This window comes from Magallana gigas, chromosome 10 (assembly GCF_963853765.1).
Source record: "Magallana gigas chromosome 10, xbMagGiga1.1, whole genome shotgun sequence".
In the NCBI taxonomy this organism is placed as follows: Eukaryota; Metazoa; Mollusca; class Bivalvia; order Ostreida; family Ostreidae; genus Magallana; species Magallana gigas.
Window position 1 is genome coordinate 15039334 of NC_088862.1, and position 60948 is coordinate 15100281.

The following is a 60948-nucleotide window of genomic DNA, read 5'->3' on the forward strand; positions in this document are numbered from 1 at the left end:
TAATTTTGCATGAATCGCAAATGAAGAAAATCGTGTCAGATAAGTTGGTTTTAAAAATCAAAATGGCGACCGTGACAAATCTTGGAATCTTATTGTAAAAAAATATTTCTAACGTCAGGTGCCTGTGTTTGTTATCGGTATACAAATGTTCACTTTGTTTGTTAATTCAGCAGTTTTAGAGTTTTCATAAAACTTTTTTTACGGATACCGTCCGACCTGTAGATTTTCCCTTGGATCACAAAACTGAAAAAAATCTAATGATTAAAATTATCTACTTTGATATAGTTGTTTGATTTTCCCGGTTAGTAGTAATTTTTAAAATTTTTCCTTTTGGGTCTTATTTTACATAATATACCGTTGTGTCAATTTTCTACAATTATGAAGGCCGGGATAAAGTAAGATTTAGACAAAGTATCAGACAATCGCAAAAAAGCCGACTTAACATAGATTGTAACAGCTAAATTAATTTCAAACTCAAAAATTTTGGAAGCATATTCGAGGAAATCCAGGACAATTACAAATTCAAACTTTCAAGACCCCGTCTTTCAGTACTCTCAGTACTTTGATTATTCGTAGTAGCTCAATTTTGTAGAATCCATGGGTACTAAACAATCACGAGTTTCATTCTCTAATAACATAAAAAGGCACATATTGACCCATCCAGCAAATATTTATAATCTGAAAGAAAACTTTAGCCCTCGCAAAACTATGCAACTGTTTTCTTCACAAAAGAGGCGTAAAGCATTGATAATCTTTGGTAGGCGAACAAGGAGTACTAAATATCAAGTTTTTCTTTTTGCCTGTTTCAAAGTAACAAATGTTAGTATCATTTTTATGTTTTGCAGTCACAAATGCTATGTCAACTATATTTTAAGTTCTTTTACCCAAATTTTTTCACGAAAAATTTCTAACATGTCTTTTGTTTTTCAAAGTTTTGCAGAAACAAATAACTGACATGTGCTGAAAACGAACCGTGTTCAAAATCAAAAATCCATACAAAACAGGTACACAGCAAACACGGATCTCTAAAGAAATCAGAGGTAGGATCAGCCTCAGAATACTAGAAGTTATTAAAAAATTATAAATTCATTTTATCAAATCAAAATTGTAACCTGCCGTTTCCTCTTCTCCGAGTAATTGCGTTTGTCCTTCTTTCATCACTGCTATTCCTTAATCTAAAAAAAGACATAGTGATTTAGTCCGTGATGTACAAGGGCCAGTTGGGTTCTTTTCGTGGGTAAAAACAAATAAAATTATTGTGATACATTATGACACATTTGGAAAAAAACGCATACTTTCGGGAACAAACGCGAAACATTCGCGACTAAACGCGAGATTGTAATATAAACATTGTTTTTTCATACAAGACCCATTATTTAAAAAGTTGATTAACTTGTTGTAATATTTTCAGTTACTTTTCTTTAAAATTCTGATTAGTGAAAAAAAAGATATTATCTTTTATTTTTAGAAAATGAAATCTGATAAAACTTCATACATGTATACTTTTATATATCATGTAAAAGTGTCGAAGTAGAACAAAAGTAGAGCGCTTTTTTTCGAGTGTGTTCGAAAAAAATAAAAATGCAGGTATGGAAAATTAAAAGTACTTTGGTACTGATATTATTACTACGACGACATTCACTACTTATATGCTATAAATTTAAAGGACAAAATTATGTTTTCTAACTTAAAACAATAGCTAGAGAAAAAAATTGTAGATTGAAACTTTTTTTCTAATTCACAAAGTTAACGTATTCGTAACCTGAAGGGCTTAAAGGAAGATATGATCACGTACAATCCCGTATTTATATCCCCATATAAATCCAAAAATAATTTATTATTTCTTTTAATTATATTTGTTACAAATTATGACGATAACATCGCTCGATACTTCCATTTTTGTTATGACCTAGAAAGTCGCTTCGTTTACAAAGACGTAAAAAAAAGTTAAACAATGTACCAAGAATTTGAATATCATAATGAATAAGTATGACACTTATTTTGACAAAACAACGCTGTTTTAATATAATAAAGTGAAACACTAACGAAAATTACTTTTGCAATTGAAAGAAAAAACGTTTGAAGCTTGGTGGAATAGTATCTCTTTCGTTGGAGTCAAATAGCGGTTAGAGATTAAAAAAATTGGGCTAATGTCGACTTAGGCATTTTCAGAGGATATTCTTTCGCACAATCATATTCAAGAGCATAACGATTTTACTCGAACATTAACTAGTTAGATAATTAAGTTTTTTTTTTAAATTCTTTAAGGAACGAATTGAAAAAGCAGAAGGAGTTAAATTTGACCGTGAATGGACTAAAAACGAAAAGTCTGTAATGTTACGTTTGCGATTTTAAGGTAGTCCATCCATAACTAAGGTGAAATTAAAAATTTTGATTGATCTATACTACATCAAATACGTATTTTAAAGCTAATATGAAGCTGACATAAACCAAACTTGGGTGTATGTATGTAGTCAATTAAGTGAACTTTTTGCCCTTAAAACTTTTTTAAAGAGTTGTCTGCCCTTTAGAAATTTTTTTTAAAAAAATCATTTTCTGGAAATATGTATCATGGTAAACTATGAATTATTGTAGCATATTTGAAGATCTTTTTACCAAGAGAAATGTGAGAAAAATACTAAAGTACTAAAGAAATATATTTAAAAATGCATTTTCCCCGTAGACTTCAATGTTAACTTCAACATATGATAAATTCATTAAAATTAATTTTTTTTAAGATTTCAAAGGTGAAACTTTATTATTTAATAAACTCCTTAAAATCACATTAAGATTTGAGTGATCAAACTCGCAATCTATTAGATATGAAATATGATAGTTATGGATGGACAACTTTAATTGAGACTTCTTATAAAAGTCAGAAATGATCTTTAACTGATTATAACTACTTTGACAGGTTGCGATCATTGTAATTTTAAAGAACGTTTTGTTACGATGGGTCGATCAATAAACATTATTTTACGTGAATCGGACGCCATGATCATTTATCCCTACAATTTATGTTATATATTTTTGATAAATCTATACTTATGAATGAAGGAATTTAGCAAATAAACTACAAGATGCCTGCCCCAGATTAACTGCTTACACCTTTGGTATTTCAACACATGTGAGATTATGTTCGTCCGTAAGGTTTAATTGAATTCTAAATAATAAGCTATTTTTGTAAAATTAATCAAAAACCTACTTTCATTTTCGATAAACAAGCCCGAAATAGCAAAAATAAGAATAAAGCGAATAAACTTTGGCGATCTAAGTCAGGGCTAGATTCGATGATGAAATATCATTGAATGATTACGTAAGGAGTGAATATATTAACTGTGAGCCTATTTAGAAAAAAACATAGAAATTAAGATTTGACAAATTTTTATTTAAGAAAATGAGTCGATTCATTTATTCATTATGTTATTTTAATTTTGATACTCATTCGCTTTTGCAGAACGACCTAGTCATGGTGAGAGAATGGGATTGAACTTTCCAGAACGCAGTAACCAAGAACGCGGATTGACTGATTAACGAAAAGTGTAGGACGAGTTCATCATGCATCGCGGGAAGATACCTTGGATCGGACTATAAACAAAAAGTTTATAAATTAAATTTAACAATACATGCTTTTTTAGTATTGGTGGAAAGAACTTTTCAAAACGGGGTGCCAAGATACGGATGGATTAATTGATGTCATGGCGGAAAGTGTAGGGCGAGTTAACCATCGAGCAGATACGTTGAATTTTGCAACTTTAGTTTAAAATATGCAAATAAATATGCATAACCTAGCGTGTTTTAATTTCATACAATTTCATACTATGACAGATGGGTAGTAAACTTTAGAAATTAATTCATAAACATTATTCAATGAATAGATTATTGTTTTCTACGTCTATATGGATGAATGATGTATGCATAAAACGGGGAAGTTTAATGGGAATGCCCTAGTCTTTTATCTGAAAATCTTATTTGGGACAGTAATAGAAATTTTATTGAAATACACTAAATACCAATTCACTGATTTGAAATAAAGACAATAATTTTTTTTTTTTGCAGTCAGCTGCAACAAGCCACGTACATGTATATATTATCCATTTCAGTTTAGATTTTTCATCCCTGCCCAATGTACCTGCTTCTCTAAATATCCAACTATGCAGTTTTTTTTATTTCAGTTACAAAGAATAAGTTAAGGAAAAATAAGATAAAATGAACAAAAAATAAATGGTTCAACATCTTAAGCATTATATCATATTAATGTGTAAAGTGTTATCATCTAGTAAATTAATAAAACTTCGTATAACAATAAACAGATGATTTTTTTTCTTTAAACATTGATTATGTTTTCATTCCGATATTTAGTATATTCTAGAGTAAGTGGGTTAATTTGAGTATATAGAAAAAGTTGTGACTTAGATTATTCATGCGCCACTTTGAACTCTTTACCCAGGCTCATGTTATGCAGGAATACCAGTGAATTGTGTAAACAGTTTTATATAAGGGAAAACATGTGCAAGTAAACATATAGGATTATTAATGTCGTCTTCTTTGATTTGATGGGAGTGTGCTGCAGTTATTCAGCAACTTGTTTTGTTTCAACCGGCGGCAATAGAAAAATCGCCCTTAGCAGACATTCAAGAAAAATTGCTGGTTCATTAAATCCTTATTTAGTTGACTTTGAAAAACGATACTTAAACGTCAGCACCAAGGAAATAATTCACCACCTTATACATGTACTTTAAAATCATCATTGTGCATGGGGGGACCAGTCTTCGTTGCTTAATTTCGTTGGTAACCACTGCCTATGAACGAACGTGTGTATGAGCATTAATATTCATTGAAATTATCCCAAACTTGGGACCAACGAAAATACAACTTAAAGAACCACAAAAATGTTCGCTACCCATTACCCCACGTATCAAAATAATTCCACTGTAGTAGTAAAACAATTTTTTTCACAAAGACGCTTTTATAAAAACGTCAGAGTTAATCACAGAAAGCTGGTGTAGCAGTGTTATGACATAATGACATTAAAGTGGTGATTGAAATTCTTTAAAAAAAATTGTACCACGTGTGGAAAAATCAATACATGAAAATATAAGGAAACTAGAGCCGAGCTCGTTGCAAAGCAACGAGTAGGTCTTCCGTCGCAACTTCGTGTCGCGAAAGGATTGTCCATCAGTCTGATTAAAACACCTCCTTCTCCTGACACTTGTCAGAGCCGAACAGACCCTGTATTGATAAAAGGTCATCTTTACACGACATTTCTTCTTACCAATTAGAGCTTTAGAAAATTGATTGGAACTCTTCAAATGGAGACAAAAAAATTAATTCATGCCTGTTTCTATGTAACCTCTAGATTGAGTATTGCACCACTCATTAAACAGATAAAGGCATATCTTTGCTAAGTAGGTGTTTATTTAGATTGTATGCAAATGTGGAGGTCAAGTGGAGATAGTCTGTTATTGATACAGGTCTATCAGAACCTGGCGAGTGTAAGGAGAAGGGAAATGGTTTTTAATGATACTGGATTATCAATATGATAATAGTAAGTTCAAGAAATCGAAAACGAGACTCAATTTCAAAGTATTATTTTCAAACCAGTCAAGTTCTTCGTTTAACTTACTTCAAGTTTAGGATAACTTTAAAAAGTACATCATTTATGTACATGTAATAATTAATTTAATGATAAAAAAAGTGTGGAAATGACCAAAAAATCAATTTTCTAAGCGTTAACTTAAGGGAAATTTTGGTTGAGAGAAAGGGGGGCATTGCTCCCACTGGACCATCTAAAAGGTATTGTTAGCAAGCTCACAAATGATATCCCCGCTAAGAAAGAAGTCATTACTCGCGTATTTCTCTATTAGAGAATAATGGATGGTTCTTTTTCTTTAGTGGGTCAAACAAGGCAAGGTATATTTACAAGTCAAACTCTAGCTTTTACTCATTTCCATTAATACAAGATATGACACATGTTTAATATGACTTTGAACTTGTGCAACTGACCCTGGGTCAAGTTCACGACACATCGTCGGTCATCAGGAATCTTTACATGAAATAGAAACTCCCAATGTTTCTCCTTAAATGACTTAGGGACAAATCATTACACACCCTCAGGTCATAAGCAATTTTTGTGACATAAGCAATTCATGACGCTTCGTCAGGTAATGAGTAATATTTTTATGAAGTAGGAACACTTCCAATGTTTCTCCATCAGAAAGATATCGACCGGACACGACGTACGGGCGGACAATGTGATTTTTATTTACCCCCCCCCCCTTAATTTATTTTCGAGGGGTATAAAAATCCTTTTCGCCCGTTTTGTGCGGCACAAAAAAGACCGATATTTTTCAATTATTTCTATCATATCACATATAAATATACATGTAAATATATGATTTGTATGCACATTTGAGTTCTTCTCATCATCGTCGGAAAGGATAAGAAACCCTTGGGGTCCAATAATGTCTTTTCATGGGCATTTGTCAATTTGCATCACTAAATGATTTCCAAGCGGTAAGCTATCAAAGCTTTTGAGATGTTACATGTAGATATTGAATTTCTATAGATTTAAATTTAAGGTTAGGAAAAACAACACTTTTTATAGAGTAAAAAAAATCTAAATTAGCTTTATGTACGCGTACACATAAATAAGAAGATGTAGCGAAAGCTATAAAGACTTTCTTTCTTCTGTTCTAGACTTTTTCAGAGTTAACAAGCTACAAGTTAACAATCTCCCATTTTGACAAGCTAGATTGAAAATAAAATATTCAGCTGAGTTTTAGGTCACTTAATCTGCATTACAACCTCATACTATACAACTTCAATGATTTTTTTTATCAATGTGCATATAACAATAAGTAAAATCCTCAAGAACAAATATCTATCGCAATTAAATGCATACATTTTTGGGAGGCATAAAAGTCGCTATATTATAGTCTGCAAGTCAATTGAACTACTACAATTATATTAACTTATTTATGTCTCTGATAATATATATTTTATTCTGTTCATAACTATAGAAGTTTAGCGTGTTCAACAGGTTAATTTTTTAGCCACATTCTCAGATTACGATATCGCACCTTTAATGTGAGGTTGATTGACATCGAATATTCAGACACTTATTGTTTAACAATTAACCGCTGCAGTGAAAGCATCCTTCCAAATGTTACTCAATTATTTATCAATTGCTGATCTGCAGCCCGGGGGCAATATTCTGAGCTATGTGCGCTGACGCGACACGAGATTTTCGGTCGCACGTGGAGCGGATTGACATAGCATAGACTGACCGAATAAACACACGGGTGGGAAAGTGACATACATTGAGGAGAAAAATGTACACATGTTAAGTAGTCGCCAAAAATAGGTCTTCGCCACATTTTGAAAAAAAATAAAGCCTCTGCACTGTGATCATGAAACCGATAAAATCTAAACAAATCTTGTTTAAAAACTCATGTGAACATTCTAAAAATAATCACTAAATCCCTCAATTCTGGACAATTCTTTTATCGTGTCAGCCTCTGCCGCCAATCGCAACTTCCCGGGCCTTTCTGGCAAGCTCGGAAAAACGAATGTATTACCTAAGCGTCCAAGACAACAACCAAGTTTATAAAACTTGATATAATAACAACACATTTTATGATCTGTTGAGATGTGAGCTATACTTCATTAAAGGTATCAATATACACTAAAATAAAACACAGAAACGACATACAAGAATTCTTGCCGATACTTATTTTAATGGGAAGCGACTCCATTTTGTATAAAATTCTAACATCCGGTGATGTTAATACTTTCGAGGTGTTTTTCCAAACTTGCCGGAAAGGCCAGAGAAGTTGCAATTGCCTCTACCGCATGTGTTAATTTGATATTTAATTTTTTTTTATCCTGCCTTGAACGCTTGTAGACTGTTTCATTTTCTAAATTCGGCTAAATAATGCTTCCAGTTTTGAGCTCTCTCTCTCTCTCTCTCTCTCTCTCTCTCTCTCTCTCTCTCTCTCTCTCTCATTTTATGTGCAACCTTATGAAGACGTCAACTACTTTCTACGATATCTATAAAACCCCTCAGCAGTATTTAGCGGAAATATTCGTGGGTAAATAAAAAAATCTTAAATTGAAACACAAGTCAATCTTACATGTACCGGTGTTATATAGTGCATTTTCCCCCTAGCCATCTTTCCCCCCGGAAAAATGGCTATATAGCAGTTCTTCCCCCCGGAAAAATGGCTATATAGCAGTTTTTCCCCCACGGAAAGCTGACTATATAGTGGGCTTTCCCCTTTTTTATAGCCAGATTACCCCCTCGGAAAACCAACTATATAGTGAATCTTCCCCCATTTTTACTTTCCGGCCATGTTTATTGCGGACCATTCGTGACAATAATTTGCAATAACTGATATGATAGTAATTTCTCACAAAAAAGGATAATTATGGCATTTATTAATACCTAGAATAAAATACATGGTTTTTCAACCCCAAATATGAACTAAGGCATGCGCCTTCATAACATGCATGTGTCATCATCGTTTATTTCACCTCTTCTCACCCCTTTTTGGAACACCTTTTACACGGATTTCGGAATACCTCGAATTTTTTTCATCTAATCGATGCTTATCTACAGTTTTGACTTCGACGTTATGAACACGTAAGAACACATTTGAGTGAAAATACGCCGGTTTGGAAATTTAATTTTCCAATGTATTACCATCAATATATAAGCTTCTCCCAGGGAACTAACTGACCAATCTTGACTTAATTTTATCGAGGAAGGGAATAAAAAGTGGAAATGTATTACTCCCTTCGTCCAAAAGGCCATCAATTTTAAATTGATACCGCTAGAATTGACTATCTTAAAAACAATTACTAGTATATATTTCTTCTTCTAAATATCAAACGGGAGACAGGATGCCATGATATGATGAGAAACTGAAATGTTTTAGTTTTACTTTGATTGATGGGGTTCTAAATCATGGTTAAAGGGTATTTTAATTATGTATTAAAAACATGTGTAAAGTTAGTGTTTACCATTTTGTTTTAAAGTTACGCATATTCATATTTTAAGCACATTTCTTCGAAACGCGAGATATTATGATGTACATGTAAACTATTTAAAAAACAATGAAATGTCTTCACAACCAGAACAATGTCAGTATCTTTGCTGGTTACTTTGGAAAATGTGAAATGGAGCCTGAACTAACTTTATGTTTATATTGTCACTCACTACTTGCTAATGTTTCCCTTTTTAAGTTTGCAACGTGATTTATAAATATACAATTTTGAAAACGATGCTATATAAATCAGGATATACGATTCCATTACCTAAACAATTTATACTATTTGTTTCATATTTTTGCAATAAAGATTTACTTGTGTACCATATTATTTCTTCGAACAATAAAACAAGGGTAATTAAAAAAAAACAAAAAAAAAGAAAACAAAAAACAACCAACACATATATTGTGATGAGCTAACTTTTTTAAAAATATAAGCGTGTTCTTCTAATCAACTAACAAGTAAAAAAAGTCGTATATGCGCTTAGGTTGGTTATTTATTTTTGATTTTCGGTTTCTCCTTTTATGAATAAAAGTTCATTGATTTATTTATCAAATTATTTATTATGTCATTAGTCATCTTATGAATTGATTAAATGTTTTGAAAAATAATGAATTTTACGCGCGTACCTTTTTAAAAAGTTTTGTTCGTAAATTAAAAAAAAAGCAGCAGAATTAAACGTAATTTTCAATTATTCTGATAAAGATATATATGAGTGATTGTGTATTTTTAAATGATGTTTTTACTTTTAAATGACCGTAAAAATATGTTCATGTGGTCATCTATAGTTTTTGAGATATGGGGCCCTAAAAAATACATTTTCTTTATCATTGGATTTCAAACATCGGGCTCAAAAACAACAAAGGCTCCTACCCTGCATGGGGGCTTAAATTTTCGGTGTCATCTACTGGTGGTATACCACTATCACTGTGAAAATATGGTTAATTGGTCATCACTAGAATTTGAGATTCGGGTCCCCACTTACAGAACTATTCAGTCATTATAATGGGGTTTTAATCATCGCGCCCTGAAACATCAAGGGCCCCTACCCTGAGGGCTGAAATTTTCAGAATCATCTTCATGTGGTAAACCACTGGCACTATAAAAATATGGTGATATGGTCATCTCTAGTTTATGAGACATTGGACCCGAACCAATATGCACTATAATTATTATAATAGGATTTTAAAAATCGGTCTCTGAAACATCGGAAACAAAGTTTCACTAAAACAGAGGTTTAGCCTGGATGAAATTTTCACAAACAGACAAACCGTCTGATAAATTTATCAAGAAATTCTTAAAACATTCTCGTTTAATACAATTTCAGAACACAGAATAATGCATATAAGTGTATAACTTGTAAAACTTTTTTCAATAAATTACCTAAATTAAGTTCTATGTGTAGTTCCATTACTCACATGTTAAACTTGCAGCATTGTCTATAAAAATAGTAAATCGGCAAAACGAAACTTAACCTGTACACATGAATGCAGATATACATGTATGCAACTTGGGAGTGTAGATACATTGATTTCAATCCTTACTGGATTTCCATAAAAATTTGTTATAAAATCTGAACCAACAACGTGAGGGAGAAACCCTACTATGGGGGAAAAGCTACTATATAGTAGATTTCCCCCCGGGGGGAAAGGCTACTATATAGTAAGTTTTCCGGGGGGAAACGCTACTATGGGGGAAAAACTGCTATACAACACCGGTCAAAATCTCGAATAAACAAATAGTTGGAATCGTACAAAATATCAATAAACATGCACGTGTGATAAAGTACATGTAGAAGAACACGAAGCTACCGCGGATCACTTGTCCACTTGCGCGGGATCTCCTTGGCTATGTTCTAGGGGTGGTCATCATTTTAAGGTTTAATCTTCGTGGTTTTTCGTTGTTTATCTATAACATTATTAGTACATGTATAGTTTTTAGAACATTTTAGAATTACAAATTCATTATTGATTTATGTCTGATGATGTTTCTGATTTGGAATAATATCGCTTTTATAAATTTTTAGAGGGGCTTCTCAATTCACAATCTAATGTTTAATTAAATAAATTGAAGGTGAAAAAACTTTAAGAACACAAAATTGAAACAGTTCTTGTATATATATCTTGTTATTAGATAACCGCTGACCTCTAGATAGTGCAGCCGCGACCGATTTCCTCGGCCGCGGATGAGGGATCGGATAACTTACGTAAAGGTAAAACACACATAGAGAGCCCAGAACCCAGGAAGATTTACAATGTTTGCAGTATGATGACTATACTCTATTAATATAAGTTGTTTCCCCCTTTAATCCCACAGTTGATCTATCTGTCTGATACTGCTTCAGTTCGAGAATGGCATTGCTTTTATGATTAAACAGAACGATTTCTTATTGACACTCTATTGTTTAATTCAAATTAAGAAGAGTAAACTTTAATGTCATTGTGTACGATTCTTGTGTTTGCGGCTAAATGAAATCATATATGACAGACGCGATTCTTGTGTATTAGATAACCGCTGACCGCTAGGTAGTCCAGCCGCGACCTTGGCGATCGATTTTCTCGGCTGCAGGCGAGATGGGTTATGTAATGACGCACACAACTAAGAATTTAGGTCGATTTGAAATGCTTGCAGTAAAATTACTCAAATCTATTTCAAGTTATTTTTTTTTTAAATCTAGTTTATGTATCTCACTAGATGAGAAAAAGAACGTTTATATTTTCTCGTTTTTGTTTTCCTAACGGTTGTCCACTATAGGACCTAAACAGAGGTGACTACAAAGAAAAGGCTGTAACATGTACAAGTATACTTTTTAGACACTTTTTCAAATGAATCAAAGCATCCCGTATATGCTGGTACACTTTCAGCTGTTAATATATGTACGTTATGCGCACGAAGATGATTCGCTTACTTGCCAAATGAATACAGGTACATTACACTCATATTACGCATTACCGGTACAAAATAATTTTGTAACGACATTGATAACACAATAATGAATAACTTCTCTATCAACAGATATAGCGAAATGTTAACCATTTTTGAGTTATAAAGCGAAGATTTTTAAGGGCTCTAGACCCCTAATTTAAGGGGCCAGCCCCTTTTCAATGGTGTCAAGTGAAAGCCCTTAATATTTTGCACATATTTTGGTCTATTTGTGTTGATAGAAAATTTCAAACTAAAGAGCTACATAACAAAAACACAACCAAAAATCAGCATTTTTTGAAACACAAATTCAAATTAATTTTTTGAAACTTTAAAGGAGGAAAATTGTAAAAACAAAACTCAGAGGACAACGTTCAAACTCTCTATTTTTAAGATTTGTGACTTTGTAACACATGCTGTGAGCGGTTTCAGAGCCTTTGCGTACACAATAATGCCTATATTTTTGGGAAAAAGGGGAATAACTCGGTACCGGAAGTGTCGATCTCAACGATTTTCATTAGATATTGAGAAACAGTAACTACCAATAAGCTCTGAAAATTTGAACTTTATAGGACAACAAACAAGCAAGATATTTGAGTTTTAAAAAACGTCTAGAAGAAAAAAAAAGAATAAAAAGAATTACCAACAGAATCAGTACAAGGTCTTCCGTTGAAAACTGAAGACCTTAAATATCAGCGGCTGCAGGCAGCAAAGGTCAGCTGCAAAGACTCCTAAGAGAAACATAACACCCTTACTTTAACATACAGGAGAGGAAATGACAACCGTCACCCGTCCAGTATATGCATGAAAACACAATATGGGTACAGTTAGGAGTCCTTGCTTTACGTGGAGACAAGTTGTCAAAAATTACTCCAAGCAATAGTCGAAGATAAGGACATGAATTCAATTTAATGCCCCCTGCTCACTATTTGGAGGGAATAGACACCTGTAAAAATAAATGATAAGTTTGACTAAATAAAATGTTATGTATAGAGGAGACCATATCGGCATTCGGCATGTACAAAAACAATATGTTGAAACACTTCCCTCGTAGACATGGACCTATACGAAAAAGAGGCGTAGTGAACATGCCTTCACTATATGAAGGAAGCACATTTTATGAATATGACAAACAATTTAATGCCCGATCGGAGGCACATCTTCAATAAAAATTCAACATCTCAGTGGACTGGTCAATTTGAAACTTGTTTTTAACAAAATAACAGTTTTACGAATCAGTCTAAATCAAGTATTTGCAAAAGATGCTTCATTATCATACACACGACTGAATTTTGCTTTTAACCAATTGTATACAATTATTGCTGTTTTTGGCGTCAATACGATGATTTAGCTACCCGAGAAGTACAATATTCACCGAGTCGGAGGTGAGGTGAATTTTGTACTTCTCGGTTAGCTAAATCATCGTATTGATCGAAAAAAACAGCAATAATTATTTTATTTTATGATTCAGCGACGAACTGATACAGACATATAATTAAATTGAGTGTTATCAAACAACGTTTTAGTTTGAAGCCATAGCCGCACAAAATGAGAAACGCGACGTTTCACTGGACGATCCATTTTTAGTCCAATGTAGAAAACATCAAATGTTATATTGACCTCATTCTAAGGCTTGTTCAGAAATTCAAGGCAACCAGAAGTGTTAAAACCTAACACGAAGGTCATACGTCATGTTAAGTTAGGTCAACATGGCCGCTATAATAGGGTCACTTACCTCTCTGATAGACACTGCACAGTACGCGCAACTGCCCGACACACTTTTGAACACATTAATGGGATGTATTTATGGGACAAGATAAACCCGAGAGTGAGACTGTTCCTCAGCACCGTTTATTCTTTATACATGTATGCATGGTCAAAATAATTGAAACTAGGAACAGATCAATACAAAAACTAACCTGGGGTATTAATTTTTTTTTATTTGTAAATTGTATATCTGTGCGATGGTACCTATTTATAAGCGGTGTTCAACTTTTTAACTGAACACAACTCATAAATAGGTATACGCATTAAAACAGGTTTATACAATTTTTCTTTTCAATAAAGCAGATTGCACACCTAAAAACTCGTGGCCGACGTGTAGCATTCCTTTCGCTATCCCTTGCGATTTCTTGTTTTATGAGCATTTTCTGTTTGTAAATATTGCATTTACTCGTATATTTGATTTCAGTGTTATCCTGTCTTAAAAATTTAATAACTTCATCGTGAACAGCAATATGGTGATGTAAAATAAACGTTTACACACGAGAGTCTTTTGGGACAAATAACTTTGAACTGTTAAGCGATTAAAGGTGTTAGGGTAGTGCTTATTATATCTTATCACAGAAACATGTGCCTGTTTCATAAACATGTATCAATATCTGTGCAGTACAGAAAGTAAATACAAAGTATAGAAATGCACGAATCATGTAACATATATATATATAAGTTTATATATTAGTTAAGTCTAAAATGCATGTATACACATATATGTAAATTATTATATTGGACTCAAACTCCAAGTGGATTTACTTGTTCATTCATTCAAATGAATTAAAGGATTTAAGAAGGAGTCTTACAAAATAGGTATATTAATTTAATGAGTGTACTGAGTAAAATACTTTATCATACACTGTTTGCGATATACAACTAGCTATATTTTTTTTACTAATTAATTATAATTTACTTATTAGTTTTACTAATTCAGGTACACACAAATTGAAATTCCTGCCGGGCTACAGTTATAAACTCACGCTTAGTACTCTTTTGTTCACTCCTGAAAGAAAAAAAATCTGCAATCCACACAGAATATACAGGAAAATCACAAAGATGAGGTCACCTGGACAAAGAATGTATACACATGTATACACGTGCCCGAGTACCTGAGATTAATGATTTCATCATTAAACAAGATCAGACATCAGTTTTTCTTTTCATATTCAATTAATTACTTAGTAAATTTGTGAATCGCCTTTTTTTCCACTATGAAGATGGTTACATGTATACATATATTGAGTTTATAGTGAGTTTATACATATATAGTTTCAGTCACGCTGAAACCTACTGTACATATAAGTATGTACGGATTCATAGTTATTAGGCTAGAATTAAACTTAAACCTGTTGAAAATAAATGATATCACTATTAAACCCAAATCAATTTTAGTAATAGTTTCAGCAATGCGTAAACCATTTGGAATCTTAACTAAAAGTTTGAGCATACTGAAACCTGGCGGAAATGTGTTGAAACTGATTGATATTTCCATAATAATTTACACAACTTTTCATACGTTTCAATTTTAGTTTCCGCATTGCGGAAACCATCAGGAATCTTAGACTAAAGTTTTTGCTGACTGAAACCTAACGGATACTTGCTGAATCGATATAATGGTTTCTGCAATGCGGAAACTATACATGAAACTTCAACTTCAAGTTTCAGCAAGGTTATCATATAGTTTCAGTTTTTCTGAAACTGGATTTTTCATCCAATGACACATATTTACAATTACTTATATACAGAACACAATCATTGTTCTGAAGCATCTGAAATGAATAGGATGCTGGAAAGTAACAGAATTAAAGTAGTCAGAGAAATTAATACTGTCGGGTAAATTGGTTTATGGTTTTTATTTTGTAAGTATACATAAACAAAACCCCACTACTTTGATCAATGTCAGAAATACCCAAAAATAGGAAATATACCTCTATGTGAAGCTAAGTATTGCGTATTGTGTTAACAAATTATGTAATACACATTATGACCTGAATATTATAAAAAGACACCTTTTCATTGTGAGTTTAAGTGTCAATCTGCGCATTATATTACGATCTAATCAAAGGTGCATGCATAACGTTTTAGGCTTTTAAATATCGTTAAAGCATATGTATTGTCGTCCACATTCCAGATCAAGTTATTTGAAATATTATTGACTATAAGGGTTACTAATATGTCAACATTAGCTTAGTTTTTTTCTCTTTGTCATTGAAATTTTTCTAGAGATTATGTTAAGTTTATTACTGAATTAAGCAAGATTCTTTTCAAAATGCAAGTCGTAGAACATTCTTTTCCAAAAAAAAGTTTTCTATCATGTGATATAGAATAAGAAGATATACGATATTTCTGATACTAGTATTAGCTTACACATTTAACGTTGCACATTTTATTTCAAGAGTTTTGAATAACTGCCCCATTACAAAATTATTTGAAATCGATATACATGTAGAATCTATTCGTTTTTAGAAACAGTTGACAAAAAAGTACTTTCTGCCTGTATGTTACATGCATACAATGGGTATAATTATTAATATATTATATGATTAATCATCCATTTTTTTTTACCCATCAAAAAATCTAAACGGGGTTTTAAAAAGAGATAAATAAAGAATAAAACCTATCCCAAATGAGGAGAAAATCATTTTAGCTCACTCCTCACGTTATGATTTCATTGTACAGATGATCATTATATTTGAAATGAATATAATTTTATTTTCTAAATCATCATAAAAAGATTATTATTTTATAGCTACACAACATTAAAAAAGAAAATCAATTTTAGAATCAAGAAACAAGCAAGTTTTTTGGGGAACTATTTTTCTAGCGGAAGATTTTTTAGACGAAAGTGACCGACACAAGCAATTTTATGAATTTTCAATAAACTTTTCTTTTCATAATAGATGAACTTTATTCATTATTTACATTGTTAACATTTGATAAGTTTGTGACATGTTTTATAGGTTCTGTGTGACATGTACAAAATTAAATTTGGAGAGAATGATACACGTTTAGCATGAAATCATGCAAATATATAGAAAATGTCTGAATTTTTTAAAGCTAAATTTTGCGATATAATTTTACCTTTGAAGCCATATATCTAAAATTTGACATCCTTGACCTTCATGTTTTATTAAGTGAAAATGATACTGAATTCATTTCTAGGCAAATTGGATTATTCATATAAAATTCTTGATATTCAAAATGTCTTTATTTCAAATCAAATTGTAACTATTATAAAGAGTGTCTATTAGTGCAAAAAGGTCACTCAAAAATTAATGCAGCTTCGTACAAATTTTTTTCCTAACCCCTCTATTCAGTGTGACCATTATACATAATTAAAAACACTATTTGAAAAAATAAGTTTGCTCATTAAAAAAAAAACCCCAAAACAACCTGTTAACAAATCCTAATCAGGCTGAAATAGCATTTTAGGTTCAAAAAGGTCAAATTAAACTGGCCATAACTCAGAGGGGTGAACACTGACTTCCCATTATCTTTGGTTTTTTATGTATGTTTTGTCTACCGATTTCAATGATATACTTCTCAAGAAATCCTTGATATAAGAACATTGAGGAGTGGGATACCTTTTGCTTTTTGCAAACTTTAATTTTGATTTTATTGATTAAAACATGTAGTGTGTTAAAAAATTGTCTTTTATGATTATTGTGTATGCAAAAAAAATGCGAAAAAAATGTCCGATGCAAACATGAAAATTTGCTTTTTCCTAATATAAATCATGGATTTGTAATAAGGTGATTTTAAGGAAATGTCGACATAAAATATAAGCACAATCGTATATTCAGGGTATCATCATCATAAGGAATACTGATAGTTCAATAGACAAACATTTGTATCGTTGGTAACATGACATAATTACCACTTTTTTGTTTGTATGCGGGATTGTGGTTAAGGAAATCAAATGAGATTATTGAGAAAATATATATGTTATTATACAAAAAAATACCTGATATATACTATTAAACATTTATTTCTTAGTATATTGTGTACAACTTAGCTATGTGAAGTGCAAGTTACAACGAACATTTTTTTTTCGTTTTTACATATATCTATCTTTTGCAGAAAAATAAAATAAAAGATTTTTATCTCAATATTACACACAGAGATGGGTATATCCCTCTAACTATTTTTAGAATCAGTGGGACAACAAAGTAGTGCCTTAAAGCAAAATAGTTCCTCTAACTATTTTTAGAATCGGTAGGACAACAAAGTAGTACATGTACCTTTAAGCAAAATAGCTCCTATACTTGCAGAGTGTATATGCATTTATTCGGACATTATAAATCTGAATGCTTGACACATGTCAGAAAAGAGGATTTGTAATTCTAAAATTGAATTATCATTTCAAGAAAAGAACTGAAAGTGTTTGATGTACACCCTTTCCAAAATTGTGAAATTCCCGACTTTTACTTTCATTTCCAGAGTTTTTCAATACAGACTCATTTTGCTGGAAAACGAATCTGACTTCATACCACGAAATTTGAACAGGAAAGAGAAAATTTGATGAGCTTTCATTCAAGAGGTCCCTCGTTGCTAACGAAAATTAGGGCCGGAGCTATGAACCCTAACATTAACATTACCGCCTATGGAAAATGCATTAGTGGACTATACCCAGATAGAACATTGGTTTAGTTCTGGAAGATAAAATAATTTCAAATTTCATATTTCATATTTCAAATTTCAAATAGAATACGAGGGTTGTTAGAAGAGTTCGCGGACAAGTTCGATAGTGAGCGGACTATTCATATGATACCAGCGAAACTTTTTACATTTAACCTTGGCGTATTTTCTAAGAAATATGTAAAGATTTATTTGTTTAAAATGCACTATAAAAATATGCAGCTTATTTTTTTGATACGATGCTTCATGGAGCATGTCAGTTTTTTTTTATTTCTTATATTTTGTACGCATTTGTTGTACGCATTTTTCCTAATTAAGAAAATGGACGGTTTAAGTGCATAAAAATAAACGATGTTTCATATGACATCAAAATAACTTTTGAAGGTCATTTAGTGAAAGTTTCAATTAAATTGAAGAATTTCCGATCATTTTATCGTGAACCGACAATCTTGGAGCGCCGGGTCTTCATTTTTTGTGTGCACGCAGGAAAATATCTGATGGAGAACAAAAGGTTCTTAGATGCTGCTTATTTTATAGGACAGAATTTTACAATTAGAATTGTCATGTTGTAAATTTTGTATTTACTGCCACCCGGAAAATTCAAAATTTACAACATTACAGAATCACAGATGTTTAAAGATGGACGAATTTGGTTTTTAGCTCTCGAAGCACTCAAAACCTCCATACAGCCAGGATCTTGCACCTATGGATATCGTTTTTTTCCCTAAAGTCTGAAAAAAAGTCTAAAGTCGAGACTGCGTAGACGGAGATTTTTGGACTCAAATGATCTACGATATGCCACATAAGAAATTATACGAAAACTTGACAAATAATGGTATGAACGTGCATTTTACAAATCGGTTAAATGACTTGAAAAGTGTGTGGAACTGAAAGGTGTTTACTTTGAAAAAGAGTTACATGTTTGACTTTTAGTCACATGACGTAGTGGAAATATAAAATGGACCTCCGTAAATCTAATTCATGCAAAGTAAAATTCGCGGTATCTTTTGTAAAAAAAAAAACCATATGATTTTTTGCATATTTATTTTCAATTAGTAGTCATTTAATAAAACACACGCCATATTACAAAGTACACAGTAATTTTGCCGTAAATCACTTTGTCCGCGAACTTTTCTAACAACCCTCGTATATATTAAAACATTTTAAAAATTGCATGGTTCTAAGTCATGGTTGTTCTTACACTATATCAGATTTTTTCTCATTCTAGCGTTTAGCTAATATGTACAAAACAACACACATATATCAACAAATACCTCTCTGTGAGATTCTCGACCATCCACGTACGTTAGAAATAGGATTTTTAGTGTGCCTAAGAATACGATGCACAAGCATTTATAATTGCTGGTCAAGTGTGGCCAAGCAACTTAGATGCTATCTCTTTCCAAGCGTCATAGTAATTAGTTTATTACTTGATTAACCGGTACCGACACAGTTGTTCAAAGAACATAATTGAACAGAATTTCAATGAGGTATTTAAATAGGAAACATCTCAAAGATACACAGGTAGTCTTTTATTTTGGTTGCAATTTACCACCTGCGTTGTGTGAACTATTACTCAACTGATGGTATCATAAATAGCAAAAAAAAAAATTCAGCAAAACTTTGTTCAAATGTAAAAACAAGATTATTCTTTTTTAACAACTAAATAGAACAGTCCTGAACAATATACCTAGATAAACTATCATGAACGTCAGTAATGTTTATTGGATAATTTAATCTATATCTATCCTACGAGTTTAATGCAGTACATGTTCTCAAATTATTCAATATTCATAAATAACTCAGCGGGGCAAACGATGTTCATTCGATGGAAGGAAATATCCAGAGATTTCTATTTTGAAACTTCCCATTTTGTGTGTCAGGTTTCAATACACAGCTTAAAATATAATGTCTACAGGGACTTTCAATTGCAATAGAATCATGCATACCAGTACCCGGATAATAATGTTGAAAAATTTGTGCGAGTTGTTCCGAGTGACTTCCGAATTACAAAAGATGCCATTTTCTTCCGTTATAAATCCTCAAAAAAATATTTATATTTCTGTTTCGGTGAATTTCTATTAGTAATACGAAATAAGGTGTAAATGAGGAAATCTTCCACTCCCTTTTTATTGATTTGATTGTACTTTCTTGAAAGGTTTATGAATTTTTGTTAAAGATCGTCAAAAAGGGAGGAAAACAATAACTTAATACAACTTATTATGATTAAATTGCCTCTGCCTCTATATCAATCTTTATTTTGTGATCATTTTTTTCACAAATTTGAAGCTTTACTGTAACCTAATATTTGCATAGTTATATCAGGATCTATCGGTGTAGTTATTAAGAAAATTTTAAAGATCTGTATGTATAATTATGCTGAAATATGCTAACGATCTATATCTGATATTTGGTCCAAGGGTCACAGTGTGAACGAACCTATATCTGTAATATGAATATGCAGACGTTACCAAAGCTGTAGAATATGTTTCTTAAAAGATTTGTAAAAACTCAGTACTTTAATGTTCTTTTTGAAATTAGAATTGCGGTCTACGTCTCGCTTTGAACAATTCCAGTTTACAATATAAGGAAACTTTTATGTAAATATCAGCATTTTTGTTGCAAAGGTTATATATATTGAGAAGAAATTGAAGGCATACTAGTATGTATCTTTTTTGTTTTATTGATTGTTTCCCTTTTCATGAGAGCGGTTCCCTTCATAGACCGTCACCTTAAGATGATATGTGTTCTTTACAGTTTAAATTGGTTGTTGCAACAAAATAAATATACAAGTAGTCGTCGCAGATTAAGCAACAACAACGACGATGCCCACAAATGACGGGCAAATTTTGATCAAACTTCTCATTTGAACAAAGTTAACAAGTGAACAATGAAATCTATATCCTGAATTTTCATATACTCCAGACTACCTGTGTATGAATAGATTTCAATCAGCAATATTGGTCAAAATTAAATTATTGAGTATGTTCACATGAGCAAAACAATGTACTTTAATTTAAATCGGCTTAAGTTTGGCAAAAAACCCTTTCAAAGTTTGGTATTAATAAAACTGCTGCCTGATTACGTAATCTTTTTTATACATGATCATTAAATAGCAAGATATATTTTAAAAGCTGTCATAATCTTTCCTGACCTGAGATCCGATCGGGCATGATTTTAAAAAAAATGACTTAAATAAATGTTGCCTCAACTCTTTGTACAATAGTTTTTAGCATCCGTTTTCTAAATAATAATATTGCAAAAATCTACAAACAAAGATGCCTTCACTATTTTAATAAAACCGAATTTGATTAGAGCTTCGACTGATTAATATGAATTGATTGTTTTTTGTTAAAATATTTTTGAACCTTTAGGACCGATGCCATTTACTTTTCATTGATCGATCGGATTGAAGTCTTGAAAAAAATTGCATCATTTTTATATGCTAATTTTCATAATACTGTTTACCACATTATTGCCAAAATTCAACGCCATAAGAGCGGATGTCGGGGCCAATACCAATCCTCATATATGGATATCTATTTAACAACACTGAATCCAAATGCTGATAACCATATATCACTGAAATGAGATAAGGTGGTCCATCTCAACGACGGGAAAGGGGTATCCCTCAAGTTGGCAGTCCTACATAATATATCAGGCCCTGGGTTTTTACTTATGCGGGTAATATTTATTTATTTTTTATTTCCAAACAGCTTATTATATACATACATGTATAACTTATCGACTTAACACATACATTCTTTTTATTCCCACAATAAGGTATCACATGTTTTCATAGAATACATATACATTAATTGCCTGACATCAAACTAATCCTACACCAATTCATTCACATCAGAACACAGTCTTTGTTGGCTAGTATAGCTTTTAATTTTCCTAGGATGGAAGAAGGTAGACACCAACTATGGTACTACTACTGGTATATAATTCAGCTTTATTTTATAGTCCCTGATCATCACAATTTGCTGTCGTTTTCTTATATCTGTTTTTTCAACAGTTTGTCATTGGTTGATATGATTCAACATATATCTGAACTTGGTAATTTGTGTACCTGCTACTTGAAGTAAAACTCAATTTCATTTTGTTTGATACATGAACTGCTGGGTACATCATATTTGCATCATACGTTAGTCCATGGTCTTTTTACATCTACCTAGGTACTTAAAGGATTACACTAAACATCTAATTTCCCTATACGAAAATCCACTTTCAAGTGGTTATAACTTATAAAGTAAAAAAAATGGAACACATTGAGTACGTACAAACCTGACTAGCAAAATCTTTTGTAAAAAGCGGCACTAAACTCCATTTATTTTACAACGATTGTAAAACACAATTTACAATTGATATTTAATTTTTCGTCGGTAAGGGTGTTAGTGCAATGAGTCATAGATTTGTGAGGGCCGATTGGTTTCAATTTTTAAACATATTCAGATTCGTAAAAAACTAACATGCAAAAATACAATACTGTAAATTTGTCTATAAAGTCGTAAAAAGAAATAACAGCAGTAATAATAACCCCTTAATTGGTATATTTACGGAGATATTATGATATATTAACATTTTTCCACCTTTAAGAGTTAGTAACATGTAGCTAACAGCGCATAAAGTAACGTTAAGAGCAGTCTTTACCTGTATCTTAGATTTTCTTGCAGCAACGATGTTAGCGAGGATTAAAACTCCTAACAAAATTAGAGTGCACTCAGATTTATAACTTTTGTAGTAAAACGGACAAAGGAACCCTGTTCTTATTCTTCTCAAATTGCTGATTTAAAAAGATCAGTGCCTTACAAGTTTTTGCCAGATAAACATAGCCGATGAGTCATATGGTGATAATAAAAGACTGGATGAAAAGTTTTGAGCAGCAAAAAAGATCGTTTAAAACTGATTAAACAACAGAAAACCTTGAATACCTTATCTTTAGTGCAGTCTCAAGCTTCCCACGGTCTCGTTTTTTTTTTTTTCGTCATTTTCTGAACATTGACATAGTTGATTTTTTGTGTTATGTAATAAGTGTAACACTTGTGCGGAAATCTTAGTTTAAATAACAGACGTTCATTCAACTAATTCATAAGCATATAGATATAAAAAAAATATCGTATTTCTAGATTTAACTTCAAAAAAGTTTCATCCTTAACGCCAACTATAGATAACTCTTAAATCACATAATCGCAAAAAGGACGGCTCCCTAACACCCAGACATGTTTTAAACTTATTAGAACTCGACACTCTTTTTTAAGCATTTGGTCATTTCCTTATGCTATATTATGCTATAACTAAGAGTGTTTTGGCAGTTTTAATAGCACATTTCTTTTCAAATTAATAAAGCCCGCCTAGTCAAGAGTTCACCTTATGCATAAGTTAATTAATCACTTTGAGCTTTAATTGATTTTAATTTGTATCTAATGGTTAGATCACCTTTAATTTAGTGTGAATATTTTTGGGCATACTTCGTCATGTTGTATGTTATTCAAGTATTTCAGTCTTTTTCTTTACCTTTTTTTTCCACATGGGTTAAATTTGGTCACCAAAACATTAGAACTTCTATATCAGGTTTTTCTCTCTAAATATGATAGGCAGAATCAAGTTGTCTTGTACCTTCTGAACATATTGATCTCTGTCCAACATAACAACATCGCAGTTATTTAAAACTGTAGTACCTATATCAAGTATATAAAAATACTGTGTCAGATAATTATGACAGTGCCAAGTAAGAAATATTTTTTTCCAATAGGATATATAATTCAAATAGGATTTATAGAAATTCCTAAAGGATTTTTAGAATTTTCTGTAGAAAATTATTTCTCCGATGGAAAATGATTTCCTATGGGATTTAGATTTTAAAAGGCAAATAGATCACCTGCCAGGCGAAACACACGAAAAACAATAGTGGTTGTATTCTCTCTAGGCAAAGATTTATCATTTGGTATATGTGGGTTTTTACGAAACTGCATCTTAAGCGGGTACAAAAATGTCACCGTGGCACCGTACTTGCAAAATTAAACAGAAATTTAAATAGTTTGTTTAACGAATGAACGCCGTATATATTATCATTGTTAAAAAATCAATATTTTTTTTTAAAGGGGCATGGTCACGATTTTGGTCAAAAATGGCCTTTTCGATTTTGATATTTACAATGCTTCAGAAAGGAATTTTTAATAGGAAACCGATGTTTTAGTGTCATTTGTTGAGCTATAAGCAAGTTACATGGCTTGAAATTCTTCGCCATGTAAACAAAGCGTTTGTTTACATTTTGAACATTAAAGTAACAAAAACTAAAACGAATGTGTTAAACGTTGGTAACTGTTATCTCTGCTTAAAATAAATAAAACAAATAAACAAATAAGCTGGAATTTTTTTTTTACTAGACATATTGAACCTATGTAAACAAAAACAGGGCACGAGCCTTGTTTACAAGATAAAAGATTGTGAGCCCTGTATCTTACTTATAACTGTACGGATGACTCTCAATTTTTTTTTATCTTTAGAAATCGTTTCTAAAGCATTGTAAATAATAAAAACATAAACCTAGAATTTGACCAAAATCGTGACCATTTCCCTTTAACCTTATATTGAACAGTTGAATAGGAAACCAATATGATAACTGTATACCCCAGAGGAATCAGAAGAGATGTTGACACCATTTTTCTCTATTCCAATATGCATTGAAGAGCTCGGACAGACTGCTCTTACAATCAGAAGTGAATCAATGAAGTTTTTCCTTTCTTTTATACCACCAATTGGTGTATATTTATAGGTTAATATTTACATTTTCCAGTGCCTCTGCCTGAGATAACCCTACGTATCGACTTTGTACTCTAAAACCCATAACTTCAAATGACGTATAATTAAGGCGCCAGCGGGGTTTGTTTATTTATATCAAAATATTTTTAAATCACACAACGTCATAATTTTTTTAAATGTAAGTAATGAGAATTTTCATTCCTTGAATATTATGAGGTGATAATTTTGGCAGGGGCGTGACCAAACCTTCGGGCTTTGTTGGATTCGATCACGCCACGACAAAATTATCACTCAAAGAATGATTCCTTATTTCTTAAAGATTTTACGTTTTATGTGTGTTTAAGTGTGAAATAAGGAAATATTTATTCTATAAATCTGCAATATCCAGACTACGTTTTCCTAACATTTACCGACTTCGATATTCTACTTGTAAGTAAAGTTATCAAATTTATTAAAAAGGCAAGGAAAACGCCAGATATTTTGTGCTTTGATTCATTATGACCACTTTTGTTACTCACTGCTTGTTTTTTCGTTCTTTTTACTTACTTTTATATACTGCCACAAAAGTCCTACTAGATTTTAAAGTACTAACTGAAATCTTGTTATCGAATAAGACTATTGATTAAATACGTGTGTCAAGTACCTGCTGTCTAGTACCTTATAATCAGAATTAGCTTTAATTAAACAATTACATATATTTACATAAACATATAATTAGAATTCACCTTTTCTCTCTTTATAACAATAATAATCATTAATTTGTGATAGTCAACACGTAAAATATCCCGATCGTGCAATGTTCTACAGCGTTTAAATGCATTCCAGTCCGATATGATTTATTTTTATTCAAAAACATTGAATAGCTACTACGGTTCATTATATTGTTTGTACGTCTCGCAGTATTTCTTTTAAATCATATTTTCATTAATATGTCAAACATCAATTTTACGTGTAATATGGTTACAAGTGAGCAAATATTGTTCTTGAAATATTTTGCATGATTCATTAATCCAAAAATGACTTTATTTATTATGTGAAGATAAGATGGAATTTTTATACTAATTTTGTTTCCAGATGAAATGAATATGATGTCTCGTTGATATCTGATATTAATCTGTCAACGATTGGATTATTTTGTTTTAGCAAATAAAATGTTCGTTAAATTGAATGTGTCCTCTAGTTGTAAAAAGATATCATAATCGTTTAATTCAATAATATGTTATGGAAAAAAGCTGTATGTATTCTATCAAATATATAATATTATGCGTTGCCATACATTTAAGTTTCCAAGGAGTTTATCCCCTTTCAACTGCCAGCACTTTCTGTGGTCAATGACAAGAACAACATTCGTTTCTTTGTGTATCAGGGCTCCACAAAAAGATGCGCGCTTGCTATATACACATGTATACGTTTTAGTACTAGAATAAAGATAGGTGTAACTTTATCTGTTAACGTAAAAATGTTGCATTTAAAAGTTATACGCAATGTCCAAAAATTTAGATCATGTGACAAACTACTTATTTAATTTGAAACAGATCAACTGATTGTAATGAAACCCATTGACAACCTGCACAGTTTCCTAGTTCACTATTCCATTCGTAACCAGGACAACAACCGCCTTCAAATCTGAAAAAAGAAAAGAACACTAAAGAAAGTTTTATTCTTTTTTTATTTAATCGATGCATTAAGTTTTGCATTGTTTAACTATGTTTTTTCTTCTCATTTCTGTTATTATCATAAAACATGTACAAAACAATTGCTTCACGAGCAAATTTAAACCAATCAAAATAAACACCGTTTCTTTTTGTGATCGGCTTCGGCCGATCACTGTTGTGTCCATATGAGGCATCCGGCAAATGCTTCCACTGCGCACACATTCCGCTTGCATAAGTAGTTCTTATAAAAACTTGAAGTTGGTTTAGTATTTATATAACATTTTACTCGGTTTTTTTTCAATTCATTTACCTTAAGAGATGCAAACATACATAAAATACAGTTCGACCTGTTAATTCAAGAATGCACATTTTGTCTCACGCGTAAGAATTTCGATCGAAATATTCATTCAGTAATGCAGTTGACCTTGATGAACTGACCTCAATCATAAGAAGATGCTCCATGAACTGACCTCGATCTATTGATGTTGCATAATAGTAGCTAGGAAGACGGCTTGATTTATAAACAAGGTTACATACGTTATAATGCGACCTCAATACATGTAGCAAGTTATGATGGCATTCAATGTTTTTCAGTCGCATTAAAGGGGCATGGTCACGATTTTGGTCAAATTTTATTTTTCTGTTTTTATTATTTGAAATGCTTTAGAAATGCATTTCTAATGATTAAAAAAAATTGAAGGCCAGTTGTAGAGTTCTAAGCAAGATACAGCGCTCACAATTCTTTGTCATGTAAACAAGGCTCGTGCGGCAGTCGTGCCCTGTTTTTGTTTACATACCTCAATATACCAGTAATACATCTTTTTTAAGCTGATTAGTCTATCTCCTTATTCATTTTAAGCATCAATAAATTGTTTTTACGTTTAACATCATTCATTTTAAGTCTAAAACTGGAATTTTTACTCCATCATTCAAAATGTAAACAAACGTTTTGTTTACATTGCAAAGAATTGTAAGCTCTGTAACTCACATATAACTCAGCGAATGACACTTAAATTTTGGTTGCTTATTAAAAATGCCTAAATAAAGCATTGTAAACATAAAAATTAGAAAAATAATTTTTTTACCAAAATCGTGACCATGCCCCCTTTAAATTATTTTAATACAACTCATTCTTTGTATACGTGTTAATGCTCTTTGAAGAGCCCTACTCAGTATTCTGAAGAAGAAGAAGATACATTAACATTTAATGATTACGTTAATTTATTTCAAAATTTGTTAACGGTTTACAATGATCTATATTTTGTAAAAATACAGTACTTTTTAAATTATTTTACATCAAACTGGTCATATTGAATGCTTCTATCTATCAATATATCATTACTGCCGATCATTCCTTTAAAAAGAATACATGTTTCAACCTTACCTTGAACAGTTTTCATCTGAATTTGAAACAGATGTGATTAATGTATAGGCCAGTAGAATTAAAGCAGATGTTGACACCATTTTCCTCTATTTCAATATAATTTCAACTCAAGACCTAGACTGCTCTTGCTATTTAAAAAAGATTGAGAAAGTTTTAGTTCGGTCTTTATTTAATCACTAATTGGTTCCTGGTGCAAGTTCCAAGTGTTATTTGTTATGAAGGAAACTGTCATTCATTAAGTTGTTGTCACTCCTATGTTGTTATACATGTAGTAAAGTGATTGACTTATATGTTGTAATGCATTGACTTCAAATTTGTTTGGAATGTTATTCTCTTTATAAATAATTGTAAAAAATAAAGTATTTTTTTCAGAATGTTGAAAATGAAAAACTCACCTAATACATATGTTAAAATATAAAGAGGTTTTTCCGTCAGTGGGAGGAATTAGTTCGAATGAGGAATGAGTCCGGGCAGAGGGGTAGAAAACGGAATAGACAACCGGTCATTGACCGCCTGCCCAGTAAGTGGACCCGCCATCGTGGCCCGCGACTTGATGTGACCACCCCCCCCCCACCAGTCGTTGGTTCTCCGATTTTAGCTGATGCAGACAATGGAGCAAGGAGGCAACTGAAGAAATTTTTAAAAATACAGGAATTACTTTTAAAAAATGTTCATGAACCGGCCTTTAATCTACCGGTATTAGAGCGATACTATCATCAGAAGAAAGATATTCCAATGTGAAATTGTTTTTTTTTTTTTACTATTCTTAAAGTTATATTTGTAATTAATAAACTTCTGAATATCTTATTGAAAATATTGTTTGCTATAACGATTCATGCAGTTAATAACTTTTACATCATTTCCAGTGAAGTATAAACGTTATATGCAGTACTTTTATAAGGAAAATTCCAATATTTTGTCATATTCTAAGTTGATGCTTTGAATGTTAGCTAATCTGAAAGACAGAATCTGATATCAAAATAACTGAATTATAATATTTAAAATTGCAAATAAGTATTTTAATGCATCTTTCTTTACCACCTCATGTTAATGTATTTCATCTTCGTGCATTCATAACAAGAGAGATAAACATGAAACATGGATTATTTGCTAGTCATTTATGCTTAAGTGTTGAAAATTGGATCATAATTGATTATTCATGTTTATTGAACAATTTTGACCTCCATAATCAATGCATCAGACTAAACAATTCATATATATTTCTCTCATAAAAATTGGATTTGAAAAAGATTTGAACCTTGTTTTCAAACACAGCAACATATTTTTTCAGTATACCTGTACATACACTATATTTTTATAGGCAGTTACTGGTTCATTGGAACAATAATTTTTGGGTAGGTACATGTTACTATTTGTGATAGAGAAATATAACCCATTAGGATGTAAATAGTAATCACAAATTAAATGACTATAACAAAACCTAACCTGTGCATTTTCCTGTTCATTCTTCCATTGGTAAACAGGACAGCAAACTTTTGATTAAATTAAACACAGATTGATACTTTTTTGTATTTTAGCGGAACATAGTTAATTAAACTGTTAAAGAACTATTTTTTCTTTTATTCATTTCTTATTACCACAATCATATTAATTATTATATGCACTCAAAACTATGGTGGCAAAACAGTTATCGAAATCATTATATTTACTTCACAATGTTTCATATGACTAGGATAAACATGTATAGCTCAACAGAAGTGGGGCAAGTGTTTAAACTACTAAGTATTTCACTCTATCATTTAGGCTATATACCTTAAATCAATTCAGGCTGTTCCTGCAATCAAAATAGAATTTATTAACATAAATATCACTGTTAAGTGTGTTTGTTTGTGTGTTAATCATTATTTGATTAAAACACTTTTTATCTTGTTTTTAAAACAGTTCAATTCAAAGACTACTCAGTTTAAAAGAATTACAATCCTTACCAAATGCGTCATCTTGTATATGTTAATTATTTTCTTTGTTTTATAAGTACAACGGCAACATTTATTGCTATTTTTTACTGAACACTTATCAATTTCTAGGAGTAAAAACCACGGTAACGGATTCTCATGTTGTTTGTACGTCTCGCGTTTTTGGGTTTTTTTCTTCATATATTCTCATTTTAACATTAATTTTACGAGTGATATGGTTAAGAGCGAGCGAAAAGTGTACAAATATTATGCATGGTTTATGATTCCAAAAATGAATTTATTAAGATGGATTTTTATACCAGTCTTGTTTCGAATTGAAACGAATGCAATGTCTCGTTGATATCTCATATTAATCTGTAGACGATTTGATTATTTTGTTTTAGCAAATTGTGATTTTGTTTAAAGGAATTTATGTCTTCTCATTGTAAAGAAATAGCATAGTCATTTTGAGCAAAGGGTTTAAGTTGAAAATATATTATGGATTGAATCTGTGCATATTCTATCAAATATTATATGTGTTGCCATAAGTTTCCAAGGCGTTTTTCCCTTTCATCTGTTCGCATTTTCTGTGGTCAATGGCGAGAAAAACATTTGTTTCTTTATGTCTCAGGGCTTAACAATAAAAAGCGCACTTGCTATAAATACGCTTTAGTACTAAATGGCAATGACAAATTGATTAGCCAATAATATAATTATATTGAATATTTTTACAAATTTTATCCCATCTCCATCCAGGTGACGAAGTGCGTTTAACGAAAATGAACTTGATTTATGTTTGAATGCATTGACTTCAATTGACCAAATAACGTCGTTTTGAACTGTCTTCGTAATGTGTATACTATGAATGAATTGCCGTATCCTTTAATTGTATTGTTTATGTCCTATGCATTAAATTGTTTTGTTTATTTTTTTAATTTCATGACTAATAATTATGTTCATGTATATGTTGAAAAAAAAAACACATCCACGTGTACAATACATGTAACATTGCACTGTTGATAAACAGTTACTCTAACAATGTATTGCGAATATAATTAAAACAATGTTGGACTTACAGAACGACTTTACCAGACATCCAGTAGAAAAATTGCAATATTCTTTTGAACAGTTACACGTCAATTCGCATTTCCATCCATAGCTTGGATAGACACATTGTCTGCTGCAATTAGGGCCTGAGTATCCAATTTTACACTCTGAAACAATGGGATTGCTCCTTATTATAACAGCATAAAATCTGCTGATGATTTGGAATCTGTATGAATTAGGAAATATGAAAACTTATGGATTATACAAAAAATCATGGAATTTCAAAGTAATTTGCACGAAGATAGGTGTAACTTTATCTGTTAAAGTAAAAATGTTGCATTTACAAGTTATACGCAATGTCTAAAAATTTAGATTATGTGACAAACTAGTTTTATTTAATTTTAAACAGATCGACTGATTGTAATAAAACCCATTGATAACCTGTACAGTTTCCTAGTTCACTATTCCATTCGTAACCAGAACAACAACCGCCTTCATTTCTGAAAAAAGAAAAGAACATTTAAGAAAGTTTTATTCCTTTTTTTATTGAATCGATGCATTTGCATTGTTTAGCTATGGGTTTTTTTTCTTATTTTCAGTTATTATAAAACAATACAATTTCTTCACGAGCGAATTTAAACTAATCAAAATAAATACCGTTTCTTTTTTCAACCTTACCTTGAACAAGTTTTATCTAAATTCGAAACAGATGTGATTAATGTATATGCCAGAAGAAATAAAGCAGATGTTGACACCATTTTGTTCTATTTCAATATGATTTAAAGATCTAGACTGCTCTTGCTATGTAAAAAAGATTGAGGAAGTTTTAATTCGGTTTTTATTAAATCACTAATTGGTTCCTAGTGGAAGTTCCAAATGTATTTTGTTATGAAGGAAACTGTCATCCATTGAGTTGTTGTCATTCGTGTATTATAGTAAAGTGGTTGACTTATTTGTTGTAATGCAATTGACTTCAGATTTGTTTGGAATGTTATTCTCTTTATGAATAATTGTAAGAAATAAAGTTTTTTTTCAGAATGTTGAAAATGAAAAACTCACCAAACACATATGTTAAAATATAATTGTACTGCATGAATTAAATTTAAATGGAAAAGTTGCACTTATCGACAGAATAAAAATTTCTGATTGTTTATAACGCTATTCATAGACTAAGTTGACTTAAGAGTCGAGACCGACAGATCCAAGACTATTGTTCTTTATCCTGTGAGCTATATATTTAGACAAAATGACATACATACATGTAACAGTTTAACATTATTATACTTTATTGTTAAATACTGAAATCTGAATGGTTTAGACGCAGTTGATAATCCGTGTTATTACTCTCATCGTTGGTAACAAACTTGGCAACGGGTAACACAACATATTGTTACATTGGCGTAAAGTATGTGCGAACGGTTCGCCATAGAATTCACCATATTCCTATATAAAAGCAGGAACGTTATCTTGTCCAGTCAGTTGACATTGGTTTCCTCGGGGTGTCAATTTCAATTCTTGACCTCCCAAACAGGCACTATTTACATAATGTTTCATTTTTCATGCTGTGACCTCCTGACAAAATATTTACAAGTCTTATCTTGAAGAAAACCTTACAACTTCCTTGGCATGTCTTTATGAACCAGGAGTTGAAATTGCAGCCACAAATCCAACATATCTGATTTTTACGATAAAAAAATCAGCAAATACCATAATTTTGTAAACAAAATTATTAATACTTTAACATTAGTTCTGTGTATACATATACATATATTTAATTCAAAACAAGAGTCAATGGTAAAATAAAAGTAGAGTTCAGATCACATCTGGTTTGCTTTTGTCCGGCGTTGATGATCAGAGGAGGGTCCCCTTAAATGATCTGGGCGTGCTATCCATAGCCGACAGAGTATTGGGTACCTGCAACATAGATTCTTTGTTGGTCATATAGGCCTATGTATTAAGTAATGGACTATAATTACTGAACAATTTTGACCTCCACAATCAATTCATCAGACTGGAAAAATTCATAATTCTCTCATGGAAAGGATATTTAAACCGTATGTTCAAACACAGAAATTTTCTTTCTATAAACATGTACATAAACTTCATTTTTTACAGAGGAAAGGGGGTGGTACTGGTTTATTGGATCATTTTTTTGCGGTAGGTACAAGTTAATATACTAAAAGAACAAATAACCTGTGGGCATTTTTAAAAAAAATAGTTTTTTGTGAGGATGAAAGCTCATGGGTAACTGGTATTCACCAAATATTTCTGACATTAGGAAGTGGCAGAGTTGAAGTATTGGACAGTCATACTTACAGATGAGTTGAGTACTGAAGTCATGGGAGGCAGCGATGAGACCCAGGTTACTGCTGGAACTGTGAGAAAGAGGACACAATATATTTTTCTTATTAAATTCATTACTTACAACAGTATCTTTGAGTTTCTCTCTTTTTCTTTCTCTCCCTCTCTCAAAAATATTTTTCTTAATAAATTCATTTAACTGAGTCCCCCCCCCTCTCTCTCTCTCTCTCTCTCTCTCTCTCTCTCTCTCTCTCTCTCTCTCTCTCTCTCTCTCTCATCCTACATTACTGTTGAATGTATGATATAGAACCTTGATAAAATTAGCAGTGTGTCTTCATTAATATCCATAGAGTCTGAGCAATAAAGATACAAGTTGTTTTTTTAATGCAACAGATTATTCTTTTCATTTTCATTAAAAAATGTTTCCTTTGCAGGCATTCCCTTTACCTGGTTAGGTGAAATTTTACCTGTGGTAGAGTCTCCTGTTTGCACAAGATTATCAACTGTTAAACAGGCCACATCCTACAGAAGAACACATTGAATACTCTACCGGACAAAACTGACATTGCAATATACAAACCTCTCAATATAAAGAACCGCATTACATTTTCCTTAATTAAGTCTTATTCACCTTAAAACACTTTGTCCTAAGTAAAAATGTTACTTGTAAAATAAAATCACTACTGCACCTACTTATTGTTCAATAAAAACATAATTACTTTTCGTAAAATTTTAATTGAAACCAATTCTTAAATCTGAATCAATTTTTTTTTAATTGAGCAGTATCAGGTGGGGAAAATACATTTTTTTCTTGCATCAGATATGACTCCAAGGTCTTTCCATCGGTGGCTTTGTCCAGTCCATCCAGTCGTTGGTTCTCCGATTTTAGCTGATGCAGACAATGAAGCAAGGAGGCAACTGAAGAAATTTTAAAAATTACAGGAATTACTTTAAAAAAATTTCATGAACTGACCTTTAATCTACCGGTATTAGAGCGATACTATCATCAGAAGAAATTGTTTTTTTTTAGCTATTCTTAAAGTTACATTTGTAATAAACATCTGAATATCTCATTGAAAAATATGTCTGCAATAACGATGCATGCAGTTAATAACTTTCACATCATCTCCAGTAAAGTATGAACGTAATATGCAGTACTTGTATAAGGAAAATTCCCATATTTGTTCATATTTTAAGTTGATGCTTTGAATGTTAGCTAATCTGAAAGACAGAATCTGATATCAAAATAACTGAATTATAATATTCAAAATTGCAATTAAGTATTTTAATTCATCTTTACCATCTCATGTTAATGTATTTCCTCTTCCTGCATTCATAACAAGAGAGATAAACATGAAACATGGATTATTTGTTAGTCATTTATGCTTAAGTGTTGAAAATTGGATCATAATTAATGATTCATGTTTATTGAACAATTTTGACCTCCACAATCAATTCATCAGACTAAACAATTCATATATATTTCTCTCATAAAAATTTGATTTGAAAAAGATTTGAACCTTGTTTTCAAACACAGCAACATATTTTTCAGTATACCTGTATATACACTTTATTTTTAAAGGCAGTTACTGGTTCATTGGAACAATAATTTTTGGGTAGGTACAAGTTACTATTTGTGATAGAAGTATAACCCATTAGGATGTAAATAGTAATCACAAATTAAATGACTATAACAAAACCTAACCTGTGCATTTTCCTGTTCATTCTTCCATTTGTAAACAGGACCACAAAAGGTTTTTTTTCTCCACTTTCGATTAAATTAAACACACATTTATACTTTTTTTGTATTTTAGCGGAACATAGTTAATTAAACTGAAGAACTATTTTTTCTTTTATTCATTTCTTAATACCACAATCATATTAATTATTATATGCACTCAAAACTATGGTGGCAAAACAGTTAATAAATAGAAGATATCTATATTGTGTGATTTTATATTTGCTTTATCCAACGAGTTGAAATGGTGTATATATTCGCAAGGCTTGCCGAGCGAATATAACCATTTCAACGAGTTGGATAAAGCAAATATAGAATCACACAATTATATATGTTCTATTTATCTCATACAATTTGATTTATATTATGAAGCTTTTGAGACAATCCCTTATGTGACCTTTTTTTTTTTTTTCAAAGATAAAAACGATGATGCAACGTTGTGTAATGCGCACAGGCACCTGAATTTTTATCAATCAGTCGCTTAATAAGTCATATATCGAAAAATTCTACCCCTACTATATATAAATACTGATTGATAAAAATTCAGGTGCCTGTGCTCGAACAAGGAACAGTTGTTGATGTTTTATAACACAAACACCAGCCTAATGATAAGGGATTGAAAATAGTGAATAAGGATGCTTACTGGTGGTTGAATCAAAGTCTTATAAAACATTATTTCGGTAAGGTCTTGTATATAAACACAATGCATAACCAGTACGCTCTGTTTCCATCGCGTCGTCAGGATGAACTCTTTGATAGTTAACGTGATTTGCAGTTTTATAAACTACACAAAGCAAATTGAAAGTTTGAATGGGGCTACACTTATCACAAATCTTGACAAACAAGAAAAAAAGGTTTTTTGGTTACAGTTATGTATAACTTTGTAAAAAGAGCTGGGTGGGGGGGGGGTAATGCTAAGCCCCCCCCCCCCCCCCTCCCCCCCTAATAGCCCGGGTTCCGACACCTATGTGTTTTCCTTCATATTTGTAAGTAATTGAAGTCTTTGACAAACTCCATTTTATATCACCCTTTGTAGCTGATATAGTTATGTTGAAAGTACTAGCAAATCTTCGAAAATAGGTCACTGAAGCGTTGAAGCGAGGGGCTGTGTCAAAAGTAGTTCCGACCGGAAGAATTTGATTTAGCATCACCCGTGTGATATAGCAAAGGTTTATCACACGGGTAATATACACCACACGTATGAGATAAAATCATTATATTTACTTCACAATGTTTTCATATGACTAGGATAAACATGTATAGCTCAAGAGAAGTGGGGGAAGTGTTTAAACTATTTCACTATCATTTAGGCTATATACCTTAAATCAATTCAGGCTGTTCCTGCAATCAAAATAGGATTTATGTACATAAATATCACTGTTAAGTGTGTTTTTTTGTGTGTTAATCATTATTTGATAAAAACACTTTTTATCTTGAAATTAAAACAGTTAAATTCAAAGACTACTCAATTATTAAGAATTATAATCCTTACCAAATGCGTCCTCAACTTGAAAATGATTATTGCATATTTGATTATTTCCTTTGTTTTATAAGTACATTGGCAACATTTATTGCTATTTTTTTTACTGAACACTTAGCAATTTCAAGGAGTAAAAACCACGGTAACGGATACTCATGTTGTTTGTACGTCTCGCGTTTTTTTTAAATCATATTTTCATTTTAACATTAATTTTAGGAGTGATACGGTTAAGAGCGAGCAAAAAATGTACAAATATTATGCATGGTTTATGATTCCAAAAAATGAATTTATTTATTATGTTCAGATAAGATGGAAATCTTACACCAATCTTGTTTCGAATTAAAACGAATGCAATGTCTCGTTGATATCTTATATTAATCCGTAGACGAATTGATTATTTTGTTTTAGAGAATTATAATTTCCTTAAAATGAATTTATGACTTCTCCTTATAAAGAGATATCATAGTCATTTTGAGCAAAGGGTTTAAGTTGAAAATATATTATGTATGTGCGTATTATATCAAATATAATGAAAATATATTATGTATGTGCGTATTCAATCAAATATAATGTGCGTTGCCATAAGTTTCCAAGGCGTTTTTCCCTTTCCTCTGTTCGCATTTTCTGTGGTCAATGGCGAGAAAAACATTTGTTTCTTTATGTCCCAGGGCTTAGCAATAAAAAGCGCACTTGCTATAAATACGTTTTCGCACTAAATGGCAATGGTATAATGATTAGGCATAATATAATTATATTAAAGATTTTTCTACAAAATTTGTCCCATCTCCATACAGGTGACGAAGTGCGTTTAACGAAAATGAATTTATGTTTGAATTCATTGACTTCAGTTCACTAGATAACGTCGTTTTACTGTGTATACTATGAATGTATTGCCGTGTCCTTTAATTGTATTGTTTACCTCCTATACATTAAATTATTTTGTTTATTTTTTAAATTTCATAACATTATAATTATGTTCATGTATATGTAGAAAAAACACATCTACGTGTGCAATACATGTAACATTGTATTGTTGATAAACAGTTACAATGTATTGCGAATATTATTAAAACACAGTTGGACTTACGGGACGACTTTACCAGACATCCAGTAGAAAAGCTGCAGTTTTCTTTTGAACAGTTACACTCCAATGTGCATCTCCATCCATAACTTGGATAGACACATTGCTTGCTGCAATTAAGGCCTGAGTATCCAAGTTTACACTCTGAAACAAAAGCATTGCTTCTTATCATAACAGCATAAAATCTGCTGATGATTTGGAATCTGTATGAATTTGGATATATGAAAACATATATGGATTATACGAAACATCAGGGAAAGTAATTTGCGTGAAGATAGATGTAACTTTATCTGTTAACGTAAAAATGTAGCATTTACAAGTTATACGCAATGTCTAAAAATTTAGATTATGGGACAAACTAGTTTTATTTAATTTTAAACAGATCGACTGATTGTAATAAAACCCATTGATAACCTGTACAGTTTCCTAGTTCACTATTCCATTCGTAACCAGGACAACAACCACCTTCATAACTGAAAAAAGAAAAGAACATTAAAGAAAGTTTTATTCTTTTTTTTTTATTGAATCGATGCATTTGCATTGTTTAGCTATGTTTTTTTTTTCTTATTTTCTGTTATTATAAAACAATACAATTTCTTCACGAGCGAATTTAAACTAATCAAAATAAATACCGTTTCTTTTTCAACCTTACCTTGAACAAGTTTTATCTGAATTCGAAACAGATGTGATTAATGTATAGGCCAGAAGAATTAAAGCAGATGTTGACACCATTTTGTTCTATTTCAATATGATTTAAAGATCTAGACTGCTCTTGCTATGTAAAAAAGATGGAGGAAGTTTTAATTCGGTCTTTATTTAATCACTAATTGGTTCCTAGTGCAAGTTCCAAATGTAATGTTGTTACGAAGGAAACTGTCATCCATTGAGTTGTTGTCATCCGTGTATTATAGTAAAGTGGTTGACATATGTTGTAATGCAATTGACTTCAAATTTGTTTGGAATGATATTCTCTTTATTTTTCAGAATGTTGAAAATGAAAAACTCACCTAACACATAATTTATGTTAAAATATACTTGTACTGCATGACTTAAATTTACACGGAAAAGTTGCACTTACCGACAGAATAAAAATCGTAAATATCAAATTCTTTGTAACGCTATTCATAGACTAAGTTGACTTAAGAGTCGAGACCGACAGATCCAAGACTATTGTTCTTTATCCTGTGAGCTATTTATTAAGACAAAATGACATACATACATATAACAATTTAACATTATTATACTTTAATGTTAAATACTGAAATCTGATTGGTTTAGACGCAGTTGATAATCCGTTCTATTACTCTCATCGTTAGTAACACACTTGGCAACGTGCAACACAACATATTGTTACATGCACGTAAATTATGTGCGTACGGTTCGCCATAAAATTCACCTCATTCCTATATAAAAGCAGTAAAGTTTTCTTTAAAATTAAGACATTCAGTATGAAATAAATAGTACCTGTTTGGGAGGGTAAGAGTTGAAATTGACACCCCGAGAAAACCATTGTCATCCGACGCTTCCTGTCGGTTGACATTGGTTTCCTCGGAGTGTCAATTTCAATTCTTACCCTCCCAAACAGGCACTATTTACATGTTTCATTTTTCACGCTGTGACCTCCTGATAAAATATTTACAAGTCTTATCTTGAAGAAAACCCTATAACTTAGATTGTAATAGCTTTTGACTTCTTCCCTGGCATGTCTTTATGAACCATGATTTGAAATTGCAGCCACAGATCCAACATATCTGATTTTTACGATAAAAAAATCAGCAAATGCCATATTTTTTTATTAATACTTTAACATTAGTTCTGTGTATACATATATATCTAAATTAAAACAAGAGTCAATGGTACAATAAAAGAAGAGTTAAGGTCACATCTGGTTTGCTTTTGTCCGGCGTTGATGATCGGGGAGGGTCCCCTTAAATGATCTGGGCGTGCTGTCCATAGCCGACAGAGTATTGGATACCTGCAACATAGATTCTTTGTTGGTCATATAGGCCTATGTATTAAGTAATTGACTATAATTACTGGACAATTTTGACCTCCACAATCAATTCATCAGACTGGAAAAATTCATAATTCTCTCATGGAAAGGATATTTAAACCGTATGTTCAAACACAGAAATTTTCTTTCTATAAACATGTACATAAACTTCATTTTTTACAGAGGAAAGGGGGTGGTACTGGTTTATTGGATCATTTTTTTGCGGTAGGTACAAGTTAATATACTAAAAGAACAAATAACCTGTGGGCATTTTTAAAAAAAATAGTTTTTTGTGAGGATGAAAGCTCATGGGTAACTGGTATTCACCAAATATTTCTGACATTAGGAAGTGGCAGAGTTGAAGTATTGGACAGTCATACTTACAGATGAGTTGAGTACTGAAGTCATGGGAGGCAGCGATGAGACCCAGGTTACTGCTGGAACTGTGAGAAAGAGGACACAATATATTTTTCTTATTAAATTCATTACTTACAACAGTATCTTTGAGTTTCTCTCTTTTTCTTTCTCTCCCTCTCTCAAAAATATTTTTCTTAATAAATTCATTTAACTGAGTCCCCCTCTCTCTCTCTCTCTCTCTCTCTCTCTCTCTCTCTCTCTCTCTCTCTCTCTCTCTCTCTCTCTCTCTCTCTCATCCTACATTACTGTTGAATGTATGATATAGAACCTTGATAAAATTAGCAGTGTGTCTTCATTAATATCCATAGAGTCTGAGCAATAAAGATACAAGTTGTTTTTTTAATGCAACAGATTATTCTTTTCATTTTCATTAAAAAATGTTTCCTTTGCAGGCATTCCCTTTACCTGGTTAGGTGAAATTTTACCTGTGGTAGAGTCTCCTGTTTGCACAAGATTATCAACTGTTAAACAGGCCACATCCTACAGAAGAACACATTGAATACTCTACCGGACAAAACTGACATTGCAATATACAAACCTCTCAATATAAAGAACCGCATTACATTTTCCTTAATTAAGTCTTATTCACCTTAAAACACTTTGTCCTAAGTAAAAATGTTACTTGTAAAATAAAATCACTACTGCACCTACTTATTGTTCAATAAAAACATAATTACTTTTCGTAAAATTTTAATTGAAACCAATTCTTAAATCTGAATCAATTTTTTTTTAATTGAGCAGTATCAGGTGGGGAAAATACATTTTTTTCTTGCATCAGATATGACTCCAAGGTCTTTCCATCGGTGGCTTTGTCCAGTCCATCCAGTCGTTGGTTCTCCGATTTTAGCTGATGCAGACAATGAAGCAAGGAGGCAACTGAAGAAATTTTAAAAATTACAGGAATTACTTTAAAAAAATTTCATGAACTGACCTTTAATCTACCGGTATTAGAGCGATACTATCATCAGAAGAAATTGTTTTTTTTTAGCTATTCTTAAAGTTACATTTGTAATAAACATCTGAATATCTCATTGAAAAATATGTCTGCAATAACGATGCATGCAGTTAATAACTTTCACATCATCTCCAGTAAAGTATGAACGTAATATGCAGTACTTGTATAAGGAAAATTCCCATATTTGTTCATATTTTAAGTTGATGCTTTGAATGTTAGCTAATCTGAAAGACAGAATCTGATATCAAAATAACTGAATTATAATATTCAAAATTGCAATTAAGTATTTTAATTCATCTTTACCATCTCATGTTAATGTATTTCCTCTTCCTGCATTCATAACAAGAGAGATAAACATGAAACATGGATTATTTGTTAGTCATTTATGCTTAAGTGTTGAAAATTGGATCATAATTAATGATTCATGTTTATTGAACAATTTTGACCTCCACAATCAATTCATCAGACTAAACAATTCATATATATTTCTCTCATAAAAATTTGATTTGAAAAAGATTTGAACCTTGTTTTCAAACACAGCAACATATTTTTCAGTATACCTGTATATACACTTTATTTTTAAAGGCAGTTACTGGTTCATTGGAACAATAATTTTTGGGTAGGTACAAGTTACTATTTGTGATAGAAGTATAACCCATTAGGATGTAAATAGTAATCACAAATTAAATGACTATAACAAAACCTAACCTGTGCATTTTCCTGTTCATTCTTCCATTTGTAAACAGGACCACAAAAGGTTTTTTTTCTCCACTTTCGATTAAATTAAACACACATTTATACTTTTTTTGTATTTTAGCGGAACATAGTTAATTAAACTGAAGAACTATTTTTTCTTTTATTCATTTCTTAATACCACAATCATATTAATTATTATATGCACTCAAAACTATGGTGGCAAAACAGTTAATAAATAGAAGATATCTATATTGTGTGATTTTATATTTGCTTTATCCAACGAGTTGAAATGGTGTATATATTCGCAAGGCTTGCCGAGCGAATATAACCATTTCAACGAGTTGGATAAAGCAAATATAGAATCACACAATTATATATGTTCTATTTATCTCATACAATTTGATTTATATTATGAAGCTTTTGAGACAATCCCTTATGTGACCTTTTTTTTTTTTTTCAAAGATAAAAACGATGATGCAACGTTGTGTAATGCGCACAGGCACCTGAATTTTTATCAATCAGTCGCTTAATAAGTCATATATCGAAAAATTCTACCCCTACTATATATAAATACTGATTGATAAAAATTCAGGTGCCTGTGCTCGAACAAGGAACAGTTGTTGATGTTTTATAACACAAACACCAGCCTAATGATAAGGGATTGAAAATAGTGAATAAGGATGCTTACTGGTGGTTGAATCAAAGTCTTATAAAACATTATTTCGGTAAGGTCTTGTATATAAACACAATGCATAACCAGTACGCTCTGTTTCCATCGCGTCGTCAGGATGAACTCTTTGATAGTTAACGTGATTTGCAGTTTTATAAACTACACAAAGCAAATTGAAAGTTTGAATGGGGCTACACTTATCACAAATCTTGACAAACAAGAAAAAAAGGTTTTTTGGTTACAGTTATGTATAACTTTGTAAAAAGAGCTGGGTGGGGGGGGGGGGGGTAATGCTAAGCCCCCCCCCCCCCCTCCCCCCCTAATAGCCCGGGTTCCGACACCTATGTGTTTTCCTTCATATTTGTAAGTAATTGAAGTCTTTGACAAACTCCATTTTATATCACCCTTTGTAGCTGATATAGTTATGTTGAAAGTACTAGCAAATCTTCGAAAATAGGTCACTGAAGCGTTGAAGCGAGGGGCTGTGTCAAAAGTAGTTCCGACCGGAAGAATTTGATTTAGCATCACCCGTGTGATATAGCAAAGGTTTATCACACGGGTAATATACACCACACGTATGAGATAAAATCATTATATTTACTTCACAATGTTTTCATATGACTAGGATAAACATGTATAGCTCAAGAGAAGTGGGGGAAGTGTTTAAACTATTTCACTATCATTTAGGCTATATACCTTAAATCAATTCAGGCTGTTCCTGCAATCAAAATAGGATTTATGTACATAAATATCACTGTTAAGTGTGTTTTTTTGTGTGTTAATCATTATTTGATAAAAACACTTTTTATCTTGAAATTAAAACAGTTAAATTCAAAGACTACTCAATTATTAAGAATTATAATCCTTACCAAATGCGTCCTCAACTTGAAAATGATTATTGCATATTTGATTATTTCCTTTGTTTTATAAGTACATTGGCAACATTTATTGCTATTTTTTTTACTGAACACTTAGCAATTTCAAGGAGTAAAAACCACGGTAACGGATACTCATGTTGTTTGTACGTCTCGCGTTTTTTTTAAATCATATTTTCATTTTAACATTAATTTTAGGAGTGATACGGTTAAGAGCGAGCAAAAAATGTACAAATATTATGCATGGTTTATGATTCCAAAAAATGAATTTATTTATTATGTTCAGATAAGATGGAAATCTTACACCAATCTTGTTTCGAATTAAAACGAATGCAATGTCTCGTTGATATCTTATATTAATCCGTAGACGAATTGATTATTTTGTTTTAGAGAATTATAATTTCCTTAAAATGAATTTATGACTTCTCCTTATAAAGAGATATCATAGTCATTTTGAGCAAAGGGTTTAAGTTGAAAATATATTATGTATGTGCGTATTATATCAAATATAATGAAAATATATTATGTATGTGCGTATTCAATCAAATATAATGTGCGTTGCCATAAGTTTCCAAGGCGTTTTTCCCTTTCCTCTGTTCGCATTTTCTGTGGTCAATGGCGAGAAAAACATTTGTTTCTTTATGTCCCAGGGCTTAGCAATAAAAAGCGCACTTGCTATAAATACGTTTTCGCACTAAATGGCAATGGTATAATGATTAGGCATAATATAATTATATTAAAGATTTTTCTACAAAATTTGTCCCATCTCCATACAGGTGACGAAGTGCGTTTAACGAAAATGAATTTATGTTTGAATTCATTGACTTCAGTTCACTAGATAACGTCGTTTTACTGTGTATACTATGAATGTATTGCCGTGTCCTTTAATTGTATTGTTTACCTCCTATACATTAAATTATTTTGTTTATTTTTTAAATTTCATAACATTATAATTATGTTCATGTATATGTAGAAAAAACACATCTACGTGTGCAATACATGTAACATTGTATTGTTGATAAACAGTTACAATGTATTGCGAATATTATTAAAACACAGTTGGACTTACGGGACGACTTTACCAGACATCCAGTAGAAAAGCTGCAGTTTTCTTTTGAACAGTTACACTCCAATGTGCATCTCCATCCATAACTTGGATAGACACATTGCTTGCTGCAATTAAGGCCTGAGTATCCAAGTTTACACTCTGAAACAAAAGCATTGCTTCTTATCATAACAGCATAAAATCTGCTGATGATTTGGAATCTGTATGAATTTGGATATATGAAAACATATATGGATTATACGAAACATCAGGGAAAGTAATTTGCGTGAAGATAGATGTAACTTTATCTGTTAACGTAAAAATGTAGCATTTACAAGTTATACGCAATGTCTAAAAATTTAGATTATGGGACAAACTAGTTTTATTTAATTTTAAACAGATCGACTGATTGTAATAAAACCCATTGATAACCTGTACAGTTTCCTAGTTCACTATTCCATTCGTAACCAGGACAACAACCACCTTCATAACTGAAAAAAGAAAAGAACATTAAAGAAAGTTTTATTCTTTTTTTTTTATTGAATCGATGCATTTGCATTGTTTAGCTATGTTTTTTTTTTCTTATTTTCTGTTATTATAAAACAATACAATTTCTTCACGAGCGAATTTAAACTAATCAAAATAAATACCGTTTCTTTTTCAACCTTACCTTGAACAAGTTTTATCTGAATTCGAAACAGATGTGATTAATGTATAGGCCAGAAGAATTAAAGCAGATGTTGACACCATTTTGTTCTATTTCAATATGATTTAAAGATCTAGACTGCTCTTGCTATGTAAAAAAGATGGAGGAAGTTTTAATTCGGTCTTTATTTAATCACTAATTGGTTCCTAGTGCAAGTTCCAAATGTAATGTTGTTACGAAGGAAACTGTCATCCATTGAGTTGTTGTCATCCGTGTATTATAGTAAAGTGGTTGACATATGTTGTAATGCAATTGACTTCAAATTTGTTTGGAATGATATTCTCTTTATTTTTCAGAATGTTGAAAATGAAAAACTCACCTAACACATAATTTATGTTAAAATATACTTGTACTGCATGACTTAAATTTACACGGAAAAGTTGCACTTACCGACAGAATAAAAATCGTAAATATCAAATTCTTTGTAACGCTATTCATAGACTAAGTTGACTTAAGAGTCGAGACCGACAGATCCAAGACTATTGTTCTTTATCCTGTGAGCTATTTATTAAGACAAAATGACATACATACATATAACAATTTAACATTATTATACTTTAATGTTAAATACTGAAATCTGATTGGTTTAGACGCAGTTGATAATCCGTTCTATTACTCTCATCGTTAGTAACACACTTGGCAACGTGCAACACAACATATTGTTACATGCACGTAAATTATGTGCGTACGGTTCGCCATAAAATTCACCTCATTCCTATATAAAAGCAGTAAAGTTTTCTTTAAAATTAAGACATTCAGTATGAAATAAATAGTACCTGTTTGGGAGGGTAAGAGTTGAAATTGACACCCCGAGAAAACCATTGTCATCCGACGCTTCCTGTCGGTTGACATTGGTTTCCTCGGAGTGTCAATTTCAATTCTTACCCTCCCAAACAGGCACTATTTACATGTTTCATTTTTCACGCTGTGACCTCCTGATAAAATATTTACAAGTCTTATCTTGAAGAAAACCCTATAACTTAGATTGTAATAGCTTTTGACTTCTTCCCTGGCATGTCTTTATGAACCATGATTTGAAATTGCAGCCACAGATCCAACATATCTGATTTTTACGATAAAAAAATCAGCAAATGCCATATTTTTTTATTAATACTTTAACATTAGTTCTGTGTATACATATATATCTAAATTAAAACAAGAGTCAATGGTACAATAAAAGAAGAGTTAAGGTCACATCTGGTTTGCTTTTGTCCGGCGTTGATGATCGGGGAGGGTCCCCTTAAATGATCTGGGCGTGCTGTCCATAGCCGACAGAGTATTGGATACCTGCAACATAGATTCTTTGTTGGTCATATAGGCCTATGTATTAAGTAATTGACTATAATTACTGGACAATTTTGACCTCCACAATCAATTCATCAGACTGGAAAAATTCATTATTCTCTCATGGAAAGGATATTTAAACCCCATGTTCAAACACAGAAACTTTCTTTCTATAAACATGTACATAAACTTCATTTTTTACAGGGGGAAGGGGGTGGTACTGGTTTATTGGAACATTATTATGCGGTAGGTACAAGTTACTATTTGTGAAAAGAACAAATAACGTGGCAGAGTTGAAGTATTCGACAGTCATACTTACAGATGAATTGAGTACTGAAGTCGTGGGAGGCAGCGATGAGACACAGGTCACTGCCGAAACTGTGAGAAAGAGGGCACAAAATATTTTTCTAATTAAATTCATTCCTTCTAACAGTATCTTTGAGTTTCTCTCTTTTTCTTTCTCTCCCCTCTCTCAAAAATATTTTTTCTTCATAAATTCATTCAACTTAGTGTCTCTCTCTCTCTCTCTCTCTCTCTCTCCATTCATACTTCATTACTGTTGAATGTATAATATATAACCTTGATAAAATTAGCAATGTGTCTTCACCGATATCCATAGAGTTTGAGCAATAGAGGTAAAAGTTGTTTTTATGCAACAGATTATTCTTTTCATTTTCGTTTTAAAATGTTTCCTTTGCAGGGATTTCCTTCACCAGGATAGGTGAAATCTTACCTGTGGTGGAGCCTCCTGTCTGCACAAGTTTATCATCTATTAAACAGGCCACATCCTTCAAAAGTACACATCAATTACTCAACCGGACAAAACTAACATGGCAATAAAAAGCTCTCAATATCAAGAACCGGATTTCATTTTCCTTAGTTAAGTCTTACTCACTAAAAACACTTTGTCCGAAATAAAAATGCTACTTGTAAAGTAGAATCACTACTGCACCTACTTAATTTTCAATAAAAACATAATTATTTTTCGTAAACTATTAATTGAAATCAATTCTAAAATCAAGATATGTGTTCTGAATGAATTTCTTTAATTGGAAGTACATGTATCAGGTGGAAAAAATATAGCGTTCCATATATCTAGTAAATCTTTACACAGAGAGTGAAAATAGATTTTTTTTCTTGCATCCGATATGGCTCCGAAGTCTTTCCGTTGGTGGGTTTGTCCGAGGAATTTGTCCGAATGAGAAATGAGTCCGGTTGGAGGGGGAGGAGAACGGATAGACAGCCGTGCATTTGCATATTTGCAATAACAATGCATGCAGTTAATAACTTTCACACCATTTCTAGTAAAGTATTAACGTAATATGCAGTACTTGTATAAGGAAAATTCCCATATTTGTTTATATTTTGAGTTGATGCTTTGATTGTTAGCTAATCTGAAATACAGAATCTGATATCAAACTAACTGAATTATAAAATCTAAGATTGCAACATAGTATCTTTAATGCATCTTTACCACATCATGTTAATGTGTTTCCTCATCCCGCCTTCATAACGAGAGATAAACATGAAACATGGTTTATTTGTTAGTAATTCATGCCCATGTGTTAAAAATTAGATCATAATTATTTTTATCCATAATTGATAATTTTCAAAATAGACCATTACTGCATATAGCATTATTTCTCACTCATGAAATAATTAACCTCTATCCGCTCGAAATTGAACCACCTGAGCCCTTCATCTTTGTACAGTAAAACATCACATAACACATAGGTATGTTGCACTCTGCCACTTTTGTGACTTTATTGTTAACCAAATTTGGTTTGAAGTAATCAGGAAAATGACAATAGATGATTATATAACAATAATTAATAAGTTCATCAAATTATTCATAAAATTATGAATATTTAATTCTTTACCCATAATATTTTACAACTAAAATAATCCATAACTCCCATTACTGATGTAATCAATGATGTGATTGATTAGATAATTTATGAAAAACATAATCCTTGTGGTCTGAGAGTGCCATGCTTAATAAAGAAAAAAGAAAATACACAAGAATTTTTAGTTTTTATAAACATGTTCATAAAAAAGGAAGGTGGAGGGGTGGAGGTGGTTTATAGATCGCTTTGAAAATTTTCAATGCTTAGCTATCGGCGTCCTGAAAGAAGTGAGAACCCACGCTATTAAAATGACGCTCCCAAGATTTTACCGCGGAATAAATTCATTGGTTACCTCCGGCGACGTTGATTTTGTGTCCATATATGAAGATGCTGTATAACTTTGACAATACCGCAGGAAAGATAACTCTCGCGAACTTAACAGAAATCATCAATATGCATAAAATATTTTAAGAAATCTTAAAAATCATATTCATGATTATTGAACAATTTTTACTTCCATAATCAATTCATCAGCATAAAAAATTCACATATTTCTCTCATAAAAAGAAATTTGAACCCTGTTTTCAAACACAGCAACATCTTTTTAGTATACCTGTACATACACTTTATTTTTAAAGGGTGTTACTGGTTCATTTGAACATTAATATGTGGGTAGGTAGAAGTTACTATTTGTGAAATAGAAATATAACCTGTGAGAATGTAAATTGTAATCACAAAATAAATGACTATAACAAAACCTAACCTGTGTATTTTCCTCTTCATTCTTTCATTTGTAAACAGGACGACAAAAGTTTGTTTTTTCTACTTTTGATTAAATTAAACACACATTGATACTTTTTTATGTTAGCGGAACATTTTAAATTAAACTGTTAAAGAACTATTTTTTTTCTTTTATTCGTTTCTCATTACCACAATCATATTAATGATTATATGCACTCAAAACTATGGTAAGGAAACAGTTAAAGAAATCCTTATATATACTTCACATTGTTTTCATATGACTAGGATATACATGTGTAGCTCAAAAGAAGTGGGGGAAGTGTTTAAACTATTTCACTCTATCGTTTAGGCTATATGCCTTAATTCAATTCAGGCTGTTCCTGCAATCGAAATAGGATACATGTACATGAATATCACAGTTAAAGTGTGTGACTTTGTGTGTTAATCACTATTTGATCAAACACTTTTTATCTTCAAAAAAAAAAAAACTAGCTTAATGCAAAGACAACTCAGTTATTAAGAATTATAATCCTACCCAAATGCGTCCTGATCTTGTAAATGATTATTGCATATTTAATTATTTCATTTGTTTTATAATTATAACAGCATTTATTGTGTTTTTATCAATTTCTAGGACTAAAACCATTGTATCGGTTTATAATGTTGTTTGTACGTCCCGCGGGTGTTTTTTTATTAGATTTTCATTTTAAGAGCGAGAGGAAATTGTACAAATATTATGCATGATTTATGTATCCAAAAAATGACTTTATCTATAATCTTTAAATAACATGGAATTTGTATGACTTTTATTTCGAGTTGAAACGAATGTGATGTCTCGTTGATATCTCTTAACGATTTGATTAATTTGTTTTAGCGAATTATAATCTCGTAAAAATGAATTTTTGTTTTTCGTTATAAATAGATAGCATAGTCATTTTGAACAAAGAGTTTAATTTAATTAATGTTATGAAAAGGAATAAATCTGTACTGTTCCATTAAGTATATATGTGATGCCCTTTGTCTCCAATGCGTTTATCCTCTTTCGCCTGCCAGCACCCTCTGTGGTCAATGGAAAGAACAACGTTCGTTTCTCTATGTCTCTGGGCGTAGAAAAAAAGCGCGCTTGCTTTAAATACGCTTTAGTAATAGAATAAATGGCAAAATGATAAGAGAAAAATATATTTCAAAGATTTTGTCAAAAACATTTCTACAAAACTTATCTCATCTCCGTACAGATGACAAATGCATTTAACCTTAGGTAAAATAAAATAATGTGCCTTTGAATTCATCGACCTCAGTTCATGAAATAACGTCGCTTTGAACCGTCTTCGTACTGTCGTAAATATATTTCCATATCCTTCAATTGTATTGTTTACCTTCTACATAAAATGTCTGGGTTTTTTTAGTTTCATAACTTTATAATTATGTTCATGTATATGATGAAAAAAAAACGCATCCTTTTGTGCATTACATGTTACCCTGTACTATTGAAAAAACAGTTTCAATGTATTGCGAATATAATTAAAACAATGCTTGACTTACGTGACGATTTTTTTAGACATCCAGAAGAAAAGCTGCAATATTCTTTTGAACAGTTGCACTCTAATATGCATTTCCACCCATAAGCTGGATAAACACATTGCTTGCTACAATTAGGGCCAGAGTATCCAATTTTACACTCTGAAACAAAAGCATTGCTATTTTGTTATAATTCATAATGGGAAAAACAACAGCAAAAAAACAAAGGGTGTTTCATATTTCATTTCAAAATCTGCTGATGGTTTGGAATCGAATGTGAATATATATGGAACATGTGAAAACTCATAGAAAGTTATATTCATAAAGAAACGTTTAGTTATGTTAATGTAAAAAAAATTTCATTTACAAGTTAAATACAATGTTTAATAAAAATTATAGCATTGGACAAGCTACTTTTATTAATTTAAAACAGATTGACTGATTTATGGCACGCCAAATTCCCAAAAATAAGCTAAACATAGTTTCACAATCGATAAACTAGGTTTATCGACCGTTAACTATACATGTAGTTTATGAACCGCAAACTATAGTTAATGAATCGTTAACTAGAGTGTTCATCTGTAAAACTATATTTAACGGTTGTAAACTATAGTTAACAAATGATAATCTAAGTTAATCTGTCTGCATATAACGTTAACAATAGATTTTGCTGATGAATATAGATTCACGTCTGTAAACTATAATTTACATTCGTTAACTATAGTTAAGAGTTGCTAATCATAGTTTCACAATCGTGAAACTATATTTATCAGATAAATCATGTTTTGCAATCGCAAATGGTTGTTTTCAGTGTTAATGAGAGTTTTACACTTCTGAAACAGATGATCGCGTTTACTTTGGTTTACAGATGTGAAATATACATTAACGGCGTTAAAAAAAGTTTTACAGATGATAAACTAGGTTTATCGACTATTAACTATAGTTTACGAACGCTAAACTAACAATAGTTTATTGTAAACTGTACTTTACGAACAGTAAACTATAGTTAATGAATCGTTTACTATATTTAACGATCCGTTAACTATAGTTGCCATCTGCAAAACCATATTTAACGGTTGTAAACTATAGTTTACGAATGATAATTTAAGTGTATCTGTCTGCAAATAAGGTTAACTTATAGATTCACGTCTGTAAACTATAATTTACATTCGTTAACTATAGTTAAGAGTTGCTAATCATAGTTTCACAATCGTGAAACTATATTTATCAGATAAATCATGTTTTGCAATCGCAAATGGTTGTTTTCAGTGTTAATGAGAGTTTTACACTTCTGAAACAGATGATCGCGTTTACTTTGGTTTACAGATGTGAAATATACATTAACGGCGTTAAAAAAAGTTTTACAGATGATAAACTAGGTTTATCGACTGTTAACTATAGTTTACGAACGCTAAACTAACAATAGTTTATTGTAAACTGTACTTTACGAACAGTAAACTATAGTTAATGAATCGTTTACTATATTTAACGATCCGTTAACTATAGTTGCCATCTGCAAAACCATATTTAACGGTTGTAAACTATAGTTTACGAATGATAATTTAAGTGTATCTGTCTGCAAATAAGGTTAACGATAGATTTAGCTGATAAATATAGATTCACGTCTGTAAACTATAATTTACATTCGTTAACTATAGTTAAGAGTTGTTAATCATAGTTTCACAATCGTGAAACTGTATCTATCAGATAAACTGTATTGCGATTGCAAATGGTTGTTTTCAGTGTTAATTATAGTTTAATTTACACTTCTGAAACATAGATGATCATTTTAACTATGGTTTACAGATGTTAAATATAGATTATCGTTGTTAACTATAGTTTTCTATCCGTATAGTTAACAACCGTTAAACCTAGTAAATCGAACGCAAAACTATGATTAGCTCATCTTTGTGAATTTGGCGTGCCATACTGATTGTAATAAAACCCATTAGCAACCTGTACAGTTCCCCATTTCACTATTCCATTCGTAACCATTACAACAACCGCCTTCATATCTAAAAAGAATGTATTTTTAAACATTAATGAAAGTTTGATTTTTATCATTATCATTATTATTGAATCGGTGCATTGAACTTTGCATTGTTTAACTATGCGTTTTCTTTTCATTTCTGTTATTATCATAAAACATGTACAATACAATTGCTTAACCAGTGAATTTAAACTAATCAAAACTAATAACTGTTTATTTTTTTTTAACCTTACCTGGAACAGTTTTCATTTGCATTCGAAACAGATGTGATTAATGTATAAGCCAGAAGAATTAAAACAGATGTTGACACCATTTTTCAATATGATTTAAATACATAGACTGCTCTTGCTATGTAAAGTAGATTGAGGACGTTTTAATTGGGGTTTTTTTTAACTAGTTAATCACTAATCGGTTCCTAGTACAATTTTAAGTGTTTTAAGTTATGAAGGAAACTGTCATTCATTACGTTCCAGTCATTCATGTGTTATAATAAAGTGTTTGACTTATATGTTGTAATGCAATTGACTTCAAATTTGTAGAATTTTTTTTTTCTATTTATAAGTAATTTTAATAAAAAATTAACTTTTTCAGAATGTTGATAATGAAAAAATCTCCCTAAATTTAAATAAAGATATAATAGTAAAGCATGCGCACGAGTAAAATTAACAGGGAAAAGTTGCATTTATGGAGAGGATGAAAATCATAAATTTTCAAATCTTCACGCTATTCATAGACATCAGGAGTTAGGGTCTGTTAGTCTATACTCTTGTGCTTTTTCCTGTGAGCCATGTAGTTAGACAAAATTACAAACATGTAACAATTAAACAATGTTTCGATTTCAATTTCGATTTCAATGATGCTGTGATCTCCTGACAAAAAATTTACAAGTCTTATCTTGAAGGAATCCTTATAACGTAGATTGCAATGACTTTGGACTCCTTCCCAGGCATGTCTTTATTAACTAGGATTTGAAATTGCAGCCACAGATCCAACATACCTGATTTTTACGATAAAAAAAATCAACAAATACCATATTTTTGTCAATCTTTTTATTAATATCTTAACATTAGTTCTGTGTATACATATATATATATATATATATATATATATCTAATTTAAAACAAGAGTCAATGGTACAATAAAAGTAGAGTTCAGGTCACATCTGGTTTGCTTTTGTCCGGCGTTGAGGATGAGGGGAGGGTGACCTCCATTGATGTAGGCGTACTGTCCATAGCCGACAGAGTATTGGATACCTGCAACAAAAATTACTTGTTGGTCATGGGTGCTTCTCTGTTAAGTAATGGACTATAATTATTTATTCATGATTACAGCACAATTTTGACCTCCACAATCCATTAGACTGAAAAATTCATATTTCTGTCATGAAAAAGATATTTTAACCTTATGTTCAAACAGCAACTTCCTTTCAGTGTACATCTACTAACATTTCATTTTTAAACAGGGAGGGAGGAGGTGTTACTAGTTCTTTAGAACATTATTTTGTTTGTAGTTACATGTTTTACTATTTGTGATAAGAAAAAAGAACACGTGGGCATTTAAAGAAAAAAGTTTTTGTGAGGATGTATGCTCATGGGTAGCTGGTATTCACAACTATACATCTGTACATTGGAGAGTGGGGCAAGCTTGAATGATTGGACCGCCATACTTACAGATAAGTTGAGTACTGAAGTCATGGGAGGCAGCGATGAGACACAGGTCACTGCTGGAACTGTGATAAAGAGGAGAAAAATATTTTTCTTCATAAATTCATTCCTTACAACAGTATCTTTGAGTTTCTCTCTCTCTCTCTCTCTCTCTCGCTCTCGCTCTCTCTCTCTCTCTCTCTCTCTCTCTCTCTCTCTCTCTCTCTCTCTAATAATCATACTATATTACTGTCACATGTATAATATATAATCTTGATAGAATTAGCTGTGCGTCTTCATTGATATCCATAGAATTTGAACGATAGAGGTACACGTTTATTTTATGCAATAGATTCCTCTTTTCATTTTCTTTAAAAAATGTTTCCTTCGCAGGTATTTCCTTTACCTAGATAGGTGAGATCTTACCTGTGGTAGAACCTCCTGCCTGTACAGGATTATCAGCTGTTAAACAGGCCACATCCTACAAAAGTTCATATCAAATACTCAACCACACAAAACTAACATTGCAATACAGAGACCTTTCTATATCAAGAACCGGATTACATTTTCCTTAGTCAAGTTTTATTCACCTTAAAAACACTTTGATCAAAGTAAAAAATATTATTTGTAAAGTAAAATCACCACTGCAGAACCCAACTTATTGTTTTGTAAAAAAAATAAAAATAAAAAAATTCTTAAACCAATTTCAAAATCAAGAAGTTTCTTTGAAACCTTCACTGAAAAGCATTCTTAATCAACTTTCAATTAAAACAGTATCAGGTGGGAAAAAGCAGCATTTCATCTAGCTAGTGTATCTTCACACAGAGAGTGATAATATATTTTTTTATTACCTGCATCAAAGATGGCTCCGCGGTTTTTCCGTCAGTGGGTTTGTCCGAGGAGAGGAATGAGTCTGCGTGGAGGGGGGAGGAGAACGGAATAGACAGCCTGGCGTTGACCGCCAGTAAGTGATCCCGCCGGGTGGCCAGCGACTTGATGTGACCGTCCAGTCTATGGTTCTCTGATTTCAGCTGATGCAGACAATGAAGAAGAGAGGCAATTGCATGAAGAATTAAAAGAAAACATATAGTAAATACTTTTTTTAAAAATTCATGAACTAACTTTTTATCTATTAGTGCAGTATTATCACCAAAAGAAATGCATTCCAAAATGAAATTCTTTTAGTTCTATTTGTATCAAACATCTAATTATCTTATTAAAAGTAATGTTTGCAATAACGATGCATCCAGTTTTAATAACTTTAACATCATTTCCAGTAAAGTATATACGTAATATGCAGTACTTTTATGAGGAAAATTCCGATAGTAATATTTTACGTCCATGGTTTGAATGTTAGCTAATCTGAAATACAAATATCAATATAACTTTATAATATTTAAAATTGCAACCACGTATTTTTAATGCATCTTTACCACATCATGTAAATGTATTTCCTCTTCCTGCCTTCATAACAAGAGAGATAAACATGAAACATTGTTTATTTGTTAGTCATTTATGCTAACATGTTGAAAATTGCGCGGGTATGATTAGGCAACTCACAGCGATCAAATTCCTCTGATCGATATGACGTCACAATAAGCAGCATGATGTCATATTTTACTCAGAAACATGTCGATTTTAACTTTATCTCTGGTTTATATTATAAAAATTACAGACATAAATTATCACTAGAAACTCTTCTAACTGAATATATCTTCGATTTCTCTCTATTACGTATAATTATAATTGATGACGTCACAAGCATGTTTAAAAGAGAAGATCATGTCGGGAGACAAATTATCGGAATGCAGTGTAAACAATGCCGAAATAGGACTTATTTAATACAGATACCTAAGATTTAGATTAGTGTCAGTTCGAATATAATCAGGATTATACAGGCATGGATATTTTATTTAATCAGCGATTGTTATAAGGTAAGCGGATCGACATTTATATGGCTTGACCAGCCTTTCCTCTGTCAGTGTGTACAAAAAATGGCAAAAGTGTAACACTACCCTGGATATTAGGAAAGATGATTTTGGTAAATATCAACGGTATATGACCTAAACTACATGAAAAGTGCTGCTAGAATCCTGTGCTTTGTTGTTTTAAACGAAAAATACGTAGTATTTTTAATAAAATTTGAGAAGTTGAGAGGGTTTCCGATAAATATTTATAATATTCATTTTATGCGATGTACAATAGGATTCTAGCAGTAATACTAATAAACATGAACTAATTTCAAATCGAATTATTGTAGAAAACATACAAATGAACTTCGGGGTAGTGTTACACTTTTTGATTTTTTGTTAAGGTAAAAAAGTGATCTATTTTAACTGTCACGTGATACCATGGCACGACAGCTTCAAAGATTGAGTCGATTCCGAAGTAGAAAAATAGTATCTTGGTGAACTCTTTCACTTGGTATTAATATCCAGCGCTGTTTTCATAAAAATAAACATTATTTAAATTGATCATAATTTTGACGGTCATTAAACGATGAGTTGCCTTAACCTACCCGCGTGGATCATAATTGATTATTCATGTTTATTGAACAATTTTGAACTCCATAATCAATTCATCAGACTAAACAATTCATATATATTTCTCTCATAAAAATTTGATTTGAAAAAGATTTGAACCTTTGTTTTGTTTTATGTTTTTAAATATCATAACAGTTACTTTATAATTATGTATATGTTGAAAAAATACATCCACGTGTGCAATACATGTAACATTGTACTGTTGATAAACAGTTACAATGTATTGCGAATATAACTAAAACACTGATTCACTTACAGAACGACTTTACCAGACATCTTGTAGAAAAACTGCATTTTTTTTTAACAGTTACACACCAATTCGCATTTCCATCCATAACTTGGATAGACACACTGCCTGCTGCAATTAGGACCTGAGTATCCAATTTTACACTCTGAAACAAAAGCACCCCTCTTTTGTTATATTAAAAATCTATGTGAGACGACCAACTAAGGTTTGATGAAAATGTAACACCCAGATGCTTATGAGTTTGAACATATTCTAACTGACTATCTTGAAAAATAAGTTTCGGTGGTTCTAAGTTTTTTTCTCGTATTGAAAAATATAACTTAAGTTTTAGAGGGATTGAACTTTAGTAACCATTTCTTCGACCAATTTTCTAAAACATTTAGATCGTGATTCAGACAATTTTCAATAGTTTTGACACATTTTGATGAATATTGCAAACAGTTATCGTCAGCAAACAATCTACAAAGACTTGACATGCTGTGTGCTACATCATTCACGTAAATCAAAAATAGTAGTGGTCCAAGTACGGAGCCTTGAGGTACACCGGCATGAATTGGTGCCTTAGTAGAAAATAAATTTTTGTACATAACTCGTTGTGTCCTATTTGCTAAGTAACTTTTGAGCCAAATATACATCTTTCCATCAATACCATACATTTTTAATTTATATAAAAGTCCTTTGTGCCAAACATTTGCATGTTTACAATAACGATGCATGCAGTTAATAACTTTCACACCATTTCCAGTCAAGTATAAACGTAATATGCAGCACTTGTATAAGGGAAATTCCCACATTTGTTTATATGTTCATGCTTTGATTGTTATCTAACCTGAAAGACAGAATCTGATATCAAAATAATTGAATTATGATATTTAAGATTGCAACCAAGTATTTTTAATGCATCTTTATCACATCAATTTAATGTATTTTCTCATCCCGCCTTCATAACAAGAGAGATGAACATGAAACATGGATTATTCGTTAGTCTTTTATGCTCAAGTTTTCAAAATTGGATCATAATTGATTATTCATGATTATTGAACAATTTTGACCTCCATGATCAATTCATCAGACTAATAAATTCATGTTTCTCCCATAAAAAGAAGATTTAAACCTTGTTTTGAAACAAAGCAACAGCTTTCAGTATACCTGTACATACACTTCATTTTTTAAAGGGTGTTACTGGTTCATTGGAACATTAATTTTTGAGAAGGTACAAGTTACTATTTGTAATAGAGAAATATAACCTGTGAGGATGTAAGTAGCGATCAGAAAATCTATGACTATAACAAAACCTAACCAGTTCATTTTCCTCATCATTTCTACCATTGGTAAACAGGACGGCAAACATTTATTTCTCAATTTTTGATTAAATTAAACATATATTTTGATAAATCTGTTATTTCAGCGAAACATTGTAAATTAAACTGTTTTTAAGAACTAATTGTTCTTTTATTCATTTGTCATTATCCTAATCATGTTTGTTTCTCTATGCACTCAAAACTATAGTGGCAAAACAGTTAAAGTAATCATTATTTTTACTTCACAATGTTTTCATATGAATAGGATATAAATGTATAGCTCAACAGAAGTGGAGGAAGTGTTTAAACTATTTCACTATATCATTTAAGCTATATGCCTTAAGTCGATCAATTCAGGCTGTTCAAAATATTATTTATGTATATAAATATCACTGTTAAGTGTGTTTGTTTGTGTGTTAATCATTATTTGATCAAAACACTTTTTATCTTGAAATTAAAACAGTTAAATTCAAAGACTACTCAATTATTAAGAATTATAATCCTTACCAAATACGTCCTCATCTTGTAAATGATTATTGCATATTTAAATATTTCTTTTGTTTTATAAGTACAACGGCAACATTTATTGCTATTTTTTGACCGAACACTTAGCAATTTCTAGGATTAAAAACTACGGTAACGGCTTATAATGTTGTTCGTACGTCTCGCGGTTTTTTTATCATATTTTCATTTTAACATTAATTTTACGAATGATGTGGTTAAGACCGAGCGAAAATTGTACAAATATTATGCATGATTTATGAATCCAAAAATGACTTTATTTATCATGTTCAAATAAGATTGAATTTTTATACCAATCTTGTTTCAAGTTGAAAAGAATGCAATGTCTCGTTGATATCTCATTTTAATCTGTTGGCGATTTGATTTTTTTGATTTAGCGAATTATTATTAATTTCGTTAAAATTAATTTATGTCTTCTCATTATAAAGATAGTCATTTTGAACAAAGGATTTAGGTTGAAAATATATTATGGATTAAATCTGTGCGTATTCTATCAAATATAATATGCGTTGCCATAAGTTTCCAAGGCGTTTTTCCTTTTCATCTGTCCGCATTTTCTATGGTCAATGGCAAGAAAAACATTTGTTTCTTTATGTCTCGGGGCTTAGCAAAAAAAAAGCGCGCTTGCTTTCAATGCGCTTTAGTACTATCATAAATGGCAAAATGATTTAGCAATAACATTATTATATCAAAGATTTCTTTTAATACATTTCTACAAAATGTATTCCATCTCCATACAGGTGACGAAGTTTGTCTAACTTCAGGTAAAATGAATTGATTTGTGGCTAAAGCCGTCGACTTCAATTATAACTAGATAACGTCGTTTTGAACCTTCTTTGTACTGTCAAAAATGTACTGCCGTATATTTTGATTGTATTTTTTACCTCATACATTAAATTGTTTTCTGTTTTATTATGTTTCATAACTTAACATTACATTTTCAGGTAAATGATAAAAACACATTCACGTGTGCAATACATGTAACATTGTACTATTGACAAAAAGTTATGTATTGCGAAATATTATTAAAACACAGTTGGACTTACAGAACGACTTTACCAGACAACCAGTAGAAAAGATGCAATTTTCTTTTGAACAGTTACACTCCAATGTGCACTTCCAACCATAACTTGGATAGACACATTGTCTGTTGCAATTAAGGCCTGAGTATCCAATGTTACACTCTGAAACAATAGCATTGCTCTTTATTATAACAGCTTAAAATCTGCTGATGATTTGGAATCTGTATGAATTTGGATATATGAAAACATATGGAATGTACGAAAAATCATGGAAAGTAATTTGCATGAAGATAGGTGTAACTTTATCTGTTTGCGTAAAAATGTTGCATTTACAAGTTATACGCAATGTCTAAAAATTTAGATTATGGGACAAACTTGTTTAATTTCAAACAGATCAATTGATTGTAATAAAACCCATTAACAACCTGTACAGTTTCCTAGTTCACTATTCCATTCGTAACCAGGACAACAACCACCTTCATAACTGAAAAAAGAAAAGAACAATAAGGGAAGTTTCATTCTTTTTTTATTGAATCGATGCATTAAGTTTTGCATTGTTTCACTATGTTTTTTTCTTCTCATTTCTGTTATTATCATAAAACATGTACAATACAATTGCTTCACAAGCGAATTTAAACTAATCAAAATAAATACCGTTTCTTTTTTCAACCTTACCTTGAACAAATTTCATCTGAATTCGAAACAGATGTGATTATTGTATAGACCAGAAGATTTAAAGCAGATGTTGACACCATTTTCCTGTATTTCAATATAATTTCAAGACCTAGACTGCTCTTGCTATCTAAAGTAGTTTGAGGAAGTTTTAATTGGTTTATTTTTTGTATCACTAATTGGTTCCTAGTACAGTTTCTAAGAGGTTTTTTAAGGAAACTGTCATTCATTAAGTTGTTGTCATTCCTAAAGTTATTATAGTAAAGTGGTTGACTTATATGTTGTAATGCATTGACTTCAAATTTGTTTGGAATGTTATTCTCTTTATAAATAATTGTATTAAATAAAGTATTTTTTTCTTCAAAATAATGAAAATGAAAAACTCACCGAACACATATGTTAAAATATAATTGTACTGCTTGACTTAAATTTACATGGAAAAGTTGCACTTATTGAGAGAATAAAAATCGTAAATTTCAAATTCTTTGTAACGCTATTCATAGACTAAGT

At 31.4% G+C, this 60948-nt stretch overlaps 1 protein-coding gene and 3 long non-coding RNA genes across 4 annotated transcripts; all 4 read right to left on the reverse strand.

Annotated features, from left to right (window-relative positions):
* Positions 1–32213: 32213 nt before the first annotated feature.
* LOC136272434 (uncharacterized) lies at positions 32214–35192 on the reverse strand. Its single transcript, XR_010710437.1, has 3 exons — positions 33920–35192; positions 33468–33526; positions 32214–33065 (listed from the first exon to the last, which is right to left on the reverse strand). It is a non-coding gene; the product is annotated as an uncharacterized lncRNA (long non-coding RNA).
* Positions 35193–39572: 4380 nt separating this feature from the next.
* LOC136272115 (uncharacterized) lies at positions 39573–41859 on the reverse strand. Its single transcript, XR_010710018.1, has 3 exons — positions 40587–41859; positions 40129–40187; positions 39573–39726 (listed from the first exon to the last, which is right to left on the reverse strand). It is a non-coding gene; the product is annotated as an uncharacterized lncRNA (long non-coding RNA).
* Positions 41860–46214: 4355 nt separating this feature from the next.
* Positions 46215–47443, reverse strand: LOC136272049 (uncharacterized). The gene is made up of 3 exons (XR_010709931.1): positions 47126–47443; positions 46712–46770; positions 46215–46395 (listed from the first exon to the last, which is right to left on the reverse strand). It is a non-coding gene; the product is annotated as an uncharacterized lncRNA (long non-coding RNA).
* A 6138-nt stretch (positions 47444–53581) lies between these two features.
* On the reverse strand, positions 53582–56950 carry LOC136271984 (protein AF-10-like). The gene is made up of 6 exons (XM_066072627.1): positions 56931–56950; positions 55469–55493; positions 54983–55309; positions 54558–54612; positions 54159–54217; positions 53582–53741 (listed from the first exon to the last, which is right to left on the reverse strand). Exons 1-6 carry the CDS (start codon positions 56948–56950, stop codon positions 53640–53642), a joined length of 588 nt encoding a protein of 195 aa, XP_065928699.1. The 3' UTR covers positions 53582–53639.
* Positions 56951–60948: the final 3998 nt, after the last annotated feature.

Coding starts and splice junctions, on each gene's coding strand:
- LOC136271984 (XM_066072627.1), bottom strand. CDS start 56,950: ATGTCTGGTAAAGTCGTTCT. Junction 55,494..56,930: donor ATGTCTGGTAAAGTCGTTCT/GTAAGTGAATCA, acceptor TTTGTATTTCAG/ATTAGCTAACATTCAAACCA. Junction 54,218..54,557: donor GGCAGGAGGTTCTACCACAG/GTAAGATCTCAC, acceptor TCTTTATCACAG/TTCCAGCAGTGACCTGTGTC.